This window comes from Chanos chanos, chromosome 3, assembly GCF_902362185.1.
Source record: "Chanos chanos chromosome 3, fChaCha1.1, whole genome shotgun sequence".
NCBI classification, from domain to species: Eukaryota; Metazoa; Chordata; class Actinopteri; order Gonorynchiformes; family Chanidae; genus Chanos; species Chanos chanos.
Genome location: NC_044497.1, coordinates 42,779,678 through 42,851,766, shown reverse-complemented (window position 1 = coordinate 42,851,766; position 72,089 = coordinate 42,779,678). Strand labels below are relative to the sequence as shown.

The 72,089-nt window shown below is 43.1% G+C and overlaps 2 protein-coding genes across 2 annotated transcripts in view; both read left to right on the top strand.

Moving 5' to 3' along the window:
- Window positions 1–21,097: 21,097 nt before the first annotated feature.
- Window positions 21,098–55,824, top strand: sh2d3ca (SH2 domain containing 3Ca). Its single transcript, XM_030767905.1, has 12 exons — window positions 21,098–21,116; window positions 24,716–25,535; window positions 29,903–29,942; window positions 49,532–49,660; window positions 50,799–51,226; window positions 51,937–52,061; window positions 52,254–52,747; window positions 53,388–53,503; window positions 54,006–54,177; window positions 54,498–54,609; window positions 55,146–55,352; window positions 55,649–55,824. Exons 1-12 carry the CDS (start codon window positions 21,098–21,100, stop codon window positions 55,822–55,824), a joined length of 2,838 nt encoding a protein of 945 aa, XP_030623765.1.
- Window positions 55,825–63,182: 7,358 nt separating this feature from the next.
- urm1 (ubiquitin related modifier 1) overlaps window positions 63,183–72,089 on the top strand; it is a 10,486-nt gene continuing 1,579 nt past the window's right edge. The window contains exons 1-3 of the mRNA XM_030769712.1: window positions 63,183–63,217; window positions 65,295–65,365; window positions 70,639–70,720. Of these exons, the coding sequence (XP_030625572.1) occupies window positions 63,183–63,217; window positions 65,295–65,365; window positions 70,639–70,720 (188 nt within the window). The remainder of the gene's footprint in view (window positions 63,218–65,294; window positions 65,366–70,638; window positions 70,721–72,089) is intronic.

Below are 72,089 nucleotides of genomic sequence, written 5' to 3'. Positions count from 1 at the left end.
GACACATGCTGTATCTCTCTTTATCTCCCACCCATGCATTTCTCTCTCTCTGTCCATCATCCTCTCCTCCATGTCTTCCCCACCCTCTTTTTGAACTTCCTCTCAGATCTAGATGGTGATATCTGGTCCTCCTGTCTGATCTCTCATCTTCTCATTTACTTCCTCTCAATGATCCAGATTTCTTTCTGCATACCTCCCCCCCCCGCTTTCTCTTTCTCTCTCTCAGTGTCTCTCTCTCCCTCGCTGTCTCTCTTTCTCTCTCAGATGCGCATGCACACACACGCACACACACACACATGAAGAGTTGTCAAATTCTGTCAGTGTCAAAGAGCATTGCTTGCTCTCAGTTCAGAGCAATATTTTGGGAAATGAGACAAAGTAGAGTTGGGGAAATCAGGATGAACTGATAGGTAATGTCATGGAGAAAAACACTGGAAATGGTGAAAGGGGAGAAATATGAGGGAGGAATATATTGGGAACATCTATACCTAGCCAGTGCTCTAGGACTTCTGAAACACAGCCTGTGAAACCTTAGTTCTCCCTGCTCTGTGTAGTGGTTTTCACTTAAGTTTTATACGCGCTGAAAATATAATTTGCATTATCTTCACCGAGCATTTTGCAAAATTGCCAGTATAATGACATTGCCAGCCTGATGGTATTTTTAGACGATGCGAGCCAAAGTCATCCACCTCTCACGGACACACTTGGCTGACACTTTTTGCCTCATAGATTCATCTGATGTCAGATGAGTCAAAGCCTATCTCAGATCTCATACATTGTAAAGGAACTGGCAGCACTATGTCTCACATACGCTGATTCAAATGGAGACAGCACTATATCTCACGTATGCTTATTCAAATATGCTCGTGCTTGTTCCCCTTCTGACTTGCTAACACACCCAAACGCATGCATGCATGGATACACACACACACACACACGTTTGTCTTACTAGAAAGTACTGATAGGGACTTTCCTTTGTCCTCCATGCTTCTATAACTAAAAATTCCTATGTCCTATGCCAAACCCTATCACTAAACCTAACAAAGAAACATTCTGGGACTTAGTTAAAAAAAAAACATAGACATCTCATTATTTACAAAATATGTCCCCAGAATGTCAGCTGTTTTTGGGTACTCATTAAGTTGTGGGGACATTGTAGCTCCACAAATTCTGCAAAACCTGAAACACTCACTTTCTCACACACACAGACATAAACACCACACATACACACACGGTAATAGTGGGAGGAGAAGGTTTGAGAATCTACTTCTATAAACATAAATGTTGCTGAGGAATGGTGAGAATCCACCCACCAGCCACACACACACACAACAAGCAGTACACACACACTACATAAAAAAAAACCCAACAGTGTTTGAAACTTACTATCTCCCCCAGTGAGCTGGTTTCAACATGCCAGGAACATCAGAGCTGCTAATAAATGACCAGTTCTTTTAATGTTGTTTACACTATTAAAGAGAGGCTCATCCATATTGACACATGGGCGCATTTTAAGAAAAACATGCTTATAATTAAATACTTCCTGGAATTTTCCAGATGAGGTCATACAATGTTTTTGTTGTTTACATTTTTAAATCTAGCAAGTATATGAGTATGCGTCTTTCATTGTTTGACCAGGAAAAAAAACACTTTACATCTTCTTTTAAAGATGGACAGTAAAAGAAACTGCTTCATCCCACACCTTGTGAGAACAAGTAAGAGTGATACCAAACAAATAGTGATGGAATTCCTTGCACAACCTAAACCTTGACATTAATAGATATTTATTTGGAAATTCTGTTTTAAAAAATATCACCTATGGAGGCCTGGAAAATCAATTCACATTTGAGTGCCTTTAAACTATTGCTAGACTATTAGACTATTAACTAAACTTTACATAGTCCAAATCATTATTTTAACACACACACACACACACAGAGAAAGAGAGAGAGAGAGAGAGAGAGAGAGAGAGAGAGAGAGTAAGTCAGTTTGTCAGTTTGCCCCTCTGTAACCCCTGTCAGTTGGGACAATTGGACACAGTGTATTTCTCCTCATTTGGTGGAGACTGTTACTCCCTGCTCTCCTTTATGCTCCATTATTTCCAAATGATGTAGTGAAGATTCTGACACATTCTGTTCAGCTGCTCAGAGTCCATTATAGGTGTTACATAAGGGCTAGAACAGTTCTCCTCTTCTGGCCTGTGCTGGGTCTATTATACTATTGACTATGTGAGACCACCGTAGATTGTGAACATCACAGCATGTTTTCTCTCACAATATCATTCTCACAGTGTAAACATAATGAGTGTCTACCATGCAGGTATCAAGTGTAGAGACACAGGCATCATGAAGCTAATTCTGGTCTGCACCTGCTCTTCGAAAGACCTTCAAGAAAAGAACAAACAACTCAATCTGTCGAGGAGGACAATTTGTCTGTCGACCTGGCCTGAAACCATACTGACAGTTTGTTGCTGAGACAGCAGCGATTTTCATTTTATTGAAATACAGTGTGTGACATAGATTTAAGTTAGTCGTATAAATGACGTGTGATTAGCAGAAGTCAAAGGTTTGGGGCTTTCGATTGGTATATTGATTGGTTTGGCGTTGTGGAGTTTTAGCAGAGGTCATAGGGTCCAGCTCCAAAAGGTGAATGAGAGAAGAAAGATCTTGGGTGGCAAAAAGAAGCAGATTAATCTCTGACCTCAGCAAGGCACTTGCCATTTGATTAGTGCCTTGGAGACATGTGACTAAACATATAATTGGTGCTTGAGGGAGGCTGATCTATTTTAGGAGACAGGAACACCTGTTCATAGCTTTAGGACAGACTTTCAAGTGTGTAGTTTAGTGAGCGGGATTGATTGAAATTAGACCATAATGTGGCATATAATGACAGGGGGCACTGTATGTATGTGTGTGTGTGTACTTGTGTGTAAGTATATAAGTCTGTATGAATGCCAACTTATGTGAAAACAGTTCACATCCATGTGGTCAGAACCCATAGAGATCAATGTCCACTTAAGCTCTTTTGCGGACCCACCAACTCAACCAACACTAATCTTTCCCATACAAAGCCACGCACAGTCAAACAAATCCCATCAACCCAGTATTCTGATTATTCAGAAACAGCATTTTTACCAAAGATAAGAGGCCAGCAGAAACACAGCACAGTCTGCAAAACACACAGGGGCACAAGCTGAAACTGAGCCTGAGAGAGAGAAAGAGAGAGAGAGAAAGGGAGAGAGAGAGAGAGAGAGAGAGAGAGAGAGAGGAGCTGCTGGAAGTGTCAAAGTTAATGACGTCCGTGTGGCAGCAGGTAACGCTCACAGGGTTCCTGTGTCAGATGGGGAAATGAATCCCCAGCAGCATCAGCTCAGCCACCACCATCCCAGGGCCGCTAATGAGTGGCTGATCTGAGCCCTGACAGAGCGGAGTGGATCTGGGGACAGATGACACTGCGTCCTCTCTCTGGAGAACTGCTTGAGCTTCACTCGTTTAAACCACATAAAGTGATGTAAGGGCAGTGGCAGGAATGAAATTTACCATAATACAGACATGTACTGTAAATTACCATACAGATGTTTTGATAATGAATGTTGCTTTGTATTGAGATTCAGGTATTAATTGGATTTGCTTTACTCTGTTGGGTGAATAGTCACTGAGGCAGAAAAGATGTGTTGTGTGTCTTTAATTACATGTTTGTGAGGAGGGAAGTGAAACAGAGGGGAGAGCTATTTATCAGATGGCATTACAAAATGCAAAAGAACCTCTCTGACCATGCTCACTAGACTGGAAAAAAACATAAACATCTGTTTCATAGCAGCCCCAGTATAAAGTCTGGTGATCAAGAGCCTTTTTACAAATATCTTATAGGTTTATTACATAAACAAGATTTCACATTATCATAAAACTAGGATGACAATTGGAGTCTGTTTATTTGATTTACCTTTCTCTTTCCCAGTAAAATGAATATATTTCGTATGGTTTGAAATAATGAAGACCTCCTGTGCTGGATCAACATATTTGTGAGGATTGTTTGCAGCCAGGAAAGTTGATAAAACCCATACTGTGCAGATAATACAATTAGAATGATTAATTACATTTAAAAGAAATTGAGTTATTGCAACAAAGCTCTGACTTTCAAACGGTTCACACAGAGAAAATCCTCTACTTTTCAAGTCTGAGTAAAGTTTCATATTGAGATTTATTGCTGACGAACAACAGAACACCACCACTTCCCCCTTCTAACTGAAATGTACAGAACAGGGCAAGACTTGACTCAGAATTGGATGCTTTTCTCTCCTTTTCAGTCTTAACACTTAGTCCTTAATCTGCCATTTCCCCTTCAGCAAAGACTGAAAAGTTCTTTTTGTGTTATAACAACTTTTTAATTTCAATAACAGGATTTCTTATTGCAATACTATAACCTCTCTCCCTTATCTATCACAATCTATCCATATTATTCCAAATCAAAATCTATCTTTTGTTAAGTTGATGTTCAAATGTCTCAATATCTCAGAAACCTGAGCATTTTTTCATGCGGCCATTATATGTTTATTAAATGTACTTGCTGACCCAACAACTATTTTTTGTACAGGAAAGTTTCTTACAATATTTGAGTACAGCCAGAAACTTTTTTCAAGCTGAAACAACATCAACAACATGCAAGACATCCTGACCCACTGAATCATCTTCTTAACGTGTGGTGTTCTGATGTCTGTCTGTTGAAAACAACGCTTTGATGTTTTGGGGTTTTTTGGCAATCACATTAGGTAACCCACTTAAGGAGTACACTATGGGTTTAACACAGATGACAATAAGCTCCACAGAACCTTACATGCATTGTCATTAATGTTCAACCATCATTAGATTTTTTTTTACATTTTGTCTTGCAGGCCATTCCTTATTTGAACTTTAGAATGGGAGTGCAGTAGCCCATAAATAGTTTTATATTACCCTTGTGTACGTACGAAAGTGCTCCAGTTTCAGATAAAGTATCAGTCATTTATTCCATAGTCCCATACAACATTTTACAATGTATGCTAAAAAAGTATTAGCACCATCTGCTCACACAAACCGGAAAATTATTTATATGTGTAGCCTATAGGAAAATAAGTTTCTGTCCCAAGTGGGCACACATTGTAAAACTAGTATTACTAATAAATTACTAATTAATGATATATTAGTTCTACTGATTTTGTGCTACTCACTGATTGCTGCTCCCTCCATCTGCAAATATATAACACTTAATATACACAAACTAAACCTTATACCATGTCTACTACACATGCTTTCCAATACATTAACTTACTTGGATGTGGCACTTATGCAAATATGCTGATATTGAGGTCACCTACTGCAAAGTAGGACATACTTTTTTATCCTGGACAACTTTGTAGAAGGGTTGACAAAAAAAAAAAAAAGTCTAGCAGCTCTGAATAAGGCCATAGAACGGCCACTCTGAATACATCTGAGACTGCGGTGCCAGCAGCGCTGCTGTCTGAGGCTGGAGTCACTTCACAAGGAGTCACTGGAGCTGACAGGTAACCAAGCCCAATTATCTCAAGCTGTTTTAGAGGAACCAGGCTGGGCTGGAGCGCTCTCTTTCTCCGCAGTGACATGACCGGGCCGTGGCAGACAGGCACCCCGCCTGCCATCCCAATCTCCCCTGCCCACAAACAGACAGACGAAGGAGGAACCTGAAGAGCTCCCCCATAAGGGTTTTTAATAAAGAGACGGTATGGCAAACGCCATTATTGCCTTGTGCTGGAGCTTTGTGTTGGATGTAAGAGCTAGACTGAGGCACGGTCTTCTGTCTGTGCTCCCCGATTGTTGTTGGGGTTTTTTTTTTTTTTTGCATTCTAAAGAAAGAAAGAAAGAAGAGAAACTCTGAAAAAATGAGATGATTAAAGCTAGGTAGTTCTGAATTATTCAGTGTTGAGATGGAAGCACCTCCAGCTATGTGACAGCACTAGCTAATATTCTTACGGCTGCGGTGAGAGAGAGAGAGAGAGAGAGAGAGAGAGAGAGAGAGAGAGAGAGAAACAGCAGCTCTGGAGGAAACAAGAGTCATTAGGTAGAGATTCTGATCATGAGAGGGGAGTACGAGGTCATGAATTAGCATTTTCACACAGCTCACTGGTGTGACAGGCATAAATGCCAGAGAGGGCGCTGAACACAGCAAACAGACATGATTAATGTTGTGAGGGATGAAGACTGGCGATAAATCAAACCTTAATGTCAGTAAATACGTTAAACATTTTGAGGAGTAGCAAGGTGGATGATTTTTAAACTGTGTTCTGTTGGTGAACATTGACAAATTCATAAAGTGACAAACCAATTAGCAAGAGGCAACGTGTCCAGGCAGGCAATTCCTCTGAGAAAAACTGAGCTTGCAAAGCACTATACGTACAACACCAGACTGAAACATGGAGAGAAAGTCAGCCTGTGAAAGAGAGAAACAATAAGAGGATGTGACGATCATCAGTGAAACAGAAAGATGGGACACACAGAGGAAGGGAAGATGAGGAGAGAGAGAGAGAGAGAGAGAGAGGGAGAGAGAGAGAGTGTGTTTGTGTAGGTATTACTATTGCACATGTAAGCTGAGCCCTGATATTGAATGTTCTTCTGTGGGCAATATTGAATAGTAACATGAACATTTGTTAATGGAAAGTGCACTGAGATGCACTGGGTACACAGGAAAGATGAGGGAACACGAAAGGATAGGAATAAAATGGTAAGGTGAACACATAGAGATGAACCAGTGAAAGTGGAGGCTAGGTGTGTGGGTGCAACTGTCTCTCACCATCTGTCTGCTAGCAGCAGAGAGACAGAGAGCAGCAGAGAGAGAGGGCAAGAGAGAGAGAGAGAGAGAGAGAGAGAAAGAGACAGAGGTGAAAGAGAAACAGAAAGAGACAGAGCGAAAAAGAGAGAGGATGGGGGCGGGAAAGGAGGAGATAGATAGACAGAAAGATAAATGGCTCAGAAATGAGACAGGGAGGGAGTTATTGAGAGGGGAAGTGAGAGAGAGTGAGGGGGTGGGGGTGGGGGGGGGGAAGAGAGGGCGGTCAGGGGGGTTGTTGCCTGCTGCAGTGTGCTTTTGTTCTGGGAGTTGAAGAGCAGCTGTGCCCCTCTCCTATGTGTGGGTAGGAGAGATGGGAGAGCCAGCTAATTATAGCCCCACACAACACCATTATTCACAAGTTAAGGTGTGATGGAGCAAGGCAAAAGAACAGGGCCGCTGCACATCCTCACTGTAATCATTCATTTCATTTCAACTTGTGTTACTACCTCTGATCTCGTTCTATTTTCTACATTTAATATTTTCGTTGTGTGTCTTTACAGTTTTACATGTTTGTTTTGTCTCTTCTTCATGGCATAATATGAACTACCTTGACTTTTATTGTCTGTTTTTCTTCTCACGGCATAATTATTGATTGGACTGGCGGAAACCTTAGGTACCTTTAAGAGCGTGCCAATATAACCTGAACTGGGTAAAGAGTTTAGAAACACAACACAAAGCAGAGATCTCAGCTTATACCTGCTTTTTCAGCAAGAAGCTGCTGGTCTCTCGAGAAAAAAAAAGGAGGAAAGAGAAAGAGAGAAAAAACACACATCTATTTTTACATGTTCACAAGGCTTCGCAAGATTTTTTCTCTTTTTGGAGGGGAAAAAAAAAACCACTTGATATTCCCACAGAGAGTGAGCATGTTTCTCTCTGCCTCAGAATCTCATGTTTAATTTATTTGACTCAAGAATGATTAAATTCCTTTTTCAACAGGAGGCAAAGCTTTGCGATTCCTCCTTCACAACCTTGCCGGTCTCCATTAGATGTTCGTTAGCTCTTTATCTAAATCATTTGGTCTTAACCTTGAGTTCCTCTTCAAGGTCCCGCCCCTGCTCCGGAGCGTTGTTAAAGCCATCAGCCCTCCAGTCAGAGGATATGAAGGAGGAGAGAGAAAGGAGGAGAGCAGGAATGAGAAACGAGACAGAGGAGCTTCAAACATGAAAGAGATGAGCTAGGGGAGTATTCTGCATAACTCCCATTAATAATGGTTTAAAACATGAATCAAAGGAGTTAGTATCAGCAGAGAGCCAATGTACCGACTGGTCAGTAAATAAAGTCGGTCATGCCTTACGCATAGTTAAGTCTGAATGTGAATTATTAAACAAAACAGAACAAGCAAGAACTGAGTAAAGAGAGGACGGAGCGAAAGTTATCTAGCAAGAATGACTTCACCAGGTTCCATAGGGAAAATGTAGAGGATGTAGATTAATATATATATATATATATATATATATATATATATATATATGTGTGTGTGTGTGTGTGTGTGTGTGTGTGTGTGTGTGTGTATGTATGTATGTATTGGGTAGATGGAGGGCATAGGGCAAAGGACCAAACAGTGTGTTTGGGTCTTGATGATAAAGATTGCTCTCTGCCTACAAAGGATCTGGTTTAGTGCTGACAGTGCACAAAGATCCGCTTTCATTTCACCTTCAGAGAGACTCTTTTCCTCCATTCTCTCTTCCTCTCCACATGTGGACCTGTCAAACAGACATTTCCCATGAGGGGCCATTGCTGACCTAAAAAACACACACACACACACACACACACACACACACACACACACAGAGTCTGATCCTTTAATGGGCCATGTGCGTCAGATTCCATGTCCAGCAAGATCGGATACTGCCATGAACCAGTCGATGTCAGCAAATTGACACAGAGGGTCATAGTAAAGACAAGAAGGCAGAACAGTCCCTCAAAGAATAAAGACGAATCTCTTACCCCCTTCAGCATCCACTGTATCATATAAAACCCACTACACCTGTATCTGCATCTGTATCTGTATCCCATTTAAACTTAAGTACTTCTAATGACCCTCTATACATGCCATCATATCTCTACAGCAACCCCCCCCCACAAACACACACATACATACAGACATATTATACACATATTGATACAGTTATCTGACCATTTGGCACTTCCACCTGACATACACACAGCCAATTACAGGTATTGCATGTCCACACTGACAAACGCCCAGCAGTATCAGCCTCTCTCTGTTTACATTTAGCCATCTCTGTATTGAAATTCAATAGAAGAACAAGGGCACACCAGAAGTGAAGCCGATTCCAGTAAATCAACACTGGGTCCATTACACGCTAGCGGGACACTTGTCTCCATTCCTCCCTCTCCTCTTCCACTGCAGTACACATACATACAGATGCACTAAATACATAATGCCTCTTTAGTCTGTAATTTGAGCCTACCTAAGTTAACATTTTGGGCCGCGGGAAGGGGGAGGTGAAGTGAATGTGCACGTATTGACTTGGAGGATGATTTGAGCTGACCCAGACTGCTGTGCATTACCCATCTGAAGAGATGCGGCGCTCTGATAGACTGAGCTGATAGTCTGATGGATACTGTGTGTTGCCACTCATTAACTAGGCTGACATTTATAGCTGTTTACGTCCACTGAAGACTGTGCCCTCGATTCTCACCCGCTTGTCATATTTTGAATTCCGTGTTAGTACATCTGTATAAAAAGACACATTTTTTTATTGCAGGTCGAAAGCTGATGCATCTAAAACAAGCTGGCTTCTGATGTGCAACGCATCTGCTGTGCTGGCGAAAAATGGATGGAGTGCGTCTTTAAATTTCTCCCTCTTGTGGCTGGGTGCAACAATGTCTTGAGTTCCCCTATGCCCAGTCCATGCTGACTATTTTATCAATAGTTAATTCAGAGAAAGTTTATGAAGTTCTCTTCTTCCAAAGAGAAACTAATTAGACTTTGGTAGGCGCCACCACAAACAGTTCACCTGCTTGCCCTGCGGCCTGTTTGCTGGATGGATGGAAGGAAAGGAAATAATTCAGGTCTAAAATCAAAGAATTTAGCCCCAGAGAACACAACATGCTTTTCCATACCGGCTAACACTCCAGACTGACATCAATGAATCATTTCCAACGCGCGGTACATACCTTGAAATTGATCAGGCCACCAAACAAGCCAATGAGATCGCTTAAGGAAATGATCGATGATCCAGAGAACACTGGAAACCTTTGTACCATGGCATGACTGTCAGTACGACTCTGTATTAAACAGGCAATGTTGATGAAAGTCTTTGATCACATTGATGGACCAGTTTGATAGTGTCTCTGTTAGGGTGATGGTGCATGTGTTTGTGTGTGATTTTTAGTGGGGAGGATGGTCGCTGTGCTGAATAAGAAAAGGGGGATTTGTCGACGGAAGGCGTTCGTGTTGAGCATGGGCTTGGTGGTGTCTCCTGCTGAGCTGTGGATTTGCCAATGAGAGAGCTCTCGTCTCGGGCCCTCTGAATCCCACAGAGCTCTTATTAGATTTGCCCATAAATATTTGATGACTCTGCTCTTCGTCTCTCGGAGCATTCAATCTGCCACCGCCAAAGACGCTCAAGGTCAGGGCAGCATCATATCACATCACTTGAGAAAAAGGGTTGGGAGGGAGGGACAGTGGGCAGAGGCTTTGCATCACCTTGGCAACCTGCTGGCCTATTCAAAGGTTCTCGTGGGTGTCACATCTGGATTTGCGGTGTTTTATGATGAGCGATGTCATGTACAACAGATGAGTGTGTGCACGCACATGTACAGATACACAATAATACTCACACTATCCTTTTGAAATACATGGCCTGCAGATGTGATTATGTGCTGAAAAAGAACAGACAGTACTATTTGTTCAGAGATTTAGCAGAACTCTACCGAACAGCATCCTCAAGCGGGTTTTCTTAATCTGTAATCTTCAGAGTGAGAGCGGGAGAGAGATAGATGGATGTGTTGGAGGGGACAAAATGGGGAAAAAAGAAAATGGAGGGAAAAAGAAACTTGAAAGGACACGGAAAAGACAAAGCAAAAGGGAGAAAAAGCAAAGGCAGATGGTCAGAGGGAAAAGGAGAGGGTAAAGGGGTATGTGAGTAGGAAGAAGGGGTGGGGGGGGGGAGAAGGAGAAAGAGAAAGAGATGATTAAAGCACAGTGTTGAATGGAAAAGTGCCCAGATATCCACTCATCTGTGCTGGCAGACTCCAGACACTCAGGACACTCGATGCTAAATATTTTCCCATCCTCACAGTTGTCTGTCGCTTCTTCCCCCAAGAACAAAGCCCCGACCCATCTGATGGCACAAACATCCACGTTTGCGTGCTATGGGCTCCATGCCTGGCATTTGCTCTGGCTTACAATAAGACCAGCCTGCTGCTGTAGTGTGGTGTAGGCCATCTGTTTCACTCCCCTAGTGCTGCTTCTTCTCCTCTTCCACTCCAAAGCCCTCCTGCTCCCTCTGGCTCCTCCAAAGTCAACCTCAAACCAACAGTGACTTTGCCTTACCATAGGCCTTGAGTGGGTACTGGCTCCAGAGGTGGGATTGTCTACTATGGGCACAGCAAACCTCCTCTTTCTTTCTCACGGGGTTGGTGGGAGCACTCTTTTTTTTTTTTTCCTGGATCCTCGGGGGCGGAATAAGGATGTGATTTACGGCTCCTCCCTAGCCACTAATGACACTAACATGCACAATAAATCCTCCATTGCTTACTGAGCCGACAGGTAGTGAAGTCACGTGGGGGTTAGGCCAGTGGCCAGTTGGGCAAAATCAGAAAAATAAACTGGCAGCTGCTTTGTTGGGTCTCCTCATATGAAATTACAACACAGCCTCCAGAAAGCGAGACGACGCCTGACTCCACAAGGCAGAACGTGCTGAACTGCCAACAGGAGGGTTGTTTAAATACCAGGCTGAACGGCCAAGCCTGTATCCACGTGAGCGGTGTGAAGAGAGTGATCCAGAGATGCATTAACACAATGGTTTTGATGTATGTGTATGTCTAACTCTCTATGGTTAACTAAGAGGCCCAAGTGTACTCAGCTAGCTCAGTTTATATGGAAGTCAGTGAACCAGAGAAGAGAGGGAGAACTTAACAGGGACATTACTGTCCAAACTTGCACCAGATTTATGTGCAAATCCCTATCATCTAATGTCAGAGAACCATAACTGACTGTGTTATGTTAGCTCTGGGGACAGCGAGTCCACTAGGAAGTGGATCAAAATCAGGAACATTAGTCACCATTGCTCTGTAACTGTGTTCGAGAGGTGATTGGATTACTGGTCGAGTCCGAGGGTTGGCTCCCGGCAGTTGCGGAAAATCCTGTCTCATTTGTCTCACTCGTGTCTCGCTCTCTGACCTCTGTCACCCAAGTGACCCGTAACTCTTGGCTTGTCCACTCTTCGCTCACAAAATTCAATTTGGTCTCTTTTTTTTTGCACCTGCTCCTCACATAAAGTTCCTAGAAAAAGAAGGCTGGCATTTGTAAATGCATGACAAACACAATGAGCATGAAAACGGTCAAAATGAAAAACACGTCGAAGAGGACATTTTGTGATGCTGTGATTTTTAATATCTTTTGCAAAGCTTTAAAAAGAAGAACAAAATTAGATTGGGGAAAATACCCTCATTTGTCAAAAAACGCTTGTCTTATGAGTTTGCAAACCAATATACAAGGATAATTACTAACTTCTGAAAAATGCACTGTAATATTCAAGAAGTATCATATTTCTGACAATATCCTCTCTCCGAGGGGTAGACAGAGGTGAAAATGATCTTAGCAAAGGAAAGGAACATAAACAAATGTCTGGGTAAAAACATGCAATAATTGCGGAATGTTAGGAGAGGATCAGAGATGACGTGCATCCTCCCTCCATTCTGCCGTAAAACTCCAGACCCACATCTGAGCATCTGTCTGACTGACACACAATGTCCAGATCAGGGCACGCGCTGGTGGGATTAACCAGGGTTTTACTGATGAACTTCCCCTCACAGACAACTGACAGGAATCTATCCATAAATAAGACAAACACAAAGCTCTCAATGATTTCTCTGTGAGTATTTCCACTGTGACTCCTGCATATGGCCTGAGCGTTTTCTCTGTGAGTATAATTACTCTGACTCCTGCATATGGCCTGAGTGTTTTCTCTGTGAGTATAATTACTCTGACGCCTGCATATGGCCTGAGTGTTTTCTCTGTGAGTAGAATTACTCTGACGCCTGCATATGGCCTGAGTGTTTTCTCTGTGAGTAGAATTACTCTGACGCCTGCATATGGCCTGAGTGTTTTCTCTGTGAGTAGAATTACTCTGACTCCTGCATATGGCCTGATTGTTTTCTCTGTGAGTAGAATTACGCTGACTCCTGCGTATGGCCTGAGTGTTTTCTCTGTGAGTATAATTACTCTGACGCCTGCATACGGCCTGGCAGGAGGGCAGAGCAGCAACCTGCCACCTTGAGCTGAATTCAGCTCCCGGTGTTTTGTTTCTCCTAACCTTTAGGTATAAAACTCCTGGCAGTGTTAAAAGAGTGTGAAGAGGCAGTGGGGGAGCAGACTGTGTCTGCGTCAGTGATTGGTTGTTGTAAAGTAGGTATTCTGAGAGATCCACACTGCGATGAATCATAGATACCTGGAGCTGAAAAGCATGTGTGTGGATACATGCGTACGCACGCACACACACACACACACACAGACATACACACAGACACACACATACACAGGAATGAAGTCCTCTCTCTGGATGATCAGCCTCGCCTGCAGAGACAATGAATGGGGATGCGTGTAGGTGGGCTCCGTGGTGAGAGAGAGACACACAGAAAGGGAGAGGTTAGAGAGAGAAACAGCGAGGAGTGGAGGAAATTGAGAGAGAAATATGAGAAGGGCAGAAGGAGGAAATAGCTTGTACGGGTGTAATCTGTGACTTTCTAAGAGGAAGTGTGTGTGTGTGTGTGTAAGTATGTATTGGAATGTGTGATGTGATGTGTGGTTGCAGTGTTAGGCTGTGTGTGTGTTTGCATGAGTGTGCATGTGTGTGTGCTTAAAAAAGTGATGGACAAGAGAGAGAACACCTCAGGGTTCCTAGACTAGTCAGTATAAGTATTTTACCCCCTGGTGTGTCATCTCTACTCCCACACCCGATCTCCATCTCAAAGTTCCACTTCTTGCAAAGCAAAGAGCAACAGGGTAACAGACTGAGGTTTGACAGAGAGTCTGGAAGACACTATGTACAGTGCATACAGAAAGTTTTCATAGCCTTTCAAATTTTCCACATTTTGTTATGTTTCAGGCTCATCTTAAAATGGATTCATTTTTTCTTATCGATCTACACACAATACTTCACAATGGCAAAGCAAAAACAGGTTTTTGGAGTGTTTTGTTAATTTATTAAAAATAAAAGATTGAAATATCATATTTTCATAAGTATTCAGATTGGAGATGGGAGAACCTTACAGAAGGACAACCATCAGTGCATCACTCCACCAATCAGGCCTTGATGGTAGAGTGGCCAGATGGAAGCTATTTCTCACTAAAAGGCACATGACAGCTCACTGGGAGTTTGCCAGAAGCACCTGAATGACTCTGAGGAGGCTGTCACGTGTCATGTGCTGGAATGGCTTCCGTTCAGTCACTCTACCATAAAGGCCTGATTGGTGGAGTGATGCACTGATGGTTGTCCTTCGGTAAGGTTCTCCCATCTCCACAGAGGAACTCTGGATCTCATTCATAGTGATCACTGGGTTCTTGGTTACCGGTTTGACCAAGGCCCTTCGTCCTCGATTACTCAGTTTTTCTGGGCGGCCAGATCTAGGAGCACTGGTGGTGGTTCCAGATCTTTTCCAGTTGAGAATGATGGAGGCTACTGTGCTCTTGGGCACTTTCAATGCTGCAGGAATTTTCTTGTATCCTTACCCGGATCTGTGTCTTGGCACAATCGCATCTCGCAGGTCTACGGACAATTCTCTCGACCTCATGGCTTGGTTTTCACTCTGACATACACCATCAACTGTGACAGCTTATATAGACAGATGTGTGCCTTTCCTAATTATGTCCAGTGAATTCAGTTAGGCACAGGTGGACTCCAATCAACTTGCAGAAGCATCTCAAAAACTGTTGATAGAAGTAGGATGCAGCAGAGCTCAACTGCAAGTGTTATATCAAAGGGTCTGAATACTTATGTAAATGGGATATTTCAGTCTTTTATTTTTAATAAATTAACAAAACACTCCAAAAACCTTTTTTTGCTTTGCCATTGTGGAGTGTTGTGTGTAGATTGATGAGGAAAAAAATGAACTGAATCCATTTTAAGATGAGTCTGAAACATAACTGTCACAACCTGCACCGCCATTTTGGACTTTTGGTTTGACATGTCTTTGTGCTCCTGTTCTCTGTCTGTCTCCGCCCCTCACCTGTACCTGTTTGTCTAATTATTACCTTGTTAATTTTATCCAATCCTGTTTTGCCCTGTTTAGTTCTCCCTTGTATTTAAGTCCTAGTGTTTGCCTTGTCTTTGTCTATCGTTGTTTGTGTTTTTGCACGCTGTTATGCTGCACCTTTTTGTTATTGGCTTTTGTTATTAGTTTGCACTTGTATTTTGGTCTTCAGTTCCAGTAAAGTCTTCCGTTTTGTCACTTCAATCATCGTGTCTTTGCACTTGGGTCCTACACCACCAGCGTGACAATAACAAAATGTGGAAAACTTGAAAGGGTCTGTAAACTTTCCGTATGCACTGTAATTATCTGATCTCCTTCTCTCTCCTTGTCATTGACCAAAGTGGAGATGCCCTGAGTGGACAGAGCTGACCAGTCCACGTGAAAACCACTGTCAAGTACGTTCCCCGTTCACCATAATCACATCGGTCACACGGCAGTGAAAGTAACACATTCAGACTTACATGTGAGTTTGACATTTCTGACTCCTTTGTTTGATGAACTGAGAGCAAGAGAGAGAAAGAAACCAAGAAACAGAAAAATAGAGAACAAGAATACAACTAAAGGTCCAGAAATGTTCATAAGCAAAGAAAATGCCAAGAGCTGTACACACTCAAACTCCTACTCACACACTCCGCTCTCACGCAAGTCCAGTTCTTAAGCCCTCTTCAGATAATCCAACAGAGGAGCATCAGCACATCCCATACTTTGTGTATTACGTTTTAATGCCATGATTGTTTGCTTGATCTCACAACCAGTTGGATTTAAATCAGGATTTGCCTAAGTGTAGCCTGGTCTGAAAAAGCTGGACACAGCTGGACGGTCAACTGGAAAATGACTGACAACATCATGATAATGACAGGCAACTGTCTGATAAGAGTTTGACTGACAGGCAGAAAAGTCTGAAACGTCAGTGCGGTATGTGACGGAAGGACATTCATAGGGGGTGCCACAGCACAATGAGACACTGATTATGCACAAAGAGCTAATGACGTGTGTATAGGCTAGGGAAACACTTGGCACGGTGAACGGAGACTCTAATTACAGTGTTTTTGACAGTTTCTGCCAACCCATACTGGAGCGAGAGATTTATCTTCCATCACCCAGGCCTCACAGGCATTGTACCTCCCTTATCTGATGACTCCTCGGGCAGCGAAGAGATGTGTCTTGCTCTTGCTTTACCAAAGCTGAGTGGAGTGGAGTGGAGTGATCGACATGTGTTTGTGTGATGATTACTACACATCCCAAGTGGTAATCTCTCACCCCCACTGAAGATAATCTGGAACTCTGCCAATGATCTGTATGTGTGAGAGGAGAGAGAGAGAGAGAGACAGAGAGAGAGAGAGAGAGAAACTGATTGCCTAACTGACTGACTCTCTCTCTCTCTCTCTCTCTCTCTCACACACACACACACACACACACACACACACACACAGAGTTCCTGGACCCCATTTCTGAAGCACCACCTTAAGCCAGTGAAGAGTTCACACTAGGCTGCTCTTTGCGCCAAGGCGTGAGTGTCTTAGGGGTTAAACCCTCAGAGATAATGGCAGTTTAACTGCAGGGCTAGTTTTGGCGAGGAAGATTATTCTGTACTCCAGCAGACTGCTTCAGTGCTTTACTCCAACCTCCTTTTGATTGAGTGCATCTCTCTGTCTCTTATACAATTTCTCTCTCACAGTCTTATATCTTTCTGTCTCTGTCCTTCTTGCTCACAACACTCACTCAGTTTGAAGTAGCTGCACTTTAAAAAGCACAAGAGACATGATTGAGTCCCAAAATACAGATGTTATGTGAACACTCTCATATACACAAACGTAGCATACTTTGCGTCATTTTAAAATCAAACGTTGCTATTTGAGTTACATTTTTGAGTTAGAAATCCTTTATTGAGAGGGTTATGTGTCACTCTGCCCTCTTACCATTTCTGTTCCTTTCCTCTCTTCTCCTGGTGTGAATTCCTACCTGCAAAGAGAAAGAGGGATTATGGGTTGCCGAAAGAGTCAGTGAGGCGGGTCTGATCTCTCCCCACTGGCTCTGCACACCTCTCCCTGACCTCCCTCGTTTATTTATTCATTCCCTCGCTCCTATGCTCCTGCCTCGGGTTCTGCTCTGTCCACCTCCTCCACCAGACATCTCTATTTATTTTTCCTTTTCTGCTCCTTTTTTTATCTGTGTCATCCATTGAATTCAAAACTGTGGTGACAGAAAGCAGAATGAGAGGCTAAGGAGAGCGGGAGACTTAATACTAAATTGTCACAACATAACACAACACAAAAGAAAAAGTGGAAACTTCACAGCAAAACACATCCTTCCATATCTTTCCATCAATTATCCAAGATGTACAAAAACAACACAATAACACATGCTCAACACACCTCACCCCATAAATGAACAACTATTTTACTTTGTTTAGTCCGTGGTTTTTTTTCTTCATTCAAGCTGTCCTGCAAAAGCCAGAACCTTTCCAGCTGTATATGAAATTCAGTTACTCTATGGGACCACTTTTTCGACTTCATTTTGACCATCTCTGAGCACTAATATGCATAAGATCAGTCTGTATGTGTGTTGGTATAGTGTGAGTGTGTACCACTTGTACTGTCCGTTTAGGAAAGAGAAGACACTGCTCTTCTTCTCTGTTCCAATAACTCCCTTGCTCTCAATCGATGTGGCCTTGCTAAGGACTGACCTATTTGTCATGCTAGAGGAGAGAGAGAGAGAGAGAGAGAGAGAGAGACAGAGAGACAAGGAGAGAGAAAGAAGGAGAGAGAGAGGAAGGGTAGTAGTAACGTTGGCAGGGGGGCCTTTGAATTATTAAAATCTTGTTTTCTATGTCAAGTGAGGGCTGCTAACGTAGAGAGGAAGACAGTAAGATGACTTGAGCAAGTCTTATGTATGACATTCACTGAAGGTGCCCTTGTTTTATAATGCGTACCAGGTTATATAGCATCAATGCCACTTGTATTGTTGCCTTCTGTGTGGAGTACATACCCTTGAACCTGTCTTACTTTCATTGCCTTTCGACTAAATTGTTGAATTGCGTTGTACTAGAAAACATACACATCTTGGATGAGACATACTGGACAGAATGAGGCTGTGGAGAGATGTTTTTTTAATGCTTTTAGCAAATCATAAGCAAGAATGTAGCATGAAAATTTACTAATTGTCTAGGACATGAGAACAGGTCTGTCCTACATACCATATATAGCATTATATGCATATATATGCATTGCTAAACAGGCAGTGAAAGAACAGAAAAACTTACAGAAGGCTTAAAAACATTAGAAGGAAGATGGCCGTTATGTATCCTCCCTGCAGAGGAGATACACTCTGAGCTTTCTAATCTGTGGAAATGAGTGTGTGGTGACTGATATCTCTGTCTCACTGTGAGAGAACAGTTTATGAGTCAACAGACCTCACGGAGTACTGCTGTCCTGTACACCTGTCAGCGCTCATGTGTTCAAAGTCTTCCGTAATCAGAGGTTGGGGAAATATAGCATTAACCCCTCCAATCACAAATCTCCACAGCTCTATTCCTGTCATGCTGACACTCCAAACACCACCTAAAACCAACTCAACGAGCTAAACAAAGCTATGCGTTTTTCTTCAGACTGGCATTAACAGCTCCCAGAGTGAGACGCTCTGAAAAGGAGGAGAATACATGAGTGACATGGCCGTGTCAGGCTTGGATGACACTATTCTGACAGCAGCGGCCTTTCTCTGTCAGCCAGCCTGTGCTCCTGTCACTTTGTCTTTCATTCACGCAAGGGTGGTCTAGCCGCAAATTCAGCTCAGTCCGCCCAGTCTCACTAAGAGCGAGTAAGAAACTTTGAGGTAGTGTTTAAGACTATCCGCTAAACAAAAACTCGCATTTTTCTGCATGAATAAATAAACGTTGTAGATCACTATCTACCTGACTCATCTCGTAACTTTATCTTATTTTAACTGCCGTGTTGCATGGGTTGGGCGAACAAATGAGACATAAAACGCATGAGGTTGGTTACATGCGTTCACAAAAGAAATGACTTATGCAAACTTTGGGGTACAAAGGCAAAAAAGAGCTATTTAAGGGATGAGGTTACGTACTGGTTTCCAAAACAAGGAATAAGCCTACCTGTCCTCGTCACAGCATTCTGTATGGTGTATGGATAGTAATATAATTTAACCTGTTTAGTTCGGTCGAACTGAAAACTGAAAACCAGAATGAAAGCTAATTTTTTAAGCTAAACTAGATTAAACGAGGAACTACGTCTATATAGAACATTAATTAATGAGTCTTCATGTGAAATTAAAGTACGCGAATGCAGTCCAACCAATACATTTTTTCGGCTGCTTGGGCTCGTAATATCCCTAAATTAGCCATGCAAGATAAGCTTGTGGTTAATTACCTGATAGTATTTCCACGCTATAGCTTGCAGCATGGCTAATTACGTAGTAAAAAGCAAAATAAATGGTGAACTCCCATGCACCGCGGTCGTATCGTTTTTACCTCGCAGCTAGCGTAGTGCAGGACCACCAAAGTTTCTTTAATTACTCTCTAATTAGATTATAATTCTCTTTCATATCACGCAGCTCTTCACACCATAAACAAAGCAGCTGCCCCTGGGAGGATGACAAGAATCACACTCACTGCGAACAATAAGAATTAGAGTATATTGAAATGATCCATGACAGAGGCATGGAGGCCGTACTATTAGCTTGCGATGAAATTATGAATCTACTGCACGTGAACCAGAACATCAGCACGCACAGGGCAGGAAACAAATATTTCTTATCAGCCCCCAAATTTCTGGTTACTAGATTACTGCTACCCCCTTGTGGACCCAGACATTGCTACATCTCAGAGTCGTAACTGAAGATTTTGAACTATTGCGTTTTGTTTTGTTTTGTTTTTCTGTCCTACAGCGATATCGGTCTGTCCATATAAAACAAATTAAAAAAAAAAAAAAAAAAAACAAGACGAAAAAAGTTGTGTATTAACTAACTGGGGTTAATATTTGCTATGCAAAAGAATATTTGGTTCTTCACCGGACGAAAGATGACTTGCTTTTATTAAAGATTTGAAGTTTTTGCTACATAGTTAATGACGATATTTAGTTAAAGTTTACAGTGATATGCATCTTGTCACCCGGATGGGCGAGGCTATAACACCTCTTGCACGTTCTGCCTTGATACATTCGGGAAGTCACACCCACATGCAGAAGAGGAAATGAGATGAACTCTGTATCAGTTGTGTAAATATCATCTTCTGCCTTCTCATAGTTTGCTGTTAAAATATGGCACACTGAGAATGTGTAGAAGTATGGCTTGAATTATCAAAAATGTGTTATGTAGATCTAATCCATGGCAGTCTATGCTATGCTAGACTCCAATGTTTGAATCAGTTTTTGAAATAGCAAAGTTGTGGTAAATAGAGATAAAGTCAACAAAAAAAAAAACCCCTGTTTTCTTCTTGCATAGTGAAGACATTTTCTCACTGACACTGACATACTGATGTTAATATATGTCAACATTTTGTAACAGAACAGTGAATAACTAAAACAGTCAAAAAGTGCATTATTTAAGATTCAGCATCCTGTTCACATACTGTGCATCAAGATGGTCTTTTATCATTTTTCTGAAAAATAACCAGTGTTTTGGCTTGTCTTATAGATCTAGCTCTTTACTCTAGATTGCGTCAGTGGCTATATCCGCCCCACTGCACAACACAGGAAGCCGTGAAGCCTCCTCTTGAAGCACATCTGTCTTACACAACGGAATCAGAGTAAGAGCGGAGCTCCATAAGTTTCCTCTTCAAGACACAGCCAACAGCACCATGCTCAAACGCAAACTGAGTGAGTATTGTTGGTCAGTAGCCTGCCTTAGTGTGGAGCGAAATTAGAACAACTTAATTGTTGGGAAGGGGGTCAGGGGTCAATCACCACATGAGACAGTCATCAAAACGTATCTGTGGTAAACAGTTAGTCGTTCTGATCTCCTCACCTTAGTGTACCAGGCAGGTTTGGGCTGTAGGCTCATCTTGATTTGTTTGCTGGGTTTTATTTAACGATAAGGGTTCCTTGTCAGTAGGAGATCTATCTATGATCAAATAAACATATTTGAAAGTATCACTGCTTAAGATGTTGAGGAGCTTTTGGTCACTATGGTTCATCTTGATGCAAAGTCAAGTGAAGGGTCTTACATCTGTGATTTAAAAAAAACCCTTCATCTGATGAAAGCATACTGTATAATAACCTGCATTGTGTGAGAAAGATGAGCAAATTCAGACCTCAGTGTAGATCAGTGTAGGGCTGTTTAATATGCAGGACAGTTTCATATACGTAAGATAACTGTAGCCTGACAGGTCTCCTTTTGTGAGGTATATAAAAATTTAGAAAATTTGTCAAGTGCCATATTTGATCAGGACTGATCATTACATTCACCTTTTACAGAATACTGGACAAGCATTTGATTGGGTGTGCATGATATTTGCTCAGGTCACGACACGCTTTACACCTTTTTTATTGTTTTGTATCAAGAATATCACAATCACATGGCTAGCACAGAACCTAATCTTCAAGCAGATTAACTGCAGCATAGCATTAATACAGGGCCTATGGTGAATCGATATCTTGCTGACGTATTAAAGATGAATAAAGGACATTACTGTTGGCTTTCTCATAGGAATGAGTAAAAATTTTCCATTACACAAACAGGCAGTAATTAAGGTTATTGGCCACCACACTATTTTTTTCAACACACACATTTTATTTTGAACTTAATTTGTGTCATGATTTTTTGTTGATTAGTACATATTAAGAGTAAGAAGCCTGAAATCAACCGTCTGTATAGTTACCATGAACATAACAGGAAAATTTGCCCCTAAGTTCTTAAAGGAGTTCCTCGGCCATAAGTGCCTCAGTATAAGACCGTGTCTTTCACAGCAATGTTGTGGGAGAAAGGTTAGAGATGATGAGAATACAGAGTTAAATTACTGTCACAAACAAGCAGTTGTGCACACCCACACAAACATACACCCACACAATCATGCCACATAAAAGAAATGTAGGTTACAAGACAATCTCACATCCTATGTCTTCATCCTTGTGCAATTATAACAATTTCATGATAAGATCTCAGATTGCAAGTTTCAAGACTAAATGACAATCAAATCCCAAACTATCAGTTTAAAGTCACAGTAGCACTATATACACATTATAATGGGGCTAAAATAACTAATCACGGAAAGCTGATGTTACAATGCCCTCTGACCTCCTTGTCCAGTAAATGGCACTATTCCTTAATGGCAGTGATTGTAACAGTATCTTATTACGGCTTAATCTCAATGTTTCTATGATACTTAAAAACTAAAAGGTCAATAGGTATCCTGTGAGTCCATAATACCTGTGTAGTTACATAATGATATCATGCATCAACTTCATGGAATGCTAAAAAATGACTGGGTTTCATTTACATCACAATACCTCATGTCTTCATCACTGAGCAGCACGCCAGAGAGTAAGCCCTGGAGCACAACGTGTACCCGCCCCTGGGTTACCACTGTGAATGGCTTGTGTAATTATGCCATGAAAGGAATTGTGGGATGCTGAGTGTCATCCTGCATCCTATAACATCTCTAAAGCATTTTCACTGTTTTGCATATTAATCACTGGGAATCCATGTGACATATCAAGATGTAAGATTATCTACTGAGAGAGCAGTTTTGTCCAGGGCTAGACTATAATCACTCTCTGATTCAAGCAGACAAAAAGAGTCTCAGAGAAAATTCAATAACCGCATTTTTAATTCAATTTTCTGTGGCTCAACAATTTTTATTTCTTGCACTCCTTGGGTGTGAATTTTATTTCATTGCTTTGCTGTGCAAACTTCCTCTTGCATTTTACAAAACTGAATTGTGAACGTGATGCCAATTATCCCTTGATTAATGCTTGACTAAGTCCACGGACCATTAATTGTTGCAAGAATTATGTAATACACCACACAGTGTGTGGCATTATAGTTAATAAAAGCATTTAGGCTGCGGTAATTTTGCGTAGGTTTAATCTTGTGGCTCCCATTTAGTTTGTCGTTGTGGCAGCTATGCCACAAATAACATTTTGTATTTGCGTGCTAAACGCTCTCTCTCTCTCCCTCTCTGGAGCAAATGACAGTTTTTTGAACACATCATCAGAGAGTTTTGACATTTTACATAAATGTCAGCAGTAGAGATTGAGATGAGCTCGGAAAATAAGATAAGAATCCCTGTGGTACTTCATACACACACTATCAAACTGACGCTGACTGACATGAACATGATGTGTGTCTGCTGATGCCCTGAGCTCAGTAATTACCTGAAAGTGCCTGTAATTTCACTGAATCATCAAATGTGACTCAGGTCAACTCTAGCAGAGAACTACAATTAGCCATATCATAAAAAAACCAGGATCTATACATAGAACACTGCATCTGCACTCTGCACATGCCCTGACCTCAAGCACAGGAAACACTTTTTTTTGTTTACCAGCAAACTTCACACTTTTTGCTTTCGTAAAGGGGAAACAGTGCTAAAAAAAAAAAAAAGATAAAGCAAATGAATTTACTTTTTTACTGTACACCCTGCATCCAGAGCCAATCATCTCTGTAATGTAGAATTAACACAGACTCACACTCAGTTCAAAGCGTCCATACACCCCTTGTGTCCCAGACCCATGGATGCCTGTTTTATTTTTAACTTGACACAGTCGGCGTCTGATCTCTCTCAGTGAGAGCCTGGACAATAACATGAGGGGACATGGAGGCCAAGGGAGGCCTGGAGAGAAGAGTGATGAGGTTGTGTCTGAGTTCTTTAAAATCACCTTGGACACATTCCTCTGGTGGCAGCTTAAAGAAGGAAATTTGTCTTCTCTTTTTGAGGGCTTTCGGCACACTGAGCACACAATAACAATAACCCGATATTAAGATATCTCTTTATTTTCAATTAATCTTCCTTGAGTAATATCACTCACCATAATGATCCACTAATATCATAATTATAATTGTGTGTATACTGTAATAAGTATACATGAGTAACCACATTCCTCCCAGTAGACTGAATATTTACATTCCATCTTAGTGTTTATGCAGACAGTTGATGGATTGTGTGGGTTCTCACTTCTGAAATCATGTTTTCAGTCTACATTTAGACAGCTGGGGGGTTTCAAAAGCACTGGGATGCTTGTTAAAGTTCTCCACAGTCAGACAAGACAAAGAGGCTCGTTTATTTACAGTTCTCAGTCCTCAAGCATGTTAACTGCTCATGTGAAAACAAAACAAAACTCAACAAAAGCACAAAAAGTTTGAAAATACACAGGACACTATCACCAATAAACTGCATTCCAACAGTAGAAAGACATCAGACTAAACCGTGAGTAAATATCAGTAAGTGACATGTGAGTTTTCTCTTTTCCCTTTGTAGGCTTCAAGTGGTTTGGGAGCCTTAGCAACCTCTCCTTTCGACGAAATTCAGACAAGTCAAAGGATCATGGCAGTACAGACATGCCCCCAGTCAATGAAACTTCCATTGACGACATGGACATGCGCCCACGGTGTTCCAGTTATGTTCGCTCCAGTGAAATGTACACCCACATGGGCACCATGCCCCGTCCACACCATAAAAAGAAGGAGAAAAGCACAAAAGGATCACGTAAGGCCAAAGGCAAGACAGGCTTGAGTCGCAGTGAGAGTCAGAGGCCAGCAGGAGACTACGTCTGCGATTCGCCGCTCCTCAGTGCTTTGTCCTCTGGGGGTCTGCCAGCCTTGGTGAGGACCACTGATGAAGCTGAGCCAAATGTTCCGGCTGGTGATACCAAGCCTGAGACTAGTGAAGGGATCCAGTCTGTCTCTGGAACAACGCTGGACTCTGGACTCACCACTGATCAGAATGTGTCACAACAGGTACCTTCTCCACACCCAGCATCTCTGACAGCGACCACAGATAAGTTACCTATAGATCAGGAAGAGTCAGGTTCAGGTTCCTCAGGAGGACAAGACTCTTTACAACCAAACCTGACAGTGGTGAAAGAGTGTCCTGATAAACCAGTACTGCCAAGGAAGGGACATGATGCTAAAAGTCTCTCCATATGTGCTGGAGAGCCCGGGGCAAACTCTAGCCTCCAGCTTGAGCAAACGTTCAGCGGTCTGAAGGAGCGGGATCTGGGTGAGGCATCAAAAATACAGGAAGAGAAACCTGAGGGAAGCTTGGGGAAAGTCCCTGAGGAGGATGAAGAACCAAAGAGGTGAGAACAACAGCTAAACATTATCCAGATCTTGCAAGATTCAGTTTGACTGAGAGATTAGTGACGCATTACCTATGTGTCCATTTTCTTTGACTCACTCACTGTTATAGAAGTGCAAATACTTCTGTCTGAAGCTCCAATTATATCAAGCAAAAACATATGTTCCTATCCTTTTTTTCTGAATACAGTACACAAAATCAGTGATCTCTTACAGCGGTTCTAGTTTTTGTCGGTAAACATTTTGTTGGATCTGGCAATTCAAATAAGACAAGCAAGTGAATGCAGGTTTAAGATCAGCAATGTCATTTTCTTTGAGATATCTCTCACTGTGAAATCAAAGGCCTTACAGACTGTAACTAATACAGCAACAGTTTGAAGTCTGCTGTGTAAAATGACAACCCCGTGTCACGGTGATATGCGTCCTCCTGCCCCCATGCAACCATTCAAAGGAACTATAGTTATGTCTCATTGTCCATGGACATCTGGAGAGATGTCACACTTTTGGTCTGAGTGCCCTCCTGGGATAGGATGTGAAAGGGGATATTTCTCATAATTCTCTTGGATTATGCACTGCTCCATTCTTTTAGTGACGCATGCTACATGGTGAAGCACAATAGACACATGAAGCGCTTGAAGGTGCAAGTTATGTGGTTTACCAGTACCACCGAGGTCTTTTTATACATTATAGGGTAAAACGAATACATAGATTTGATCATATATTTAGAATCATAAAAATGAGGACTTGAAAAAATACCCCCTCCCCCCAAAAATAGAAAACACACACACACACACACACACACACACGCACACCAAACAACTGTGTATAGATAGCTCCAGTGGACTGACAGTATGCAATTCTTATAAAATTCACTGCAGTATGTAAGGTATACCAATTTGTATGGAATTTATCTCAGATTCATTATGGTGTAAAAGTGAAACGCACGTAACTATCAACATCTTGTTTGTGGAGATGTGTGGTAGCCTACAGATTACCAACAGAAATCTGCAACAGAAATCGAACAATAGTGTCAGGTCAGAATGAGTCAGTGATGACATCATCTCCATTACCCATGTTAGTCCTATTCAAAGCAGTCTGGCTACAGAGCACACTGGACCTCCATCAAGTGGAAAACTGTTCCGTCTCTTTGCAAGTTTCTTGTTCAGATAGACTTGACGAAATCTTATCTGGCACGGAACAAATTGTCAGCATAAGCGTCAACTATCCTCCGTCAGCGGTTTCTGCGTCAAAGCCCGCTAATGAGCGATGTGATTTGGAACATCGCTTGTTAGAGAGATACAAACTTTTTTCGGGAAGACAATCGTGTTATTAATTTTGATAAATCCAGGACGAGCGCACCGTTCGCAACATGGGGTTGAGGTGAGACTATAACCGCATTTAGATTTTTTTTTTTTAATTTCAAACCATTCTCTGTCAAAGGTGGCAGATTGTAGCACATTCCAGTAGTGAGCTTTTACACGATAAAGGGCTAAAATAGTTCATACATACACAGATGAACTACGTACATACATGTTAGATGAATATATAGACAAAATAATGTTGTGCAAATACCTAGACAATATATAATTATTTAATATACATCATTTCAGAACGTACAAACCGGAGCCAAGTTCAGTAGTGAAAATATTTTACCGAAAAGAAAAAAACAGAAAAAACAGAAGACATTTAGACATAGACATTTAGAAAAAGACATTTAGACATATTCCTCAGTCATTTTAGGTTGATCAAAATGTAAATGTTTTCAGTGGCTGTTCTGATGTTTCGCTGACATTTATTGAAGTTCACGACTATGTAAGAGAAGTATGGCAGAGGGAGAGGGGGCAAAGGCGGCTGTACTGCCGTCATGTTCGCTTGTGGTTATAGAGATGTGGAAGTTCTCCTTACTTGCTTCCCATCGCATGAAATATGTTCATTCTCACAGAGATATAGTGATCGCTCAGTAATTTACAGCACAGCTCAAGTTACATGTTAAATTGGGGCATGGGGCCTTCAGGACCGTGAGAAATACCAGGTCTCCCCCCTCAGAGGGGCCAGCAGAGAAGTCACACACACTCACTCCAGTGTCCTCTTCACTTTTAAATATGATCTGACTTAAGATTATCAATATAGCTCAATGCAAAAAAAAAAAAGAACTGGTTCACTGGACAATAAATGTAATGTCCCCATGCTGGATTACATCACTATCTAGATTAGAAAATTGCTTGCTCTCTCTTTCTCTCTTTCTCTCTCTCTCTCTCTCTCTCTCTGTGTGCTTCCTTATTTGAATTCATTGGTGCCTGGAGACCAATGACATCAGCCAAAACCTCTGAATAGAGACTGCTGGCTGTTTAGACCATGAGTTGGCACTGATAGCCACTCTTTCCCCTACTTAACATCCAGTGTTACATAAATTCAGAAAAGCTTTTATTCTGAGCCGTTACCCATGAAAAGTCCCATGAGTTTGATCTTAAACTCTCCCCAGACATCTGTTTTGATTCCTCTCCAAGACTAGAGTGCCAGCTCACAAATGTCTCACTCTTCAGGTGGATTTGTCAGCCTCTGATTAGAGCTGTATGAAAATTTGCCTCTCCAAAGCAAATTCTTGTTTATTCAACTTTGATTGACTTTGACATCATACCCTTAGAGATGCATGTTGGTAGAGGCTTGTGTAAGAAGTTTACTGTCTAGGAATGTGATATAAACAGGCATTCTTGAGATGTTTGCAAACAAAATATTGGGACAAAAGACAGAGGACAGATGCATGTTCAGCATGGGAGCGTGAAAGGCAAAGTGAAGGAAGTCTGTGTTGGTTTTAAGCCTTTCCTCCTTTTGTCCTGGTTATTTTGCATGACAGTATTCTCTGACAGCAGTTCTTTGAAGAAACCAGTGGAACTCTGGAGCTTGACCTCCACCTCTGACCTCTGAGGGCAAGGTTCTGACTATCACTCACTCCTTATTCTGCATGGAGGACTAATGTTAGAGATAAAAAAAAAAAAGAAAGAAAGAAAAAAGGAACTCCTGTGTGTGTGTGTTTTCCTGCCGTGTGTTCTTTTCAGTAGAGAATTGTTATACTTGTTTGTCATTGTCTAGGTGCGTCGTGTCCATTAAACCAGCGTATATGAAGATGCATGTTTTGTTATGATTGCAGAGTTCCTTGCTGTTAGATGTAAATGAGTTTGGAGATTCAGTCAGGAGTTTGTCCATTCTGAACGCCTTGCCGGACAGGAAGAATATGAGTTGGAATGTTCGTCTGCTCCTGGGGTTTGGGAGGAGGTTGCTTATGACCACTCTCTCTCTTTGAGCCCATCACCCCCACCCCTCACCCTCCCACAAGAATTTGGATCAAGTCATAAAAGGCCTCCATGATCTTCCTGTACCACTGCTGTTGTGCCTATCCTCCACCAGAGGGAGCTAGATAAGGGGCATAGATACAAATCATGTCTTATCTGAACCAGAGAGCTTTGCAGTGGACCATGTAGTCTTTCACTGTCAGCACCACAACATCAAATAGACGCTTAGCCTCTCCTAATTTTATGTAATCTAACCTCCACACCACAGATGTGAATAGAGGTTCTCCCAGTAGACCGTTGTCTCTGATCCTGCTCAACTGTGAACATGTTTAATCTTGCTGTGCCGTGGGGGCCGCAGGATCCTCAGCCAACTACTCCATGGGAACTGAGCATTTGATCTGGCTCTACAGTGAGCATATGTAATATAGCTCTGCCCTGTGGTCTCAGCTGAGGGAGCCAGCTTCACACTGCATGTTGTTCTGTGTCTGTATAAGCAGGTTCAACATGGTTAAGCTACAGATGCTCAAGTGCATCTTGGTTATGGTCCACTCCAAAACAGCATTATTATTATTATAGCGGGGAGAAGCTGTCTGGCAGATGAAATGAACTGACCTTGAGACCACTGTGCTCCAACTGAAAGAGATCTTTATTTGTGATTTAGAAATAGAAGTTTACGAGTCAAAATGAAAACTCTCTCCCTTTAAGCAGTACTGTAGTAGTCTCTAGATAATCCTTATGTTGTTTCAGCAGGAAATGTGTGCATCTGTGTGTGTGTGTGTGTGTGTGTGTGTGTGTGTGTGTGTGTGTTCAAATAAGCTCAGCTGACCAGATGGTTCCTGGGTACTGTCTGCAGGTGAACTGGGCTCCTCTGATTGGCTGGATTTCTATTCTATCAGAGAGATCCTCTCTAGGTTGTACTGAACAGGATGTGAGGAGCTGTAGGAGAACTGGACACTTTTTCTCTCTTGCTGCTGATAAAGTTGCAGTGTTGCAGGAAGTCACTGAACTCAGTCATATTTATCTCAAACCATCCATTTAGTGAGAATCTTATCAAGCATGACTTTTCTCTCTCTTAACAGTCACACAGACAACGCTGATAGCCAGGGAGAATATGTAGAGGTGAGTCTCTCTCTGTCTCTGTCTCTTTCTCTTTTTCTCATTCTCTCTCTTTCTCTCTCTCTTTCTGCCTTTGGCTGTCTTTCTCTCTTTCTGTTTATGTAAAATGGGTGGAGCGGTGACTGTTAGCTTGCCTATACTCTGCACTACTGTGACAGTGCTGACTTCTGCTATGAAACTGCTGACATTGAGGCACAAAAAAATAAACCTCCAAACATACAGTTTCTTTGCTTGAGGCTTTTTTTCCACAGGAGTTGGGGTTTTTGTGGCACTGATGATATGTCTTGCTTCTCAAAGCGTAACTATTAGAAGTCTTCTTGTGTCTTCAGTCTGGTGATTGCAGTAAAATTTCCAGAACATTTTTGGGGTAGCTATGAAATTCTAGCTTTTGTGTGTGCGTGCTTTGCATGTGTCTGTGTGTTTGTATGTGTGTAAGTGTGTCTGTGTCTTTGTCTGTGTCTGTGTCTGTGTCTGTGTCTGTGTGTGTCTGTGCGTGATTGAGTGGGCATGTGTGTGTGTGTGTTCATGTGTGTGTGTACATATGTTTGTGTGTGTGTGTGTCCTTGTATGCATATGTGTGTGTTCATCTCAGCGATCAGTTTCATATGATTTTATCAGAAGAATTTTGAATGTGATTAAAAGTGATTTGGGGCTATCAGAGCTGTAATTATAAGCAGTGCTCTTCATTTCTCATGATGTCACTCATTTTCACTCCCATTTGGATGATATATTTCCCTGGGGCTGTCACTGTAATCTGATTTTGCCCCACTAGGTGGTGCTGCAAACTTTGTATCCTCTGTCAAAAGTGTGAGGTGTGGTTTCAATGTCCATTTTTTTTACAGCAAACACAGACACACACACACATGCGCCTGCACAAACACACACACACACACACACACACACGCATGCATGCACACACACGCTCACATGTGCATACACACACACACACAGAGAAAGAGAGAGAGAAAGAGAAAGAGAGAGAGAGAGAAAGAATAGAATATTCAGTGCTTAATACAGGCAAAGTTTTGCTCATTTTGAATTTTAAATATCTATTCTACGCTGTCCCAAAACATAACTTGTCATCTTGTAATATTCCTTCATATCTTCCATCTGTACTTCTTCTCTTCTTTTCCTCCTCTCATTGTTTTTTCATCCCTCCATCTCTCCACCCTCTCTTTGCCTCTTTTAAACATTTATGGCACTTTAGTTGAAACGAGGTTTTGGCCTGAATGCTCAATGTAATGGCAAATGCTTCTTTCTAACTCCACACAGAAAGAGAGGACATTCTGCAGGCCTAAATGCGCAAAGTCTCTTCCACAGGGCTGACCTACATACAGAGTTGGGGTGTTGAAAGGGGGACAGGTGTTAGAAGGAATGCTACAGAACACTGCTGAAGGTGTGCAAGAGGAGAAAAGTGAATGGCTTAGAGGCATGTTTGAGATGAAAAGTAAAGAGAATGTTTCAGGAGGTTTTAGACGGACGGGGAACGATTGGGAAGCACAGAGACAACCGGGATGACGGGCAGATGAAGACGTGCGTGTTTGTTAAAAATGGATGAAAAGATGGATGGTGGGAGGGGAACTGAGAGATAAATATGAGTTAGAGCAGTTAACGCGGCCAGAGTCTGAAGGATTGATGGAGAGTGTGAACTGTGTTAGGGAGGGGCTGACAGCTTTTGAAGGATTTAAAATAACCATTTGGTGGTCACGGAGTGAGACATATGTGATGAAAATGGCTTTTCGATTTTACAGAAATGTGATTAAATTATGCTGGGTGGAGAGAGACATATAGAGGAGGAATATGTTGACGGAGAAAGAAAAAGAGATGGGAGGAGGAGGTGAAGAGGTAATGGCCTGGAAGGGAGGAGCAGGTTTAGATGGAGATAATTAACGCGTGCCTGGCGTGAAGCCGAATAAGCCTTCAGCAAGACAGCAAGACCCTCTCGCAGACCTCTGGGAGGAGGTGGAGGGGGAGAGCGATGGAGCGATGAAAGGAGGGGGGGGGTGCAGGAGACTCAGCTGGTCTTAGAAATGGGATGGGGGTAGAACCACTACCCTGTCTTATTCCCATGCCTTCATTGAGCAAGATGGAAATACATGGAGCGGTACGGATTATTAGACTAAATCAAATTACTCCACACCGCTTGCATTGATTGGGCCTGTAAATCGACTGGGCTGCATTTGCTAACATGCCCCGAATGGTCTTATATTACTGTAACCGATCAAACTGGCTGACTGAAGTAAGCACTCTCGATGCCTACTCAGCAGTTAAGCTCAGTATGGGCAGGAACTGTATTGTAATTGACTACATTACCCAGAATTCCAACTTTATTTGTGATAATGAGGGGAGTGAGGGGAGGCAGCTGGACCCTGTAGGTAGAGTGAAGTGCTGATGCACTGATTGAAGAGAACTGGGCAGAATCTCTCTTCATTACCAGTGTGCTCACAGGCACTCTGCTCTCCTCAGTTGTATGGCTCAAGCTGCCTGCAGGACACTGACTGAGTAATTAATATTTAACTCTAGACAGAGGGAGATGGGGAGATTGTGTGAGAGAGAGCGTGAGTGTGTGCAGAAGGGAGGGGGTGTGTGAGAGGGGAGTTGTGATTAACATAGCCGCACGGTAGCTGGATGAGTGTTGGCAGAAGAGAGAAAACAAATCAAAAGAGTGCATATGAAAGTAAAGGCAGAGGTGAGACAGAGAGTATGAGCATTGGAGAGCTGAGGAGAGTTGGATGTATGAAAACAAGAGAGAGACCATATCTTTCTGTTGTGACCGATGTCTGTGGCATTGCACCTTGTTTACATATGTTTGTGTGTGTGTGTGTGAGAGAGAGAGAGAGAGAGAGAGGGTAGAGACAATATGTCTGGGCATGGGCATTATCTCTCATCTTCTCATTGTACACTCTGCCAAAGGCACCTAATTAAACCATATTCGTCCCCTCCCACAATTATAACACACACTGCATACATACACACACACACACACACACACACACACACAAAACAACAACTCTAACAGTCCACACATGCATATGAGAATAAGCCACACAGTCCCATGCTGGATTCTGATCCTTTGTGCTGTCTGTGTTTATGAGGAAGGGAGTGATCTGCACTATGTATTCTGTCAGTGGGTTAAGACTGAACACATGCGTCCTTAAGGGAGAACTGCGCTCCGTCAGACAATGCCCTGAGCATGCCGTGCTTTTAGCCTGACAAGCTGAAGAAAACAAAGGGCTGGGTCATCGATGTTCTCCCGTGTCTGCTGTTGTGTGTGTCTTCCCCAGACGACATTATCTCCACATATTCTGAGATGAGATTAGCCTGTTTTATTGCACCAGCCCATGTTTGACAATCACACCTAAAGCATTAAGGTGACCTCAAAGAGAGGGTGACCATTTCTAAACCCGTCACGTTCACACAGCCTGACTCTACACAACACTGGTGAGAGGAAACAGACTCAATACTGGGTTGTGGTGAAGTATTGAAGGATGGAGGGTTACCATGGTGAGGCGTCCCATGTGATGTCACTCTCTCTGGGGAACCAGCCCCACCCGGAGCTGACTGTGTCAGAGGGATGAGCTTGTTGTGTCTGGAGTGTGTGTGTGTGTGTGTGCGTGTGTGTGTGTATGTGTGTGGTGTGTGTGTGTGTATGCGTGTGTGTGTGTGTGTGTGTGTGTGTGTGTTGCTGGGTGGATGGGTGTATGTGTGTGCATGTATGTATTGTTGAGAGAGAGCTAAGCCTGCTGCCATGTGATAACTCTCACTGGAATAGTTTAGTCTGGTTCTGGAAAATATGCTTTTAGTGCAGAAACCTGATAGATAATTACCTTACCGTTGAGCTAAGAGATAGATTGAAATCACAGCTTAAATAAGAAATAGAGTTTAAACATGCATTGCATGACTAGTGCTGAGCTGTGAAGTGTATGTGCTGTGCATTTTGGTGTGGGTGTATGCATAGAGGCTGTTCTCTTGACCACCCCTCCTCCTCCTGACACCCTACTTTGGTTTCTTTCAAGGAGGAATAAAAGAGAAAATTCCTTTGAGAAGGTGCTGAATGCATGAGGCACATACCACCCTTCTGCTTCTTTTCTCCCTTGCTGCTCTCTCTCTCTCTCTCTCTCTCTCTCTCTCTCTCTCTCTCTCTCTCTCTGTGTCTCTCTCTCTCTCTGTCTCTCTCTCTCCCCCTCACTCACTCACTCTCTCTCTCCGTATTGTTTGGAAGCGGGAGTGGGTGGGGTCTCTCCACCAGTGCTTGTGAACATCTCTCACTTCCCTCCCACCCTCCTTCTCTTCGTCCATCCCCCACCCACTCCTTTCATCAGAGAGGGATGAGGTAATCCCTGCCAGCCTTGTGAAGCATAGCGAGTGCTAGAGCGAGAGTGAGTGGCAGAGATAGAGAGAGAGAGAGAGAGAGAGAGAGGGAGAGGGAGAGAGAGAGAGCCGGTGCGGAGCTGGGATGACAGTAGCAGAGCGGCGATAGCTGGGATCAGTAGCACTAGCAGCTGTAGTAGCAGTAGAGGTAGTGGCTGCAGCGACTGTAGCGTAACCTCACTGAGTGACAGGGGCATGACCCAGGCTTTCTAGGACACGCCACGGAGAGGAAGAGAAGAAGAGCAGGGCTGGAGACAAGGAGGAAAGAAGGAGAGGAGCCATGACGGAGCGCTGCAGCCTGTGGAGTGCTCTGTCCGCAGCCGCCTGCTGCTTCTACAGGGGCTCCTTCATGCAGGTGCAGGTGAGAGGGGATGCTCCCCCTCTGCTAGAGAAAAGTGTGTGTGTCTGTGTGTGTGTGTGTGTGTGTGTTAGAAAAACAATAGTGTCAGTGACACTAGGAATGTGACTGCATTCAAAATTTTATGTATGCGAGGGTCATCATTTGTCCTGTTTAAGTACATATAAACACAGCCAGGTTCAAAGGTGTGTGCATGTGTATGTGTGTTCATCTATGTACATGTGGCAATGTGTTTAGTAGGGCTTCTACACTGTATAATATCTGTACGTGGTCCTTGAGAGAGTAAACGTGTGTGCGTGTGAGAGAGAGGAGAGGGAGAGAGAGAGAGAGGGAGAGAGAGAGATGATATCATTGTGCTGGCAGGCTGAGTGAGGTTGCTGTAATATGATCAGCGATGATGCTAGGGCAATGCTGTTGTCATCCTGTGGTCATGTCACCCATTGTAATGGGGCCAGAAACTTGGAAACAAGAGAGAGCATCAATGTCTCAGTGGAGGTCATGCTTTTTATATCTGAAAGTGATGATATGTCGTCTCATCTTCGCCGGTCTGAGAAAGCCGACGTTTCCCCTTTCAGCCTGAGATACTGTGACACAGAGACACGGGGATTTTAGCCCCCAGTCTATGAGAGAACAGACTGGGTGTTGTCTGTTTGACACTTCATTTCAGCCAGTTCTGGAATTTGATGTTAAAAAAAAAGGCATTTGGCAGGGTGAAGGGTTGGGTGGAGCAGTATGTATTAGGTAATTAGAGAGTTTTTCTCGCTGTGTGTCTGCTTTAGCTGAGCCACTGCTGAGTTGTGCTGAGTGTGGCGTTTCTCTTTAACCGGTGACACAATACCAGAATTACTCACAGCCTCATTATCTGGAAATGTTTCAAATCTCCATACACAGCTGGGATTCATCCTAAAAAAAAACAACAAAAAAAACAGAACAATCATTTAAATATACATTCTTCGAGGGAAAAAAGTTGTTTTTCTGTTTTTTTTTTAATGCAGTCTCCCAAGTGACATGGTGTCTAGTCATCCTCTGTCAGGGTGCTATTTTCACGGTGTGGTCTGCCCATCATTTTAAAAGAATGTAGTGATGTTGTGAGTGGGGTCAGAGAGATGGTCTCGTCCTGTCTGATAATACGCACAAGTCTCGCCGGCATTTGCCACCTGAGCTCACGCAATCACCAGGAGGGAGTGATGCTAAGTCTCAGCTGTTGTCCATTAAATGAGGTTTCTGCCATCACTCCGAGGAAAGAGCACACACAAACAGACACTACTGCTACTCCACCACTCCATTGTTTGCTTACAGACTGCAGATGATGGATTGAATAGAAGTTTATCAGATGGAGGTCAGTTCTAATCCTTTGGTTCTGGAACCAGCGACATTTGTTCTTCTGTAAGATAGTGTTTGGGTTTTGAGTCGGTCCTCGGTTTTAGCCGAAGGATCAGATAAGAGATAAAAAAAATGTTTAGACGGGTCTAAACCTGGTCTTGTGGTCTAGACGTTTGTGAGTTTAACCTTGCTCTTGTGGTCTGGTCTGGTTTGATCTAGTTGAGCGTAAAGCTTTGGTGCTGTAGAACACGCTGCCATTGTCATCTCATTAGCAATGGGGAGACTGCAGCCTGTGTTCAAACTGGGCCAACGGGCCCTGTGTTTGTTGGGAGTGCTTTAACCCCAAATCCTCCATCTGCCCCAATCTGCAGTTGCACTTTGATTGTGTCAGTTCATCTTAATCCCTCTTTTCTCTGGCTGCCAACACGCCCCAGCACCATCTCCCCAGTGACCACAAAAATATACAGCACCCCGCCAGTCTCTCCACCCAAATCTGTCTGAGACCACCACCATCCTCTGCCTGAGATAAGAGTCTGAATGTCTCCCCTTTTCTTCCCTAGTTTTCTGTCTCTCTGCATTCCTCACAGTTTAGTCTATGGCAGAGCTGCTGGTACACTGGTATTATACTAGTCTCTCTCTCTGTCTCTCTCTTTCTCTGTCTCTCTCTCTCTCTCTCTCTCTCACACTTGGTTTCTCATGTTTAATATTGAAATTTGCAGAGGGTAATCCCCCCCTCTTGTGAATTTCTTCTCCTCTTTCAGTTCTTTTTGTGTAAATCCTCTTTGGAGGCGCTGTCACTTCCCCGGGGCTGTGACGAGGCTAAGTGGCTGTTAAACAGAGAAAGTTCAAGAGAAAAGCTGCCTGTGACGAGAGGGATAACCTAATTACACTAGGCTGTTTTCCCTCCTAATGAGTGCTGTACGGTGAACACCATCACAACACACCCATCCCAAACTTCACCACTGTACATCCGCACCTTACCCCACTCCCCTGTGAATCGCTACAGAGCGAGAGAGAGAGAGCGAGAGAGAGAGAGAGAGAGAGAGAGAGAGCGAGAGAGAGAGAGAGAGAGAGAGAGGGAACGGTGGCGTATTTGAAGAACATTACATAAAACCAAGAGCCCCAGAGTGAGGATTATTTTCTCCCGCTCTCGTCACCTCTTTAGTTAATTAGATTTGCTCTCTCCTTTGCTCCATGTACAAAAGGCTGATTTGAAAGTTGGTTTTTGTGCTTTGAATGGTGCTGACGGCTCTTTTCAATAGGTGCTGTGGATTTGTGAGATTACCAGCACTCATTGCAAGTTACGCGTCAGTTCAACAGTTCAGACTGTTTGTCAGACGCGTTTAACGGTCTGAATTTTGCCTGCCGTTTTAGGCTGTCTAGGTTATGAATTTGATTGCGTGTTTTGGGTCATTCAGAATAACCTGTAGTGTTTACGGACAGGATGGACAGGAAGGTGGCCTTGCGGAGTTTCATTAGAGGGAGTTGCGCAATCTTTCTGCCATCAGATCTACGTCTCATCATAGTTCCAGTGTACTTCTCGAGCACTGATACACTCATACTCTGACGTTGTAGGCAGATAGTAATCGTTTCATGTCCGTCTCTCTATCTGTCTGGAGGATTTCGTAGGAGTCAGAAGGTGTTTAGTGTTAAAGATCAGAGAGAGTTTTGTGACCCATTTCTCCTTAAAGGGAGCACAGTCAGGAACAGAAGAGCTTTCAAATTGTTCCAGCTTTTCAGCATCTGCTGCCCTCCTCATACCCTTTTCCTCTCCTCTCCTCTTCTTTTCTCTCCTCTCCTCTCCTCTCCCCCAAAAATATCATTGCTTCATCACTCATCTCATATCCATGAGAAAAGCTTATCATTAAAGGTCTTCAGTCTGTGATTGTGGCTCAGACACTCAAAGCCTTATACAAACGTCACAACACATAGCCTGTGCATAATGCTCTTTATCCTTACTGCAGTTGTGAGAATGCATATGTGAAAAAGCATATGGTTTGGTCAAAGACTGCAGTCCTTGCTCATACAAAACCCCTATCATTACAACATGAAAAGAAGAAGAAAGTCAAGCAGCGAGTGGATTTAAATAGGATAGCCTTTATTCAAGGGCCACTTGACCTTTAATCTTGCCTGACCTTAGGCGCCAACTGTACAAAAGTATGTTTGCATCCAGTTCACTGATAAGAACTGAGTTGACAGTTAAGGCTGGGTGGCCGCTGGAGCTGCAGAGAAACAAGCCCTTTTGGAAACATCCAATAACCTGTCCTTTATGAGTGCAGAAAACCAAGCAAATAACAGAGGCCAAAAGATCACTCACTCCTTTATTAAACTCTTGTTTTGTCCACAAGGGATAGAGCATAACTTCAAAGCTCTCAGTCAGGTAGCGCACACAGAGTGTGGCAGGTGAATGCAGTCATGTGTGCTGAGAGAAACCCCAAAGTGGTCCCTTTCTCCTGAACTTTAATTAGCTCTCCGCATTACAGCTGTTTTGACTTTAGGTTTGAATGCAGGGTGTTGAATATTTCTTGTGCGTGGGTCGCCAGTTTCCTGCGTGTGATGTCTGATGTTTATGTGCTATATTTTTTGCATGTATGCGTGTGCAGACTGGATTTCATGTAGTTCATGTTGCGTGGTGTCATATCAATGCTGTGTGCTGGTCATCTGTTAGATATGAAATGGAATACATCCACAGCATTTAGTGTATGTGTATTCTCTGATGTATTTTGTCCGTGTGATTAATTGATTGTGCGTGTGTGTGTGTGTGTGTGTGTGTGTGTGTGTGTGTTGTATAGTATGCAGAGCATGTTTACCGTACAATGTTGCCATACTCCTGTACTGTGTGGTACACTGTGCCTTCACAGTGTGTCCTGGGTCACAGCGAACCTTTCCCTGTCACCAGGGATCTACGTAACATAGTCACAGAAATGTCCCAGTGAAACCCCAATGCATCACTGTGTTTTACGAAGGTCCCCACTGCTTTTAAAGTGCCATTTTGTGATTTGCGATCTATAATAGACAATAACTCAACAAGAGATAATATAATAGATCAGAACAGGACAGATGATAATGATTATAAGCTATGGAGTGAGATTTATCACACAAGGTGAGACGGTTCATTCACTCAAAATTATGAAATTGCTTTAAAAAAAAAAAAAAGGAAAGTGTGAAAAATTATACAGTTAATGTACATGAATTGATTTATTTCAGCTGCACCAGGGAGACATAAGCAGATAATACTGCATTGAAATACTCATGAAAAGATGTAAAACGCATAAATTTGAATTGAATAGTGGTAGATTATCCTATATAGATTAACAATTGTCATTGGGGGTGGTTTTATGCATGTAATCTTTGGTTTACATTATACACTGAAATTGAATTAACCTAGTTTTTGCCATTTTACTGGTGCTTGGCTTGACAAAAAGCCCAGCGTGGATTACTCGTTCTCTGTTTCCAGCAGGAGTGTGGAATTATGCCATAGGCAACACCAGCAGGAGGAGAAATCCCTATAGTCTTTAAGATGAGGAACACTCAGGGAAGCGTGATGACACTCCCTCTCTCTCCTTTCTCTCTCTGTCTCTCTCTCTCTCACTCTCTTTCTCTCTCTCTCTCTTGCTCTTTCTCTCATCTCTTATGTTTTAAGTCTTATCTTCTGTGCTGTTAGGAAACACATAAGTATGCCTCCGCCCTGGGCATTGTCTGCAGCAACTACAGCAAAAAATGACATCATACACTGGGGAGTGAGAAAGCGGGAGAGAGAGAGAGAGAGAGAGAGAGAGAGAGAGAGTGAGAGAGTGAGAGAGAGAAACAGTGTAGTATCATTGGCTAATATCTTATGAGTGTGGCAAGCTTTGACACGGGGTTGGCAGGGATAGTGTGTCCTGTGGGAGATGATTTGAAAATGTGTCAGTGTTAACACACATACACTGGCTGGCATTGTGAGATGAGGGGCTTTCGGATATGGTGCATTAACATTAAGAGAGGAGGGTCATGATTGATATGTGTGAGGGTGTTTCCCCACACTGGAGGAGAACTCTGACACACACCCCCCCTTACTCAGCCCCTTCTCTCCCCCGCAGGGAAAGCCTCATCTGCACATCACCATGACAACAGCCTCATGCTCCGGGACAACACCCTCCAACTCACCCCATCTCCCTCTCCCAACCCCCATTAGCTCTGCATTTATCACTCTATCTGAGTGAGAAGGTGTATGTGTTGATTTGGCTGTATATGTGTGTGTGTGTGTGTGTGTGTGAGTGTGTGTGTGTGTGTGAGTGTGTGTGTGTGTGTGGTGTATTTGGTGACTCAAGTACAGATGTATGATTCTGTCGTTTGTGTATATGTGTGTATGTGTGTCCTAAGCACTTATCTATGTATCCTCTCCTCCTCCCAACAGTTTCTGCTGGACTGACAGTGCAGAGCAGTAATGATTTCCTAGGCTGAAGTACAGCTTTACTGTAATGGCTCTTTGTGTTAGAGGGTTAACGGGACATCGCTCGCTGTCAGTCATTGCTTGCCCCGCCCTAGAGCTGGCACAGCTGCACAATACCCAGATCTGCATGAATGAAAGTGAGACCTCAGCACTCCCTCAGTGTCTCCACACTCAGCCAATCACATGCTGTCCTGGAAGCAATGACATCATCTTCAGCCAATGGCATCATAGCTTTAGGGACTGCTGCTGCAGCTTCAACAATACAGCAGGAGCAAGAGAGAGAGGTAGAACCAAATAGACGGAGAGGAGGAAAAGAGGAAGGATGGAAACGAGAGATAGAAATGTAGGGAAACAAGGGAGCGGGAGACTGGGGGGGTTGAGACGAGGGGATGGGAGACTATGATAGTCCCCTGTCAGTGAAAACCACAGATAGAGACATGACTTGAATCAGTTCACCAGGCTCAAAGACATTCCGCATGTTATCGTGCCTGGCCGAGGTGGAGGCAGTGTGAGTGGTGTGTGTGTGTGTGCGTGTGTGTGTGTGTGTGTGTCTGTGTCTGTGATAGCCATCTCTCTCTCTCTCTCTCTGTCTCTCTCGCTCTCTCTCTGTCTCGCTGTGATCGGCCAGCCAGTATTACAAAGTTTGCTGCTATCCAAAGCTCATCTGTGTGTCTCCAATGGTAAACACTGCCTGCTCCACTGATAGCAGCCTGCTTAAAAGAGTCCCCTGTGTGTGTATGTGTGTGTGTGTGTGTTGTCATGTTTAGTATTCAGTGCCCTTTGTTTGACCTGAGCCCATGTAGGCAGATTTCCATATTATTATGAGTCCTTATACTATGCTTAGGATCTTCTCTCTCTCTCTCTGTCTCTCTGTCTCTCTCTCTCTCTCTCTCTCTCAAACACATGCTTGTCCTCTCTGTCCATCTTTAATGATGACCAAGTGTTTATCCCAGGTGAGAGGCAGTCAATAGGTCATTGCCATTTGTGCTGCGTGTGTGTGTGTGTGTGTGTGTGTGTGAGGTGCAGAGGGTGTGAGGAGTTAGATCAGTCAGCGTAATGCTTTTGGCTTTCACTGTCCTTCCACAGCATTCAAACTCTGGGTGTGTCTGTGTATTGATTAGAGTATAGTTTTGTTTGTATGTGTGTGTGTGTGTGTGTGTATTCACACACAAACTAAAGGTCAGAGAATGAAATATTGACATGTTGTGTGTGTTGAGACGTTATGAAGGAAATAGTCTTCTCCAGAAGCTGGTCTCTCCTTACCCTTCAGTGTCTCTCAGCTCCGGTCTGTGTTAGCATGAGATGGATGGCTGTCAGGAAGAGTAGATATCATTTAGGTTACACACATAAATCAGCCCAAGTTCTTGTCTTGTCACGACTCTCACAGATCCCTCTGTGATTTTTACTGATTCAGAACCAAGAATGATCCTCTCACTTCCCTGCTGTCAGTTTTGCAAATTTAACTCAAAGCCATTTTGTTTTTATTAATATATGAATTTGAATAAGTTATGTATTGTGAGTGCATTGAGTATGTTTCGAGTTGCTCTTTGTCAATCTCAGTGTTCTCCTTATTTTCATTTTATCCCGCGATGAGAACTTTCGGAATCTGTGCTGAACTTTTTATATTGGATTCTGTGTCTTCATAACTTTTAGCTGGTATGTCTTTGAGGACTGCCTGATTAATCTGTTGCTGGCTTTTATTGATTAATCAATCCAAAGCGTCTCTGTGTTCCTCCTCCTTCTCCTCTTTTACTGGCCACACTTTCTCCTGCAGCAACTTCCCCTCCTCCTCTGGGAGCCAGGCAGTTTGGTATTATGGGGTTTGTGGTTTATCTGACCAAGTAACAATCACAGTGAGAGAAGCCCCTTGCCCTCATATATTCATGCTTGTCACAGTGATGAAACAGACTTCTAGCTGCCTCTGTATATGCAATGCAATTGGTCGATCAGGACCGTTGACAGGGGGGATTCTGTGGGGGTCGGCAGTGGGAGAATATTGATGTGCCCCCCAGGACCAGCAGTCCATCAGAGTTTTGACCCCTGACCTTTCAAAATTTGCAAATTGGCCCTTAATAGGTTGTTCTTTCAGTGGGGATGTGTGTGTGTGTGTGTGTGTGTGTGTGTGTGTGTGTGTGTGTGCGCGTGTCTGGTCCGTCCGTGTGTGTGTGTGTGTGTGTGTTGTCCGTGTATGTGTGTCTGTGTGTGTGTCTGTGTGTATGTGTGTGTGTGTGTGTGTGTGTCTGTGTGTGTGTGTGTGTGTGTGTGTGTGTGTGTGTGTGTGTGTGTGTGTGTGTGTGTGTGAGAGAGTACTCAATCGGAGTGCCCATGAATGGCAGTGTACATCATTTGAGCCATCTCTGCTCATCTGCCTCCCAGACAAAAGTTTAAGTTATTATAAAACTAAAAATGTTTCAACTCTGACGCTTCAGAAACACACAGACACATACACATGCTGTGTCAAATATGTATGATAATGATCATGGCATGGGTAACTACTGACAGTCAGACAAAATAAGATATATCATGTCTGTTGTATTATACTTGCTTTGTGGGATGATCTCCAGCTTGTACTAACAGACCCACTCCTCCTGTTTTCTGTGGAGATAGGCCCCCTGTAGGATACCATATGCCCAAAATTCTCGCGCAGTCTCTCCCTTTCTCACAGTCTCTCTCTCTCTCTCTCTCTCTCTCTCTCTCTGTCTCCAGGCCTCCCACTATGCTCAACAACTCTTCATTTGCCTAACATTGTGAATCTTTCCAAAGACCTCTTCGTTCCCTCACATGCTCTCTCTCTCTCTTACCCTCTCTGTTTCTGTCTCGCTTTCATGGTCGTATACAACAGTTCAAATCAATATTAGCTTCAATTAGAGTAGAGCAAAAAGAAAAATCAGGACAGATAATTCTCCTTTTTTTTGCTCAGTTCTGACAATGACTCCCATTGCCATCCATTCCCTTTTTCATCCGCTTCATTGAAATTAGGGAACAGATGTATTCACAGTTATAATTTATCAGTCCGTCTATTTATATTTTGTACTTTTCTTTTTTTCACCGGGGTCTCCTGGGTCTCAGATCCTGGCTCTTTTCAGGTTTCAGCTTCCTCACAAAAGTACGCATAAATACCTCCATCATCTCTCTCTTCCTTTCTCATACTCATCTTTTCTCTTTCTCACCCTTTCCTGTTCTTTTTTTCTCTCTCCTTCTCTGAGTCTGTCTCTCATTAGTCCTGAGGGAGGGATGTAATGGGGATGTTGCTCTGTTCCTGTCAGAGGGATGGGTGGATGTGTCACACAGTCACACAGACTACTGGCAGTGGCACACACTGACAGTAAGGGTGAGAAACAGAGAGAGAGAGAGAGAGAGGGGAAAAGAGAGGACTGAGAGGATGAGAATATGTTTATTTATATGTTTATATGAAATGAAGATGTGCATCCAGGGAATGTAGTGTTTACTTTGTTGATTTGTGCCACCATTCCTTTTCATGCAAGTTTTAAAAAGTAAAAAAAAAAAAACAAATACATGAAATAAACAAATAAATATATTTTTACTTAAAGAAAAATACACACACACACACACAATCAATCAGTCATACAGACAAAATATATCGGAGAATACACATACAATAATATATGTATATATATAGAGAGAGAGAGGGAGAGAGAGAGAGAGAGAGAGAGAGAGAGATGAGTATGGAGAAACTTTTTAACCCAGGTCACACATTTCATCCCTGCTGGATTGATTTAACTCCTGTAATAGACTAGACTAAACCCTGAGATTGTTTTGTAATCCATCAGTTCTCTGACTCTGTACGGGTATAAGCTCAGTTAACGCACCAATATCTTGAACTTTAATTTAGGTTATGTTTTCTCAGTTATATGATGGTTGGAAAGATTTTAAAAAGTTGAAAAGACAGTGCTATTGGAGCCAAATGCTGAAGCAACAGCATCTTTACTAAAATGTTTCATGTCAGTCCAAAGTGCCTTTTGTCTGTTTTGTCCTCAGAGAGCTTCAGTCAGACGTTGTTGTGACTGTGCTACTTTACAACTGAAATAGTGTGCAGTTCTTATCATATCTCACATGGTATTTTTACTACGATGAAATGCATCTGTGAAATGTGACCATCATGCTGGTCATTGGACAGGATGGCTGTGAAACAGATTGACACTGACAGGCTGTTGGATTTCTGAAATGGTAACAGTAAATATTGGAGGAATATAAAGATGTGCTGTTGAAATAGAAATGTTGTCACTCAGACCGCAGACAACAGACTCTTACATTCTCTACACATACATATTGCTGAGGACAGAAAGAGAAAAGTGTGTGTGTGTGTGTGTGTGTGTGTGTGTGTGTGTGTGTGTGTGTGCGCGCGCGTGTGCGTGCGTGTGTTTAGGTGGGTGGGGTGTGCGCATGTCTTGTGCATGTGTGTGTGTGTGCGCTCGCGCCTGTGTGTACATGTGGCCGTGGGTGGGGTGTGTGTGTGTTGTGCATGAGTGTGTGTGTGTGCACTCGCGCCTGTGTGTACATGTGGCCGTGGGTGGGGTGTGTGTGTGTGTGTGGACTGTGGGACTGACAGCTCTTTACTCATACTGCGTGTAGATGTTGTGATGATGTAGACAGAGGCAACGGGGTTGTACAGGTGTCACCTAAATCCAGCCCTGTTTTTCCCCCTCATTGCTCCCAGACACAAAGAGAAGGGCTTAGGTTTCCCTGGTAACGGCATGTTCAGGTGAGACCGTGTGAAAAGGTTGCAGTTTGGGTTGTTGCTTCAAGATCTTTTGTGAAATCCTATCTGAATGTGAGCCTGTGCAATTCCCTCTTCTCAACATTTCACCAACCCCCATAAACCCAGGCCCTTAAGGGGAGTACAGCCAAATAAAATGCCCCCCTGTGGTGCAGTGGTAGAGGATTGCTGACTGATTCAATCTGACAGCGACCTGTGTGTGTGATGGTAGTATTAACAAAATGCAAAATAGGGCATCTTCATTTTTAATAAGCCTTAAGGCCCTAACAACATGAAAGGGGCTTGACATGACCTAATTCCTGTCTCCCTGTATGGACTGATATGTTCTGACCAGGAAACCTCTGTGAGTTTGTGTGTGTGTGTGTATGTGTATTTGTACATGTGTGAGTGCGCACGCGCACGTGGATGTGTTTGTGTGTATATGTGTGTATATATGTAAGTGTGCATGGGTGGATGCATGTGCATGCATTTGTGTGTGTGTGTGTGTGTGTGTGTGTTTGTGTCTGTGCATGTGTGTGTGCGTGCATGTGCGTGTGCGTGCGTGTGTGTGCGTGCATGCACATCCTGGAGTGTGTTTCTGTGTGTATGGATACGAGTGCGCTCTCTGAGGAGCATGCACTGGCCCTTCAGGCTTGTTTAGCTGTTTAAACAGAGGTTGTGTGTCAGGGGGATAGAGAACAAGCCTCCAGCCTTCACAGTCCCAACTCATTAGGACTGAGCACATCTGTGCGGAGTGGGTGGAAGAGTGTTAGAAACAAGTGGGAAAATACTGAAAAAGAGAAAGTGAGAGAGAAAGTGAGAGACAGAGAGACAGAGAAAACATGGGGAGTTGGCAGGCATAGAGTTTCAGTAAGGGGTGTGTTTTGCTTTTGAATGCTTTTGGCTTGAAGACATGTGGATCACTTGAGAGCGCTGAGACGATGCAGCATGACATCTCACATCTACAGAGAGAGAGGGAGAGATGGAGGAACAAAGCAAGACAGCAACTAGAGGAGAGAACTAGAGGAGCCTCGGTGTAGCTTAAAATATGAAATGAAATAGGAAACTGTCACTCACACAGTGTTTCGAGACTGATGAGTGAACGTTGAGGTCTCTGTACAGCCACTGAAAAGTAAGAAACACGGCAAAGTAATAGAAAGAATGAGAGAATGAAATAAGAGATAAGACGATATAACGTGACATGGAGGGAGTTAAGCTCAGAGATGTGATTTGTAGATTGGATAATATGTAGGTGAGATTGTGAAGGGCGTAAGGAGGAAGAGGAGGATGAGGAGATGTGAAAGTGAGGGATAAAGAGAGGATAGAAGGATCTAGAGAAGATGAGATTAGGTTTGATAGAGGACTTAAGGCCTGATGAAGGGCTCTGGTTCTCCTCTGACCAACAGATGGACAGAAGAGGACTCCTCATCAACCAGAGGGGAAAAAAAAGAGGTCATTGGATCAAGGGGAGTGGCCCAGTCTAAGACTGCTGCCGTGGCAACGAGAGCAATCAACCATCTCAGATAAAATGGTGGTTTTAGAGGATTATGTCCTGTTATTCTCTAGTTTATGTTTAGTTTGTGGCACATGTTGTAAGTTTGTCAGGACGTAGGAAACTTGCAAGACTTAGAAGACTTGGACTAATACTAGAAAACCTGATGCAGGAATCACATGTATCATCAAATGTAATTAAGATGTATAAATGAATCTTCCTAATGTATCCTGATTTAAGGATGATAAATGGCGAAGTATTTCTTAAATGTATGCTAAATCTTTGTAAAGCTTATGCATTTGGAACATCGTATTGTTCCGACACTTGCCTCTGGGACTGTTGTCGGTGTGGTAGGAAAGCTCCACTGAAGCAGGATAGATTAGCTTCGCTCCAGAGCCTGTCATGAAAAGCGAGAGTTGACCTCATGACTCCGTATCTCTATGTATCTGCTTTGTGTGTTTTTGCGGTGGCTTTGCTTCTGTCGCACCCCGTACCCTTGCTCCCCCCTCCCTTTCTCTCTCTCTCTCTCTCTCTCTCTCTCATTCTCTGAGGCAGCTGCACTCAATCACACTGAACATTGACTAATTACAACATTCTCCTCTCATTGGTTTTGGGGGTGGGGATCTCATTAGAGAGGAGAGTTGTGATTGGCTCACACTAAAAGATTTGGGGAAGTGAGTGTGAAATAAAATGATGAATCATCACTTCTTATTATTCATGACAGGTTTTGGGTCCTCCCACACGCCCCCGTCCTTCCCAACACACACACACACACACACACACACACTTTCACGCACAAATACACACTTATGTTCGCCCCTTCCCAGCAGGGTTCCCTGACCCTGTCACCTCACACACAGCAGTCACTCAGTCAGGACTATTGTGGAGACTGGCAAAGTGATAGTAGTTTATCACTACTTCAGTGCTCCCTCCTGTCTTAATGGTGTGGTTAGTCTATGTGGGCCTGGGTCATGTGTAGGGAGCATTGCTCTTAGACTCAGTAAGATAAATGAGGCAATTTCTTTATCTATAAAGGAGACTGTGTGTGTGTATGTGTGTGTGTGTGTGTGTGTTCATGCATGCCTCTTGGTGAAACACTAAGCACTGCATGCCACATAACAGGACGCTGGACCAACTCACACACAATGGGGAGTTTCTATGACAACCAAGGCTGCAATACCAGGGGTGTATGAATGGCACTCTCTCTCTAACACTCCCTTTCCCTCTCCCCCACTTTCTTTTCCTCTCTGTCTCTGTCACTGTCTCAGTCTCTCTTTAAACCTTCACTCCTTACTTCTCCCATCTCTCAAAAATGATCTCTCCTCTTAATTTACCCCTCTATCTGTTTTTCTACCCCCCCCCCTTCCTTCCATTTATCCACCCTACCCCCTTCTCACTCTCTCTGTGAAGGTAATGGTGTGTGTGCACATGGTGCACATCCTGATAGAAGTGCTATGTTAACTAGCTGGGGACAGCAGCTCCCCATGGAAAAAGGAAAATGGTGGGCGAGACACTCCAGCCCCAGAGGAGTCACTTTAAATTGGGCAAGGGGACCAGAGAGAGCCCCTGGGTCTAGTTTGATTCTCAGTGGGTCTGTGTGTGCTCTGGTAGATCTCTCTCTCTCTCTCTCTCTCTCTCTCTCTCTCTCTCTCTCTCTTTCTCTCTCTCTCTCTGGCATTTTCATTGAATCAATGAACCACAATGGCAGTTCAATCCCTTTGCATGCTTGAGTAAGCCTGCTCCAGACTTCTGTCCCAACCAGCCTTGATTGAGTCTGAGATGGATGCATCCTGTGTTAGCTGGAAGATCTTTCATAACGCAGTACCAGCTCTGTCACATCCACCAAGTTGTGTTCTCATCCTGTGACTGAGGGCAGTTGCCTTCCTCTCTTAACCTGGAGTGGATAAGCAGAAGTATTGGAATATCTCACCTCTCTGCTGCCCTAAGCTAGTAAAGCCAATTATGGACTCTCATATGTGACTGGGCCATAGCCATAGCTGCCTGGCTGGCTGGCCGCTGGGTCTGGTTTGGCTGGTGGCCACCTCCCCTGAGGGAGAAGGGGGAAAAGCAATAACTCAATGCTTGACCCTTCTGCTGCTCTACACCACAATCCACTCTCAGTCTCTCATACATACAGACAGGCCTTCACATTAAATCTCAGTATGAACTCCACCCAATTTCAACCCCAACGCTGTGTATGTCCACCTGTCTGTCTGTCTGTCTGTCTGTCTGTCTATCTATCTATCTATCTGCATCATTTCCTGGTGACTGTTTAATGCATGTTGCATTTGATCTTCCAAATGCTGTATTGTCTCAGCCGCTGGGTCTATTGCTCTCTACTGTTTCTTATGGCCTGTATTTTAGACTTGTCTTTCTATTTATTGCCCTGATTACAGTGGCGTCTGTGTTTTCCTCAGCCCCTCTGTCTGCAGCTCAGTCATAAGGTCGTGAACTTGGCTGTCTCGCACACTTCCTTCACCATAGCATCGGAACACTAAGCTTTTGTTTTTCCAAAATCAACACATTCTCTTATGTGTCTTCAACTCTGCAAACAATTCTTTTTCTTCTATGTATGTTTGTCTTTGAGCAAGAGAATACTTTTCATGATCTGCATGTCTCTGAAGATGGGTTACATAAATGAAGAGATATTTTAAGGCTGGATAATTATAGATGTAGGGAGATGACTGGAGTTGACTTTATGTGTTTGTGTGGGATAGGTATGTTTGACAGAATCGTGACATTTTTTTTTTTTATTCATAGAAAAATCTTTTAGAAATAAAAAATGTCCCAAACCATGGTACATCTCATTGATCAAGACTGCAATGAAAGCATTTCATTATATACAACTTACGCCCTTTTTCTGTTTCTTTTTCTGTTCTGTGTGTCTGTGTGTATTCAGTTCTCCAAGGAGAAATACCTACTGGAGTCTCCTCCTGAGAAACTGCGTAAGGAGCTGGAGGAGGAGCTCAAACTCAGCAGCAGTGACTTGAGGAGCCATGGCTGGTACCATGGTCACATCCCTCAAGAGGTAAGCATACACACACACACACACACACAAACACACATGCACGCACACGCACACACACACACACACACACACACACACACACGCATTCACAGACACACGCACACAGACACACACACGTACACACATACACACACACGCACAAACACACACACGCAAGCACACACACACACAAGCACACACATAGACAGGCAGACACACACACACACACACATACACACACACGCACAAACAAACGCATGTATGCACACACACAGACAGGCAGGCAGACACACACACACATACACATACGCGCGCACACACACGCGTGCACACTCACAGATAAAGAGACACACACACACATATAAAAAAAAGTAGGAAACCACAGGAAATACCACTCATGTACTTACTCATAAACCACCACTAATACCATCGTCACTTCCTCTGAGATACACAGTGCCCTGTCACGTATCACGCCGTTTCTGATGTAGACCTCTAAAAACTTCCAAATATTAACAAAGGTAGCAGACAAACATAGGGAAACTTTGCTACATGTATGCATGTACAAATGCAGTACGTGTGTAAGTGTGTGTTAGAAATTTTTATAGGGTCTGATCTGTGTAAATACATGGGTGACACATTCTCCACTGTGAAGTAAACCATCTGACTATCTCCAACTCAAGCATAAGCATAATGTATTCATAGACTAGCAAAGGTAAACAGGGGAACTCCATAACCCTCTCCATTAAAACAATATCCAGTCACCATGGTGATACACCCCCATGCTGCTCAATACTGCTGTTCTCCTGACCTTGGCTCACAGCTCCCTCTAGTGGAGAAGATGGTGAAACAGAGCACAGAGCTGAGAGGGGGTTAAACAAACTCACCAGTTTACCTATCAGTCTCACTTTAGTCAAGTTTAGTGAAGAAGTTTAGTGAACTGTAAAGTTTTGTGAACTTTAATAACAATGAAATCACTCAGTTTATCTCCTACCATATTACATCCTGTTTAACTAATTTTTCCATATCTTTTTTTAACCTCTGCTTCACAAGTACTCCTTGCTAACAACCCTGTGCTCTTTTGTTTTGCGTGTGTGTGTGTGTGTGTGTGTGTCTGTGTTTGTGTGTGTGTGTGTGTGTGTGTGTGTGTGCCTGCTCATAGGTATCAGAGACACTGGTGGTACGTAATGGTGACTTCCTAATCCATGACTCTCTGACGAGCGTGGGTGACTATGTACTAACATGCCGATGGCAGCAGGAGGCGCTACACTGTCCCATTAGTAAAGTGCTGGTGAAGAGCGGTCAGTCTAAGGTGCAGTACCTACTGGAGCATCAGAGCTTTGATTCACTCCCCGCTCTGGTGCACTTTCACCTGGGTACGCGCCAGCCGGTTTGCCAGCAGAGTGGAGCTCAGATCTGCTGCCCGGTGAACCGTACCTTGCCTCTGCGCTATCTAGAAGCCACTTTTGCCCTGGCCCATGGCAGACCGGGACTGGTCCACTCACCATCCAGCCCCAGAGGAGCTCACATCAAGAGACGCAGTGTCACCATGACGGACGGACTCACCACAGAAAAGATAATCCCACACAGGTGAGAAAGACCATAGAGTGTAAGGTGGAAGAGAATAATATAGGATGATGGAGATGATGATCGTAATGATGATGATGATGATGATGGTGATGATGATAATTTCTTAATGAGTTTCTCAGTGATATTGGGAGGTTTGTTGGGATGAATGATTTGTACAGATGTGATGAAGACTGTGTGAGGGAGATGAGGTGCAGGACTGTTTCACTCACAGAGGAAACTCTTGTGTTATCAGCAGTGGCGAGTCAACAGAGGCAGCAGCAGATTCTCTCACTGAGACAGAAGTGGAGGCTGAGAAAGGGTGCAGCTGGTGTGTGTGTGTGTGTGTGTGTGTGTGTGTGTGTATGTGTGTGTGTGTGTTTCTGTGTGTGCACATGCAGAAGTAGCACTGATATCTCACTAGCACACCTCACCCCTGAGTCACTTTTCCACCCCCTCACTCATTCACTCACTGTATTTAGCAGAGGGCTTAACCTGCTAACTGCACCCTACCTGCCTGCATGCTCATTCTCTGTGCTGTGTTTCCTTAGACAGTGTTTAGAAGCGTACAACTGTTTACATTCAGAGCTTTGGTTATTGAACTTCATTATTTGCTTTTCCAAACAAATCTTAAGTAAAGAAGTCCATATTATGTCTTATTACCTCCAAGAAAAAAAAAATAATGTGTTTTGTGAAAATTAAGCAGAAATGTCTATATATGTCTGTTCTTACAGCCCCTCCACTATTCACCACAAGGAGGCAATGAGGAACTGTGCCCTGAGCATGGATCAGATACAGGAGTTCCGCTGTCCTCTGTCCCCAGTGGGCGAGGCTCCCGCCTCCCCTGCCTACAGCTCCAGTGAGTGCTATTTCCATGACCATACCACCAAATGCCCTATCAGCACAGAGCCCTCAGTCATGTGCTGATTAGACTTCACATTTAATTAAGTCCATAAAACACATGAAAATGTGTGTGTGTGTATGTGTGTGTGTGTGTGTGTGTGTGGTTTATAACTCAATTCCTTCTCTAACACTGCCTGCCTCTCTACAGTCTCCAGACACAGACACGGCTCTGGAGGGCGCGTCCTGGCTGTAGTCCCGCCCTCTCCAGTCATGCGTCGCTCTAGTGAGCCCCAAGTCAGCCCTTCTGCCTCCAATAACAATCTCCCTTGCTCAGACCTGCCCCCCAGCGCCCACTCTTCTCCTGCCCATCATGGCTACCCATCAGAGGGCTCTGAACCTGGGGGTAGTTACTGTGAGCTTAGACCTGGCCTGGCTCCAGTCCCACCCTGTAAGAGCTACGTGGAGAGGCTGAGGGTGGAGGAAGCCCGTCAGGCAGGTCCTGGGGCTCAGGAAGGAGGAGAGACCTTCACACCACCCATGATGGAGACAAGTTCATCTTTTAGACCAGGGAAGTACCAGTCTCCACTGTTGCCTGCAGAGAATAAACCTCTGGAGATGAGTGTACTGAAGAGAGTAAAGGAGCTGCTGGCCGAGGTGGACCCCAAGACTGCTGCTAAGCATATTACCAGGGCTGACTGCATGGTATGAATGTGTGGCATGTTCATATACACGCATATACACATGCCATGAAGACCCATCAGACACATACACACACAGAAATTTACACATCACAAAGGATGGCTCTACAACAGGACTGTGACACACACACACACACACATCAAGCAAGCTTATTATGAGTATTATGAGTTAGCTTGTTTGCAGAAACCCTGTAAATGAATGAAATGGTGAATTATAGTGTGTGTGTGTGTGTGTGTGTGTGTGTGTGTGTGTGTAAATCGTTTTATGGAGCAGTTCAGATGGACAGATCAGTGAACATCCTTCTGAGACTGTTCAGATCATAGTAAAAGCACTTAGCAGACAGGGTTACATAACTCTCCATTTGATGCTGATTGGTAATCAGTGGTTAGTGAACGCACCCTTAATGTCTCCAATTGCCCTTGTGGGCGGCTGTATTGTCTGAATATATTAATATCTAAACCTCATAAGACAAATCCAGCCAGTGACATGCAATCCAAAACATTATTTACCACACTCATTATTCCATAAAGACTGCATTAAGAGCCAATTAAACTGCCATCACAGCTAGCACGAATACGTTTGATTAAAAAAAAAGGGAGAGATTAAATATTGCCTGAACTTCTTCCTCTGTGCCTGTCTGTAGGTTGCTAGGATACTGGGTGTTACCAAGGAGATGCAAAGGATGATGGGAGTAGGTTCTGGACTGGAGTTGCTGACTCTTCCACATGGTCACCAGCTGAGGCTGGATTTACTGGAGAGGTGAGAGAACCAACATATATACACCAGCACTCTCACATCTCTCTCTCTCTTTCTCTCTCTCTCTAAGCCTTCTATAAATCTCTCTCTCTTCTCTCTCTCTCTCTCTCTCTCTCTCTCTCTATCTCTCCATCACTTATCTACCTTCTCCTGCTGATTTTTCCTTACTGTGAGGCTATAAAAGTCAGTTCGCTCTCACACACAGTAAAGAACAGCTTCTATCTGCTGACCAAAGCCACTGCAGACTGACTAGTATTTAGAGTCAGAGTCAGTTAAAGGATGAAACTGCTGACTGAGAGCTGCCCTCAGTGCGTCCTGTCCATCTCTTGATGCTTCCATTTTCCACTTTATTCTGGTTGTTTATTTAGGTTGTTATTTCATCAGTTGTACACCTTGACTCGTTTTCAAATTATATGTAATTTTTTAAATTCTAGTCTTCTGCTCTCCCTCTCCCTCTCTTTCCCTCTCTGTCTGTCTGTCTGTCTGTCTGTCTTTCTGTGAGCAGGTACTACACCATGTCTATAATGATGGCAGTGGATTTGCTGGGCTGTACTGGTAGCACAGAGGAGAGAGCAGCTCTGTTGCATAAGACCATCCAGCTGGCGGCTGAACTCAAAAGCAACCTTGGCAACATGTTTGGATTCGCCGCAGTAATGAGAGCCCTGGAGTTGCCTCAGGTATACAGTGACAGAAGGAGTTTTTATTTTTGTCACAACATACTTGTGTGTGCTACACATTGTATTGTTTATTTGTGCTTTGGCAGTACAATACCTGATTAGTCATGTCAGTAAATCACTTTGAATTGAATTGAAGTCAGTGAGATAGAGAGAGAGAGAGAGAGAGAGAGAGAGAGAGAGAGAGAGAATTGGTGTAAGAGAAAATTTAAAATTGGTGTGAACTCCCATAATTGACTTATTATTGTGTGTGTGTGTGTGTGTGTCTGTGTGCGTGCGCGCGTGTGTGTTGCTGTGTGGCTGTGTGGTTGCACGTCTGTTAGATCTCTCGGTTGGAGCAGACCTGGATGGCGTTGCGTCAGAGACACACAGAGGGCGCTATCCTCTACGAGAAGAAACTCAAACCTTTTATGAAGGCTATGAATGACGGCAAAGGTAAAGAGCTGCTGCTGACACTGTCACTATGATTACAGTGATTTCAGGAGAATCTCTCTCCTCTACTCCTCTTCCCTCATTCAATCTGACCTCCTTAAAGAGAGCATAGGCACAGGCAGATAGACCAAACCACTGCACGTTTGCCCTCATCTCCTTACACTGAGCTGAATCCTGAGGCTGTGGAGAGGAGGAGAGAAAGGCACCGGACACTGGATAAATGAATAAAAACTTGATAGAAACAAACTTAATAATAGAACACATTGATAATGAAATGATAGTAGTGAATTATTCATAAAGCCCAAGAAGACTTTATGGAATAAAAACAAACGTAATAAAAACAAACTTGATAATAGAACACAGAAGATTTTATGCTTTTGAGTTTGCATAAGTAGAGGACAGGTATAGTGTCACAGAAACTAACAAACATTTTCTGCGCTGTCTGCCTCATTGTGTGTGTGTGTGTGTGTGTGTGTGTGTGTGTGTATGTGTGTGTGTGTCTGTGTATGTGTGTGTGTGTGTGTGTGTGTCTATATCAGAGAGCTGTGCATTATCCAACACGTCTTTCCCTCACGTGGTGCCGCTCTTGTCCCTGCTGGAGCGGGGCGTGGCTGTAGGGGAAGTGCTGGAGCCCTGGGAGAGTGTGGAGTCCGGGGTCGACGTGGTGATGAGTCACCTAGAGGCTGCCCGTACCATCGCCCACCAGGGGGGTCTTTACCGTACCAACGCAGAGACCAAGTTACAGGGTAAGGGATTTGTCTCTTTCCTTTACAGAAATAGATCTGTGTCCTCATGAAATTACGATAGAAATTTTATCGATATTTGACTGCCACGATGAAAAATATCTCTTTTTATTATTTATTATCATTGATAATGAAAATACACAATGCTCATGTGACAAACTACAAGTTACATATAGAATTTATTATGGCAGATTGTATAGCGTATATGGAGCTCAGTGTGGCAGGGTAAGGTTAAAGTGAAGGCACTGTGTACGTTGTGTTTTCATCGGTTTTACGGAGCGTCTTTCCTGACCTCTCAGACTTCCAGGAGAGGGAGGACGTGTCCGAGATTTTCTGCACCGAGTTCCAGATGAGGCTGCTGTGGGGCAGTCGCGGCTCGGAGGGCAGCCAGGCCGAACGTTACGAAAAGTTCGATAAGGTCCTGACCGCGCTTTCCCACAAACTAGAGCCCCCGGTACGCCACAGTGAGTTATAGCACACGTCTGTCCGTACCCCGGCCCTCACGCTTCCTCAGACTGGCTCCAGCTCCCGCCGTGGTACAGTCACCCTCCTCACCGTCTCTCCCATATACCTGAGTGCCACCATTACGAACCAACGAGGGGGGGGGGAGCAGTCACCTGAGACGGAGGTAATGCTCTCCAGGAGGAGAGAGAAGGAGCGACTAACTTTCATTTCCAACACAAGGCACAAAGGGACAGGCGTCATGAACGTTGGATAGCGCCCTCCACTGTACACACACACACACACACACACACACACACAAAAAAAAACTGCAGCCATGGTGAAGAAGAGCTGAAAACCTAAAGCCAAAATTGATTTTTTTAGTGTGTGTGTGGAGGGGGGGAACAAAAAAAGCCCCACGATGAACAAGGAGAAGGATGAGAGAGAGAGGTGAATATAAAACAGACCCTATTTCTAAATGTACTTTCTCTCTGTTTCTCTCTGCTTTCACCTGCTTTTTATGTCAAGGACTTGAGCAAAGGTTTCCAACACACCGCTTCAGCTCAGTGAAGTCATATTCCCGTCACAGGAGTGCATGGTCTACACTCTAACACATTCTGCAACTGTAATGAAAGTGAACTCTTGGCTATGGAGTCAAATCTCAGCCACACATCTTCATCAGATTCAATGACTGAATGTATGTTGCCAAATCATGTAAACCAGAACAGAAACCTGCTGAACAGCTTAACACGATTCATATTTTTACGGTGTTTTTATTTCCTGTTCAGTTTTTGTTTGATTGTTTTTTTTTCTGTTTTGGGTGATGCTTAAGTGGACTTGTTGTGTGTCCTTGTGATGGAGTTCAGCTGTGAAGTGATGACATTCGTCATTTTTTTTCTCATTCGGTTCTGTCTTTTATGTCATTAGAGTATGTTTTATTATTCACACACCGACACACATATTCTATGAGCATGTGTGTGTGTGTATGTGTGTGAGAGTGCGTGTATGTGTAAATGATTGTATCAAACTTTTTGTTTGTCTTGTCTTATTGTAGTTAAATGATCTTTTTAATGTCAGGATGTTGTCGTAATAATATGTTTGACATTCTTTTGTTGCCATAGATATCAGGTTTGAACTGGAATGAATGTGTATCTGTATACAAGATAATGTGAAGGACCTCAGGATAGAACCATGTCCATTTAACGAAAATGTGTGTGTGTGTGTGTGTGTGTGTGTGTGTGTGTGTGTGTGTGTGTGTGTGTGTGTGTGTGTGTGTGTGTGTGCGCACGTGTGTGGGCGTGGGCGTGTGCGCATGTGTGTGCACATATATGTGTTAAACACAATTTGAACTTCATTGGTTAAAAGTAAACAACACATTTGAATTGAACATCTATAAAAAGGGAACAGATCCAGTACCAGTGCACCCAGTGGATGTGCATATCTGTAGAGAAATACAGTATATTCACAGCTATAATGGCAGATGCTGGATAATTCTGTCTGATTTTGTAAGTCTTGTTTAAAAATTGCAACACAATAAGAGGGCTAAAGAACTTTGTTGCAAAGCAACACTGACCAGAATGTTTTGCCTTTACTTGTGACTCAAGGTCTTGATTTTCTGTATTTGTGTCTGTTCAACTTAATATACTGATTCCCTTTGCTATTTCCACTATCGGCACGTACCCTTCTGCAGGTATTGATCAGTAAGGGATGGGATTTGTCTCAATGCTCCAATCAGGACAGTGACTGAAGGATATCTATTTAAAACACAACCCAGAGAAATCCACAAAAGCCTCTGTCATTAAGGAGGGTATAACTCAAAACTTACTATCTCACAGTGCATTCTTCATTCATTACAGGAGGAAAAGATGCTTCAAAAAGCATTTAATGTCACTTCCATGTCTATGATCTCTGAGGAAACGGAATGTGAACAAGGGGATCCATGTTTGTGAGCTCTGTCAATGTCAGGTACTCTCAGTAATGACTTACGTTTGGAGTGGACAGTAAGCTCTGGAACCTGAAAGCAGTGAAATCTCACTAATGCCCATATATGTGGTGAGGACGACTGAGGGGGGCACTGCATGTACTTCCCCTCCAAGCCAGCAGGTGACTCTGTTTAGCAAGCAAAAAAAAAACAAAAAAAACAACAACAAGCAAGCAAACAAACAAAGCGTACGTTTTGAATCTTTTATGAAAAATTTTGAACTGAAGCCTACTGGTCTAGGACTGTAAAACTTCTTTTCATTCTGTCTTTTTTTTCCTTTTTTAAATCTCACTCTTTGTTGTGCAGACAAACAGCTGTTTTGTTTTATTTTCCATGCTGTATAGCCACTCTTGAATGGACTGTAATAAAATTGAAAATGCAATACATACAACAAAAATGACATTTTAATTGTGTTTTAACGTGTCCCCCCCCCCCCCCCCCCCCAGTGTCATATTTAACATCATTGATGTTTTCATAATTAAGGTTACAAGACATTTGTTGTATTAATTTCAATACCTTTGTTGTATTAATCAATTTTCATTTCAGATGAACATAACTTGAATTCTAGGACACAACATTTTAGCATCCATCTCCATCATTCAACATATCATACCCGCCGTTTATCCAGAGTCATGACACTAATATCACACCACCTTATTTCTCTTACTGACTCTTACTGACAGACCCTTTCAACGTATTCGATGAGTTTCCTCTCTCACTCCACGTTTGGCATATCTGAAATATTCAAATATTCGATATTCATATCCGAAAAAGAGCAGATTGCATGGGCATAAAGATCAGTGCAACATCTCTGATTAACTTGCTTCAAATGTGAATTTGCTTGTAATCACATGACAAGATGACATTTGCATGATATATTTAGAAAGGAATAACTTACACCACTGATCAAAGTATTTATCATCTTTGTGTTTGCAGCGGTATCGTACAATAAATTATTACACGGCAATATCCCAAATTAATTACACTGTAATTAAAAGAAGATTCCACCATTTTCCAGGATCGTTCATCCTTTATGGCCAGTCTCAGCTTGGACATAAAAACAGCATTTCTCCCATGTCTCTGGGTAACAGGGCTGAAAAAAATTTTAGATGACTTGATATAACAAAAAGATCCTCACTATAGACTTATTGTGAATATTGTAAAATATCCCTTGTTTGATACATTTATAAAATGAGATACTATCATGTGGAATACCTCATTTATAACTCCAAGAGAAGAGCTTATCTGGTAATGATTGTGTGAATCTCATCTTATGACTGATGATCATTGAAGAAGAGTGGCATATCTAGAGTGACAAACAGTGAGAAACATGGAATGAAAGGAAAAGCCAATGGAAGGTGAAAGCAAAGAAAGACTTGACGTGAGAGGCAGAGGAAACCAAGAAAAGTGGAGATGAACCCAACATCAGAGCAGAAAAAGACAGTGAGTGGTGGAGATCCTAGACTCTCCACAACACAGCCCCTGAAGCAGCCTCACAACCGGGGATATGAATGTATTAATGTGAGAGAAATAAGAAGTGGGTTACATCCTCCACAGAGTTTGGGAGATAACACAATAAATCAATTTTTTTTCTGTCAAAAGTCAAGAACGTATTACTACAGTATATTTTATTCATTTGTTAGTTCAAGAAGAGGTATGCCGGAGGGAAGAAAATCAAGAGACAGAATTCCAAATTATATACAGAGAGAGCGCATATGTTTATAAACAAGTCATTAATAAGAGGAAAAAATGGACAAATATATTACTAAAGGGTGATGTTGTGAGGAAAGGGCTCTCTTTCTCTGATGTGTTCGGTCAGCTCTGTGACGCCGGTAACCTTTCTCACGTCATCTGTCAGATGTGTTTGACGGTGGACGTGTATGCATACATGGGGAGTGTTTGTACACAAATCTGTATTTTTCCTTCATCACTTCTACAAGACAGCAAAATGAAGGAAGACAGGGTCCATAGGTCAGTATTGTTTAGTTTCTCTGTTCAGCCCAGCTCAGCCCAGCAGTTACCCATTTTATAGTTTAAATATCGTGTTTGAATGTTTGAATTCTTTGTTTCAGAGAGTGTCTAGCTCTGGTTTGTATAAATCTATGATCTTGTTTTTTTGACCCTGTTTCCATTTTACGTTTCTAAGTATCGATACATTTGTCCTGCATATATCCATTTGCTTTGTACCAAACCTTGGCCTGTTGGATTGTTGAAATAAAGTGGACGCTCAACACATGCCTTCAGCCTTCTTGCATTTGCAGGACAGTTTGTGACTTCTCGTTCAGTTAAATCTCAGCAAAAATGAACAAAATATACATGAATATTCTGTGGTGCGAAGTTGAATGCTCGATTGAACTCTTTGCATCACACATGCAAAACGTCACCCTGCTTGGCATAAGATGTTATGAACAATTAACACGAGTTTTCCTTAAACTGTTGCAATTCAGAGTGTTCAAACATAAAGCAAAAGCCCCAAGTTGGACAGCTTTGTCCTGTAACCAGCAGGTGGCATAAGTGACTCACTGGAGCTGTGGACACACAGCTGTGACACAGAGTGGGACACAAGCTAAGCAATGATAACAAATTCACTAGGATTATATAATCCTCTCACACTTGACTCTCAATGAACACAACAGATATCACTTTATGTGCCCACAATTGTAATTGTATTTTGAGCAATTGTCGAAAGTAGTTGGGTTTTAATGTTTAAAACAGAGGTTTTAAGAAGGCTGCTCTCCGTCTTACTGAAGTGGGGCAGCCAGAATGGTTTAACCCAGGTGGCACTCTGATTATAGCAGACATTATAACTTGTGGTGACTTATGTAAACAAAGGAAACAAAAGCATCATTTCCCTGTCAAACTCTGTGTGTGGTGTACACATGCTTGTGTGTATGGGTATGTGTTTGTGAACAACTCTGCATGTGTTGTGGAAGTGGGCATACGTGCTGGCTGTGTGATAGGAGTGCATCAGGCTAACATGACTTCACAGAGACAAGATGGTGGCAGTGGGGGACGGGGGAGGGGGGGGGGGGGGGTGTCATGAGGCAGTGCGCGTGTGTGTGTGTGCTTGTGTGTGTGCTTGTGTGTGTGCGTGTGCGGTGCTTGTGTGTGATGAAGTGCTATGAGAATTAGGAAAACAGAAAGAGAGAGGGAGAGAGAGAAGGAGAGACCGGGCGGAGACAGGGGGACCACAGTATGACTCGTTCAACACACAGCTGTGCCAAACAGCTGTGTGCCAGTCAGAGAGAGGTCTGCCTGGCAGCAGCGGCTCCCTGACGTACCCTCTGCCCTGAGGACAGAGACTGAAGGGCACTGAGCATCACTAGCACCGTCTCAAACCTCCGCATGCCCACTCAGTAGCACAAAGGCACGGCTCAGCTGTCCGTCATACGTCATCATGTTCGGGGATAATCAGGAGCTCTCAGTATGGTTCAAAAATGATATGGAGAGGCTACTGCGTGACTCCTAAATGTTACCCCACCTCAAATATGAATGTGAGAAAATTGGAAAATATTGTTTATTTTACGCTTACGCTTTTGCACATTTAATTTTACTTGTTAGAGACAAAAGATGAGAAATGCAAAGAGAAAAAAATGTTTTCCTGAAACAAGTAACTTGTTCAGTTTTAGTTCTTATGTGCTCACTGAAACAAGCAATGTCTTCACTGAGGAGCCTGTCCCTATCAGCCCTGTCACTGCATTTTCACTTCTCTCTGATCGGTTACTTTACTCATACACACTCCCTATATCTTTGTCAGGCTCTGTATGAAAGCAATCAGAGTTATTTCCCGTGACTGCAGCAGACCGTAATTTAATTCCATAACTCAGTGTTGCAGAGACGTACTTGTATTTGATCAGAAATTAAGTCAAACTGAAAAGATATGCATTATAAAAGGTGTGTGTGTGTGTGTGTGTGTGTGTGTGTGTGTGTGTGTGTGTGTGTGCGTGCGTGCGTGCGTGTTTGTGTGTGTGTGTGCGTGCGTGCATGCATGTTTGTGCGAGAGGCGGTATTTGTGCATTTGCTGATTTCTAAGAGAGTTATAGTGAAATCATGATATGAGTATCATTTATCACTCAACATGGTAGAATGACTCCTGTGTGTTGTGTCCAGGGAGGGAGTATATGGGAGATGGTTTTGAGAGACAAGGAGACGAATTGAATATAGTGTAGAGAACCTGTGAGATGCTTTTGAGAGACAGGGAGATGAATTGAATATAGTGTGGGTCTTGTGTGACAGCTGAACACCATGTCATGTTCTGGTTAGATTAGCAAATGTGAAGTGACTGGATTACATGTCCTAGTGCTTTAACACTTTGTCATCGAAATAATCACTCACACACACCCCACAGACAAACACGTGTGAGCACACACACACACACAGACACACACACACAGACACACACACACACACACTTTCAAGCTCTAATCTTTGTCTCTCTCTTTCTCTTGAATATAGGAGTATGTCCTAATGTTGGTCTTTCATAACACATGGTTTCATTTAGCAGGATATTTCAGTCTCATACACAGAATACATAAACTATAAGTGGTACAACACATTTCACTCCACAGTTTAGGAGTAAGTATCTGGGATCCTCTCTCATGCAGTCTCCTTTACAACCAAGTTGCCCACATACAAAACACACACACACACACACACACACACACACACACACACACACACACACACACAAAACAATCCTTTCCACCCCTTGAAGTTTTCTGGACATAAGTCTGTACTGAGTGGCCCCCCATGTTTGACTTTCCTTCACCTCTTGCCCCCTCACCCTCCTTCATCCAACACCACCTACCCTCAGTCTCCCGATTACCACATGAATAGCTGGCTGCAAAGGGCCAGTGAAGGCTCGGACGCCAACAGAAGGCAGGAGATTTGCAATTCAATCTGCCCCCGATCGGGACAGGGCTGTCACCCACATGACAGAGCCCAAGGGGGGGAGGGGGACCATCTCAACACACCGTCCTGCACTCTCCTCACACTCCTCAATTTCTGTATGCATAGTCACATTTCATTGCATCTTCAACCCCTTAGAAGTGCTACTCTCCTCCACACAAAGCCACTTCGTGAGGACTTTAAAAAACCCAAAAAAAACAATCTAACTAAATATTCGGATTAATTATATTCCAATTGATTTAAGACATTACTCTCAATCAGTGTTCTTCCTGAAAAAAAGCATATAACAAAAAAATATGTAAAATTACGTTTAAAAAACATATGAAGAGGTTTTTTTTTCTTTATTGAATTAGCCGGTCTACTTGTGTCACGAAGAGGAGGAAAATACATGGAAAGTTCGAAACTCCCAGAACGTCCACCAAAAGCGTTCGCTTTTACGTAGGACTGACAGCTAGTGTTTCCGGTAAAGTTGGGAAAGTACTTCCTGTTCGACGAGAAACAGTATGGCGGCGCCCATAGCGCTACACCTGGAGTTCGGGTTAGTAACTGTTAACTGTTAATTGTTCTTGGCTATTTCGGCTCATTTTGCCATTAATATTGCATTTATCACGTATCGATTAAATGCATAAATGTGCACTCACTGTTGGTTTTCCCATGGTAAGTTTTTTCGCAAGGTACAATAACTTTAGGCTTGTAAACATCATGAAGTCAACATATTAGGATTTATTTACTGTAAAACAGAATAGAGAAAGTACAGTTGTTATTAGTGGTGGATGTGTTATTTTGATGAGAATTTGATATAACGCTTATTCTAACCTGAATCTGATTCCCAGTATGAGGTGTAGCAGTGGGCTTGGAAAAGCCGTTATTCAATTGATTCTTCTGTCATCCGTGCGAGTTTGCATAATCTAGTCTATGTAGTTTATTTACTGATCTCCAGCAAGTACAAATAAGAATGGACTGTCATACTTAGTAATATATTTATTTCTATAAACGAACATAGCCTATGTTTATTTACTGAAATATCACAGTAACTTAAAATGTCCACGCGATCTTTGCAATATTTATCACTAGAGGAAACAAAAGCGGAAACAAGTACCGCGAGCCGAACGAGGAGGAATGTTCTACCACTATATTTTCTCTTTCAATACTGCAGTGCAGAGGTAGAGAAACTGGAGCAATATAACTGTGATATGTGAACATTTCTGTCAGTATACAATTAACCCCAGTATTAATGGTCTTTGAAAAGTCCTTGCCAGAAACCGAAGAGATTAATATTTTGCTTCTCTGATAAAAGAATCTGTTTTGAGTTGTCATATGAATGAGCCTGCAGCACAGGGTTTGGTGTCATCCTCTACCAACACACAAAAGATGTAGTGTGTGTGTGTGTGTGTGTGTGTGTGTGTGTGTGTGTGGACTCTACTCACTGGCTTGCTCCAGTGAGTCTCTGTGCTGCTAGAGTATGGGCAGTGGGCCAGGAGTGAGTGTCTGGAGGACAACTGTGCTTTCTCCACGAGATGTGAGCTCTCTTTATGAGCCCTGCACCTGCTGTATCAGCCTTACATGCATCCCAACTCTCTGTTCCTCTCTTTTACTCATGCACGCTCTCTCTTTTTCTCCATTCCTGCATCCCTATCTTTCACTTTCACTCTAGCTCCATCTTTGACCATTTCTCTTTCATTCTCGCTAATAGTTTCTCTCAATTTCATTTATTCCCTCCTACTTTTGGTTTTCAGTTTAAAGGGAAGGACAGAAGTTTGTGTGAATGGGGAGTGTGGGTTCATGCAGCATTTTCTTATTCTTCTCTGAGGATAAACATCCATGCAGTGTCTTTATCCACCCTCCTCACAAACCAACCTCGATGTCATCGTATTCTGAGACTACATTGCATTTGTCCTACATGCTTAGTGGAGTCCTGGTCTGGTTAAACCAGTTAATAAAGAAAGGTCAGTGGTAAATATACCAGTTCATTGGAACATGTGTGTAGAACACTGTTTCTTAGCCCTGTCCCTGAGTAACACCAGTGGTTTTTCCATATCTGTTTTTTTTTACTGTCTGCTAGGTCACAATCAAGTGGCAATACTAATAAAGAGCTTAATAGTCAGTGTGAAAGCTGACTCAGGCTCAGCGTGATGGAGCAGGGCAACAAGTCTCTGACCCCTAGGGAAAAGCATGAGGAGCAATGGTGGAGAAGGCATTAGTTGTACCTCTCCCCATTGGTTAATACACAATGCCAATAAGTTCACCGTGATGCTTCCTGTCTCAGGGAGCTATATTGTGAGTCTGTATTGTCTTTCATCACCCCTGAATGGTTCTATTGTCGCCTTTATGAACTATGGTAATTTATAGCAGGGGCCAGTACCACTGAGCCAGTGTTGCTGTAGAGGAAGGCCACTGATGATTTGCAGCTGAAAGCTTTAAGTGCACCACTGAAAGTCCAGTGCTAAATACTGTACTCTAATGGTTTAGCTATAGTTATAGGAGAAGGATGTGCGTTTCTGAACATCTGTTTGTGACAGTGTCATTGTATGTGTGTGTGTTGGTGTGTGTGTGTGTGTTGGTGTGTGTGTTTGTGTATGTGTCTGTGTTTGTTTATTGTTTGTTTTTAAAACCAGAGGAGGAGCAGAGCTACTCTTCGACGGAGTCAAGAATCATCATGTGACACTACCCAGCCAATCAGAACCATGTGAGTACACAGCTTAGATACATTAAAGAATGTAAGAGCTCATCAGAACACTTTTGACATTGGATCAATGTAGAAGATTGCAAGTGTAATAACAATATATTTTACTGAGCTTAAAGTGGTCTCCACAAAAACTTGAGGGAATGGTTGCCAAGACAATCAGTTGAAAACCTATGGGTAATGAATTCTTGGAAAATTTGCACACCTCTCCCAAACTTAAAAAGTCTCTTTTCTCTATGTGAGGAGTCTCTCTCTCTCTCTCTCTCTTTCTCTCTCTCTCTCTCTCTCTCTCTCTCTGTCTTTTTCTCACCCTCTCTTTTCTTTCTCTCCTGAACGAATCAATGCTTTACCATCCACTGTATTGATGACTTAATAAGTTCCATATATCTCCACCCTTTTCTTTCTCTGAGGAGGAGAGAGATGGGGGTTGGTGCTGCACTTATTGACCTTTGCCCTGCTGGAAACCAAGGGCAACCCCCCCCCCTTTTTTTTTTTTTCTTCTTGAGACAAAACCAACACAAATCATACCATATCATGTGCCCTTCTTTCTCTGCATCCATCTCTTTCTTTTTCCTGTCCCTTTGGCCCCTTCCATCCCTCCTTCCTCCCCCTCCCTCCATGACTCTCTCTCTGACCCTTCCAAAGCCTCGGTTCACACGCTCCCCCGGACACCTGTTCTGCCGGGGCCAGCCCAGCCTGCACTGCCTTCCTTCGCTTGGCCAAGGCTGGACCGCCACCGCAAATCGGGTTTTAAGACACTCAGCATCAGCAGCCCCCCCGCCCCCCCCCCCAACACTCACACACACACGCACACTCTCACACATATCCCCCTCCCTCCCCCTCACTTTCTCCTCTTGACGACAATGGAGCGGGAGCCCCCTCTTCATCCGTCCCTCTCTTTGCCCCACCAACATCTGTGAGCCTCCCTCGGCCGGGCCATTCTTTCCCTAACTGCTCCATTATTGGAGCCTTTTCACTTGTAAATGCAGCCAGTGATACTGTTGATGGATCTTTTATGCCCAGTGCCGGGGTCACAGGAAAGGTATGGGGAGGGGCATGGTGGGTAAGGGGGGGGCGTCAGGAGACAATTGTGACAAAGCACTAAGTTCTTTTTTGTGTGCAATCATTTTAGACGGTTGGCAGGACAAGCTCCCTCATTCCCTCGCATTCCTCCGTGGGATGGTGAGGTGAAAGTAGTGGCAAAACTCTGAAGGAGGTGGGGGTAAAAAAAAAAAAAACTTTGTGAGGGAACTTTGCCCTCTTATTCCTGGCTCTGAGAGGGATTCTACTGTAAAGGACATCTCCACTCTTTACTTGAGCCTATTCACTATTGGATATAATCTGGTATAAGTCAGACAAGTCGGGCAGGTGTTGTCGAGTATCTTAGGCTGTGTGTGTGTGTGTGTGTGTGTGTGTGTACTGTAAACCCAAAGCTGGAACAAAGTGACATGACCTGGAAACTTCCTTTTATCTGATAAGAACACTTCCTACATCTTTGCCTGCAAATGTCTTGTTGGTCTCAAACCGTTTTGGATGTATCAGAATGATTTCCATTTTTTTTCAGTTTTGTTCAATTATTTTTAGTTGGTTTTTGCTGTTAGTTTCAAGGTTACTCTGAGGCATACTGTCAGGATCAGCATGTTATAATGTCAGTACGATGTCCACTGGTCCCATATTCCACACATGTTATAATGTCAGTAAGATGTGCACTGGTCCCATATTCCACACACATTGCTGAAGCAGCAGAGCTACAATGACTGTGTAATTGTTCATCTTGAATATATGAGAGAGAAAAAACCCCAGCAGATTGTCTTTTGTTTCATATCTGTATTTTCTTGTCTTTGGCTTATATGCAATTTTTGGACACCAAGTTAATTAGATGATTGCGTTTGTATTTGTCTGGCTTTATGTGGTTGCTGAGTGGTTGTTTTGTGGCTTTAAAGGTCTTTGTCAGACCAGTAGATGGGAATTTTCAAAGGTATGTGTTGTTTCAGTGTGTGCCCACTGACCTCCACAAAAAGCAGCGCAAACAACAGAGAGGTTGTCTCTGTGGCACTGGAGTCTCCACGACAACCTAAGTACAAAAGTTGACCACAGGAGGGAATGTGACCAGTGGGACTGAGCAGGGGCCAGTGGATGACCTTGGGGGTTTTCTTCTGATGCCCAAAGCTTCTCCTCTATGTGTGGGTGTGTATGTGAGAGAGAGATAGAGAGAGAAACATTGACATGGCTAACACTAATATAGGATTTTTACGTGTATTGTCCTTAAATGTTTGCAGTCTTTCTGCTCTGAACTACTGTGAGTGATTGATGAGTATAGCTAAATTCTGATGCCAAACCACCCCCCAACCCCAAAGCCTCCAACCTCAACATGGCTGTCATAGAAACGACAGCACTCATAACCCTGATAAGATGAATGACCGTTTCCCTCCCACCCACAGACAGACAGCCGTGATAATGATGAACAGCACAGAGAGAGAGAGAGAGAGAGAGAGAGAGAGAGAGAGAGAGAGAAAGAGGAGCAGAAAGGAAGAGTGAGTACTGTCGCTAGCTGCTACACAGACATCCCCTCCTATGCCGCCACTATCCCAGTGTGCACCTTGCTGCTGTGACACATACTCCGCCCTCTCTCCTTCTCCATTTCGCTCCCTCATTCTGCGCCCCCCCGCCCTAGCAGCTCTCCTCCTCTGCTCTGGGTTTTTTTCTCCTTCCACTGTAGATGTCACAGGAAAAGGGAGCAGTGGTAAGAGACCCACCTCCCCTGCCCACCCTGACAGGTTTTTCTGAGGGTGAAAGGGGCAGAGGCTGCTCACGTTGAGGCTTTTCTTTTTATTTGTTTGTTTGTTTGTTTGCATATTTTTTTTTCTTTTTTCAAGTCACCACAGCGGAGGAATGATGAGAGGGAAGCGACTGGTGCTTCTGTTTTTAGCCCTTGCTTTTTGGTGCGAGTCGATATTCATTGCCTTAGCGCTGCACTGAGGCAAGCATCACTCTTCTTTATAGGTGCTGGAGTGGAGACTCGGCACTGCTGCAAGGTAGAGCGATCGTTACACAACTGAAGAGGCTGACAGAGATCCAATTAACCTGAAACAGCCTCTGTTGCTCACCCCTGCTCCAAAGCAAGGCACGCACACACCGACACACGCACACGCACACGCACACACTGGTGCTAACATCTCTAAAAGCTCCAGCTTCTAGTTCTTGCCCTGAGTAGGTCTCATGTGAGGTCCGGTACATTTTTTGCAAGGTTCCCACCCACTCGTCTTCTACTCCACATTATGTCGTCCAATCACACGCATGCTACCGGCGTACGCGTTACTATAGCATATTGGTGCCATCAGCTGATGTGTTGTGTCTCCCTTTAACACAGTAGTCTTGACCACCATAACCAACCCCCCTCTTCACACACACACACGCACACACACATGCACGCACACACAGAGCTGTGATCTCTTTAATGCAGCAGAGCCTCCAAAACACTTGTGAGACCCTCTCTCTGTTCCCATCGCTTGTCTGAAATGATGGTGGGGGATACATTAACAGTTACGGCAGCAATTTCTGTGGCTGTTCTGTGGATATTATATCTTCTTGCTAATGTATATGTCGTATACACAGAGTCGTGCCACATGTCGTCAGAAACACTGGAAATGTATTCTCATTTGAGTCACCAGCCTCCCGCATAGAGCTGTGATGTAATGTTGTATCTGCTGTGCCTCTTACATGACATAAGATCAGGGAAGAGGAGAATTTTTTCTGATTTTTTGTTTTGGTTGAACGTGTAGCAGAGCTAATTAGTGATGATATTGGCATTCCAGATGTTACTGTGGACATTTGGAGCAGACAAGGATGTATTGGGTGTACGTAAGAGAGTAGCTTTTAGCTCAGCGCTGTATGTGTGTTTGAGCTGGGAGGGGGTGCTTGCTATTTGACCAGTGACTGATCTGTGTTTCAACATTCAGTCTTTGTTGTCACATTCCTGATTAGCGTAATCGCTTTTCATATGGATGAACCTAGACTCCAAAGCAAAGAGTTCCCCCGACACACATACAAACACACAGAATGTATGCATGTACGTACACACACACACACACACACACACACACGTACACAGACTCCATTGCAAATATACAACACACTTAGATGCAAGCTGCTCATCAAAATGTAGAAGTAAATCCAGGGCGTTCTGTGCAACGCGTGATGAGGGTCGGAGTAGTTTGTATCCCTTTTTTCATTTTCTGATTCTCTCTCTCTCACATTCTCTCCATCTCCATTCTCTCCTCTTTGCCCTCCCCTTCTCTCCTCTCCTCTCCTCCGTAACGGAAACTGGCTGGATCCAAAGATGGAGGCTGATAATGCCGTGTTGATGTTGGATCAGAGAATATGGCGCCATTGCATGACTTAACACAGAGTGTTTGCAAACACACACACGCATACGCACTCATGCTCATCTGCCATAAAAAGGCTATACTGTGGAGGCAAACGCACATAAGACACACTTTCTCTCACGTAGACTGATACTGGTTTGATACTGTGGCAAAACAGAATTGACTGAAGAGAAATGTGCGACCGCTGTATGTCCGATGGTGAAAATGTACAACCGCTGTATGTCAGATGGTGAAAACGTGCGACCGTTGTGTGTCCAATGGTGAAAATGTGAGCTTTCCACAGACAGCTGGGACAATTGTTTGTATCTAACACTTATCAGTAATGTGCATCACTTTCATTAAACTGGGGGAGGGAAGGTTCACAAATGCCAGACGTACATTACATGGTTACAAAGGTCAGTGTTCCCCTTCACCCGTTTAATTTTTGGAGGGCGGCGGGCGCAGACGTCCTAGATTTCATTTGAATTTTAACGCAGAAGCCCTAGGGTCTACACCCATCCATCATTATTGCCCTCCTCCACACAAACAGCCCATCAGGACTAATGTGCTATCCACTCCTTTCCCCTGGAAAACAGCATTTCCAACCTCACTGCTCTAGTCAGATTTACTGACCATCTTAACACAGTGCTCTGGTTTCTCTGGAGGAGCTGAATTCTTGTGATGAAGAAGCGAAACGTTTGAATGAGAAATTTGAAAAGCCAAGCGTTGCTGTTGTATGTGTGTGTGTTTGTATGTATGGGGGTTTTTTTTGTGTTGATTTTATGGAAAGGCCGCCACACCCCGTCACTCCACTAACTTGCAGTCGAGTCTCTGACGCGTCACATCGACCGAGGGGCTGGATCCTTGAACTCTGACCTTTGACCTATGACCTGCTATGTGATTCTCTTGCAGGGGATATGAGGCAGCTGTTGGCATGGATCCGGGGTAATATGCTAAAGGAGCGGCCAGAGCTCTTTGTGCAGGGCGAATCCGTGTAAGTACGCATAAAAACACACTTATCACGCATAATACACACACTGTGTATATTTATTCAAGCTATACACTGCTGACAGGCAGAGGGAGGGATGCACATTCATACTGAATTTTCTATTTGAAGTTTGACATTTTATGCGCACACACACACAAACACATTTGTAAGATACAAACTATGTGTAGAGGCTTATGTACCAAGATGGTGACATCTAGACTAAAAAGATCTGCGCAATCAATTGTAAACCCTTGTTTAATTGTGTGTACACACACACACACATATCTATATCTATGTATCTATGTATGTATGTATGTGTGTGTGTGTGTGTTTGTGTGTGTGTGTATATATATATATATATATATATATATATATATATATATATATATATATATATATATGCACAGATATGTGTGTGTGTGTTAAGATGCCAATATATAGGTATAGACAGAGAGAGAAAGAGTAGAAAAGCAGTGTATGTTCTGTGTAAGTGTTCCTTATCTAGATGTTTAAGGCATAATTTACCCCTGAATAAATAATTAATATGCTTACCAAAGAAAGCTGCTTGTAAATGAGATTATTGCTATAAATAAAAACTATTGTAATTTGTGTTTCTTTTGTTTTAAACTATATTGAATAAGGCTGCACTTTGTGTGTGTGCGTGTGTGTGTGAGAGAGAGAGAGAATATGTGGGGTTTTTTTGTGTGTATTTAATATAAAAATATATATATATCTATATACATGTATTTATATGGGGGTGTGTGTGTGTGTATATACTATATATATATATATATATATATATATATATATATATATATATATATATATATATATATATATATATATATATATAGATAGTTATTGCATATATAATATATCATTTTTTTTTTTTAATGGTTAGTTTCTCTATTTTGCCGACAAGCGGGGTGGTGAGCTGGGTTAGAGTATTAATGCGTGCCTATCCTGTAGCACTGCTCATAGAGTGACGTCACAACAGAGAGCAGTGTAATGGCTTCTTACTGCTGGAGAACAACTGGAGGTGCAAGGTGTACGCCGCTTACTGCAAATAACCTGCACCGGAGTCAGACAATACGTATCTTTCACGCAACCCAGTCCACAGTCTGACAACACACAGAAACCCTCACACACACACACACACGGAGGGAAGGACCAGATCTCTCGTACACCAGCACTTTACCTCATACTTCAGTTGTGGCTGATTGTTGTATTAAAAAGCCTTATTATGACATTTTTGTAACCCACAATGGCATGTGTTCCTGCAGTATGCATAGTAAAACGTCCTGCGTTTCAAATATCCTCTGTACTTTCAAATGCTCCAAGCAGAGCATGAATTGACATGGTTATGTCTCATATT

What these genes read in the sequence shown, in the direction of transcription:
- sh2d3ca (XM_030767905.1), top strand. An exon ending in TTACCAGGGCTGACTGCATG is followed by an intron (nt 52,748 to 53,387) that starts GTATGAATGTGT and finishes GCCTGTCTGTAG; the next exon opens with GTTGCTAGGATACTGGGTGT. An exon ending in GGCTATGAATGACGGCAAAG is followed by an intron (nt 54,610 to 55,145) that starts GTAAAGAGCTGC and finishes TGTCTATATCAG; the next exon opens with AGAGCTGTGCATTATCCAAC.